The following is a 72089-nucleotide window of genomic DNA, read 5'->3' as shown; positions in this document are numbered from 1 at the left end:
TGTCCGCAGGCTTCCGCTCGGGATTGAGTTTCTTAATTGCAGGTTTCTTCCTTGCCTTTGCTCTTAAGCTGCTCATGCACATGACGCACATCATGTCCATATGTTGGATTGTTTGTCTCTACCAGATGAGTTAACCAAATAACCTTGTCCAGGGTAAGTAAGGATTATTGCCATTATCAAGACGGATCAAGAAGAAATTGAGCTATTGTGCTTGCCAAGGTAAACATGCTAACGCCTAACTGGAAGCTTGAAACATCAGTGCTATTTTTTGGCTAAGGATGTTAGATGAAACTGAAGTTTATTAACTTAAATGTCACATACACCTGATCCTTGTTTTGCATTTCGAGTGTATTCTACTTGAATCTGTGCTATTGTGTGCTGTGCAGTGTTCAAATTTTTGCACCTTCTAAGCCTTGATCATTTACATCACGGAAATACGGTCAAGGTTGATCTTCATTTTGAATTCTATGGTTCAGCAAAGTCTGCCAAGTCGGAGATTGATTTTGGTCACCACGTCTGCAATTTGAGATAAGGCTTGGTACTGAGATGGTAACTTAATTGTGCGATTGGTGCAGGTCGATGGAATGGATATTCTTGCTGTGAAACAAGCTTGCAAATTTGACAAAGATCATGTCCTTGAAAATTGAATGGATACTTGTGTCTAACTTCTTGATTCTCATCTGCAGTGGACAAAAAAGAATGTACTAAGCACTGCTGCTAGCCTGAAAATTGAATGTAATAACTGTGCTGAAAGGTTTGATTCTCATCTTGTTGCTACACTATGGATTCATTGGATTCTGATCTTGAAAATGTACTAAGCACTGCTGCTAGCCTGAAAGCTTTACTATGGAAAAGGACATGAGAATCTTTTTAATACTAGCCTGTGCTATTTGTTTCACATGTTATAAAGTTGGACATTCCTAAGATCAAGAAGACTTACTGAAATAACAAGGTGTGCAGGAGGCACACTCTGCAAAAGGCAACTCAGTATAAGAAGGGTAAGGATATGGTGGTCAGAGTCAGACCAAGCCTGTCTTCCAGAAGAAGGTAATGCAACATATCTATCTGATTGTAAGATTGATCTATCAATCATTTATACCTTTGTCTGTTTTGATGCCATGTCTTAAAATAACTGAAAATTGTAAATGCCTATTGGCTGCACAATTTAGGATATGACAAATGTTGTAATTTTCAGGCCAAGACCACCAAGAAGATTGTGCTGAAGCTGCAGTGCCAGAGCTGCAAAGGACTACTCACAATACCCGATCAAGGTACTCATTTTTCCTATGCCTATTCTCTTATTCATTGACAGGAGGTTTACATACTGCTAGTAAGTATATTTACATACTGTACTGCACGGCGCCAAATTTAGTTGCTGCAGAGTGAATGCGCAGGAATTATAGATGTCGAAATTGTTTTACTTCATAGCTATGTTACACGGATACTGGTACGGGTATCGGATACGATACGTATCGGATACGCGGATACGCACTTTCCCAAAAAACACTGATACGGGGATACGGCTAGGATAATTAATAATTACACATAAATATCACATAGATATTCAGCAAGTGAGATTTTACTCTTGAGTAACTTCCCCTATACTCAGATGTGCAATACTTGCATGTCCATATAACATTACCTCTATAACTAGCCTTCTCTAAAAGCACAACTGATTCCACAAGGGGTTCTTCAGTTGCCGCTCATCTAGTTCTACAGTTCTATTGCAGCAAGTTCATCATTTTGTATCATCTCTTACTACCAAAACAACATTTGGGTGGGCTGATTAATGCTTTGGGTTGTATCCCATCTGGCCAAAAAGTATCGGATACGCGTATCCAAGCAAATACGTATCCGTTTTTTCAGGATACGGCTAGAAACGTATCCGAGGCGTATCCGGGGCGTGTCCGTATCCGATACGTATCGGATACGGATACGCCACCTCCTAGGAGTATCCGCGTAACATTGCTTCATAGCACCACATACTGAACTAGTACAATACTTTCCAAGTTTTTATTGTTGAACTGTGGTCGAATTTGCAGGTTATAGTAAACATGTTATTCTGTTTTATGATCCCTTCAGGATATTTCTGCTCCTCCAGCTCATAAGCATGCTCCATTTCTGCAGGGGCCTATGATACTGAGGAGCAGCTGCTCATGCATATGAGCCACCTAGTGAAAGACTGAAACCTTTGTTTTCAGTATTTGAAGTTACATAATTAGTGGGGTATTCAGGCGTGCAAACACTGATATTCATTTTAAAGGTACTCTAATAGAAACTATCATCAAATTTCCCAAAATTTAACCTAGGATGTTCATTTATTTGTAACGTTCTTTTTTGTTCATCAGACTATATTATTCCAAAGGGCTGCAAAATATTTGCTTCATTCCGAGCTGTGCACCTTAATACTGAACACTATGAGAATGCTCCGACCTTTGATCCTTGGAGATGGCAGGTACATTAGGTTCCGGTTACCCTTATGGAGTTATGGTCAAAGTAAGAGTAATCATAGATAAGAAAAGTATCCCCAATAGTTAGTGGAATTTTCTTCCTTTTTTAGTCCCTTTTATCTGTAACTTGGTACAAACAGCAGTCGGCAAACTCTGCTTTGCTTGTAAAATGACCCAAAAACTGCTATGCAATGCGTACTGGTTACAGGTAACATTTTGCTGTGCATATCCTAAGATCTTGCTAGTCATTTATATCGTTGTCCTAATAATTCACAAATGATGTGATGATTTTGTACTATTTGGTGGGCAAGATGCTATTCTATCAGCAAATTATTGGCAAATGGGAGAGACTGGTCGCTTAGATTTGTAGCGATCTTTGTCAAGCACATCAGGATCATGAACATGTTGTGTTATATTAGTCCATAAACATTTTTGTATCTGTCAGTTGCCCAGTACCCAGGAGATACAGTGCAGATCCACTAGTGTGTGCTCTGTTCGAGTATCAGTGCATTCATCTATTGCTAGTAGTAAATTTTCAGGCATCATTGTGCAGAGTCTTTTAATGGTTGAAATTGTACCATTTGTGAAATATGTGATTTAGAAATGCACACCGTGGATCTAGTTTTATTTTTTGGTTTTTGCAAATTGTTATCAGAGACGCGTTTTAACTAGGTGTGTCTCTGATGGACCACATCAGAGACGCATTTTAACTAGCTGCGTTTCTGATGAACTGCATCAGAGACGTGTTTTAACAATAAGTGTCTCTGATATTAATCATCAGAGACACGGTTCACGCGTCTCTGATGTGGTCATATTAGAGATGTGGAAATTCGCGTCAGTGATGTGTTGTTATCACAGACGCATGATTTTTTGCGTCTGTGATGAGGTTTAAAACACGTATGTAATGAGGTCTTCTTACATAGTGAAATTTGTATCCTAATTATACAACTTCCTTTTGAAGAGGGGGGGGGGGGGGACCCGGAGCGATCAATTTTGATTACATATAAAAGAAGAAAACAGGAACAGAAAACAAATGGGTACCAAAAAGCTAGCACACACAGTAACGCACATAAAAGAAAGAAAAGTGAACACGAGAAAGAGGACACATATGAAGTGACAATAGTAAAAGTTGGCATGTTAGTTAATTCTTTTTCACATTTTCCTGGATATATATACCGTACAGCTTTTGTAGTGCACGAGTGGGTGACATAGTGGGCAGGCCACAAATAACGAACCCATCAACAAGATGCTTCGCGCACTTTGCTTTCTTTTTGTCGTAGGCGTAGCCTTCCACTAACAATCTGGTTAACCGACTACTGCCTTAGCTTCGATAAATATAATAGCAGAATAATTCGGTTATATAATAATTCATTAACTTATGCACCATGGTTCTTAAGGCGTCGCCTAGTCGTCCAGGCGAAAAAAATGCTGGGCGTCCATGGACGCCTTACCATAACAGCAGCAAAGTGAGAGAGGGAGGGAGGGAGAAGGGGGAGGAAGAGCAGAAACAGCTTCCTGCTAGCTCTGGCGTCGATCCGACGGACAGCAGCCATCTGGAGAGCGTGAGGAAGGGAGGGAGAAGGGAGAGGAAGGGAAGGCTTCCCTGCTGGCTCTGGCGCCTGGCGCCGATCCAGCAGGTAGCGGCTCATCTGGAGAACTTGAGGGAGGGAGAAGGGAGAGGGAGAGGAGGGGGAAGCTTCCTGCTAGCTCCGGTGAGGGAGGGAGAGGGCGAGGGCGAGGGTGAGGAGGGAGCGGAGCGGAAGGAAGCCGCCGCCGCCGCCGCCGGCAGTGACTCGCGAGCGAAGGGTGGGCGCGTTTGAGCGAAGGGGAGCTAGGTCAGGCCTGGTGGGGATGTGGGGTGGTGCTTGGGCTTTTAGTGGGCTGGGCCAAGTTGTCTCCTTTCTCTTATTCTTTTTCCTTTTCTCCCTTCTCCTTCCTTCTCTTTTTTCTTTTTCTCCCTACATCCTGCTGCTATAAGGCGTCGCCTTGCTCGCCTAGGCGTCCGCCTAGGCGTCGCCTCGCCATGCCGACGGGGTCGCTCGCCGTGCCTCGCCTTAACGCCTTAAGAACAATGTTATGCACACAAGCATAGGTTAGTCAGAAATTTGGTCTAGAAAAAGGGTTAAGGTTCTTGTGGTAGAGAATCTCCTCATCTGGGTTCGAATTCTCGACTTGGCACGAATGCTCGTATTTTCTTGATTTAACCGGCGCAATTATTTTAGTGGTACGGTGATGCCCGGCCCGGTAGCAAGGCGGGTCTATACTGGTGTCACCAATCTCTCTTTTTGAGGTGTTCTAGGATTGCATGCCTATATTCATAGAGGTGAGCATGCATGCGTGTATGTGAGCGTATGTACCTTTGTTTTGAAAAAGAATGACTAGTCAAAAAATGAACAATTAGTTCCTGAAAATACAAATAAATGCTTGGACTAAATATTCCTAAATCAATAATCACTGCTGGAGAAAGCCACATCAGTGCCAGTTATAGGACGGCTTAGTGCCGGTCCCTGTGGCCGGCACTAATGTGACAAACGTTAGTGCCGGCTACTCTGACCGGCACTAACGTGCGCAGGTTAGTGCCGGCCCGAAATACCAGCCAGCACTAACGTGCCCGACCCCGCCCGGCGCCTGACAGCAAGGTTAGTGCCGGCTGGTATAACTAGCCGGCACTAAATATTTTCTTTTTCTTTATGTTTCTTTTCTTTTTTCTTTTTATATGTATGGCTATGCGTATTTGTACCGTATTTGACTACATACTTGTACTCTTTGCATTGCACAGTAATATTAGGATCGCATATCACACTAATATTACATATATATATTCGTCATGTATGGAACACTTAGGAGTTCAAAAGTACTTGAGATATTACAAATGATTAAGCATCAACTATAATAACGTATCAGCTTCCTCGTTGTCGGATCTTCTTTGGCGACGCTTTTACCAAGATCGCCATGAAATTCGCCCTTAGGATTTATGACTTCATCGAGCAGGAATCCGCACATAGCTTCTTGAATTGCCCTGACCCGAGCCATTTGAATGAGTTCTTCTTTCATCCTCCAATGCTGTCACATTTTCAAATAAAAACATGAGAATGAAAAATAATGAATTAAAATAATGAGCAGATATGATTGTGCTCACGTACATTGAATGCCTCCAGTGTCATTTGCCCTTTTTCACTCGCATACATGTTGATCCACTCGCATACGTAGTATCCACATAAGTTATTTCCTTGCTCCTGTCTCCAACACTATGGGCAAATGTGGGTTACGATATAGAATTTTCCTGATGTTTATTACAAATGACACTAGTAGCGAGAATATATTCATACCGAAAATTCAGTCAGCCAACGAAGAGGCTCGATTTCACCTTTCAAGCCTATGTGTTTGCGGAGGTAGCGACTCCATGCAATATTTATCAGGTCGATGATGTCTTGGTACTTTGATTTATCTTGCCTTAACGAGTCGAACACACATACCTTGTGCTCCTCAATCATAATACAAACCAATATCCAATGGAAGCTGTGCATATACATACATATAACCAATTAATGTTGATTATAATAGTTATTAATTAGTATTATTAATATGAAGGGATTGAAAAAGAGGCTAACGAAGGACGACTCACTGATGATTGTATGGCAAGAGAATGGACACATGCTATTCTTACGCAATCCCCTGTATATAACATCGACTATGTCTTCAGGCTTGCGCGCTACTGATTCCTCGTGTATGACATCGGGGTCCAAGAAGCCGACGTTATGGAAGTTCTTCTTTTGGAAAATTTGAATTTTTGACCTACGGGACACAACCAAAGCGGGGATCAGTCAACACACAAGGTTAAAATAATGAAACGAGAGAAAATACTTACATGCACCATACACTCATGAGGCACTTGTGAAGGGCATCTTGATGGTATAAATCGTAAAGTGCCGCAAACTCGACATATACATCATCTGCCCCCGCCAGAAATGCTCATCTTTAATCCGAGCTGGAAACATCTCTAATCCTTTAGCTTTAGATTGCACGGCATACCATTTGTGTAACTCGGCCATTCTCGTTGGTAGGAAACTTAGCAACTCTGGCCATATCAAAGGTTCACCAAGTACAAACTTTTTCTTGCCGCGGGCATTCTGTAGGGCCTCCCCAAGCAATTGAGCCCTTGATAGATCAGTTTGCAATGTCATCCCAGCCATGGTCTCCGGATCTCTTGATTCATCGGGACATTCTTCACGCGGCACTATCAACGGAGGGATTGATTGTTTGGACTGCTCTCCGAGCTGGGGAACGTTCTTTGCATTAATCAGCCGATTCTTGGGGTTGTTGTAGCACTTTCTAATCTGCTGATCATAATCTGATTCCTTTTCTTTCTCCTTCGGTTTGGTGGTATCTTTAATGAAGTGTGCCTTCCCAACCGGATCTATTTCTGGCTTCTTCTTCGCAGCCTCCCTCTTTAGCTTTTGTTTCAGCAAGAAGGTGTTAAATGACTCTTCTGGCACTACCTCTTCTAGAGCCTTCGCTTTCTTCTTTCTCTGCTGCTTATGAGATGGCTGGACCGAAGGTACATTGTATGCCCTCTGTCGCTTACTCTGTGTCTGTTGTGCGGCTGGTGATGATGCCGGACTGGGCTCGCTTTGTGCGGCTGGTGATGGCGGATCCATGCTGGGGTCCCGTGCTGGCGTTGGTGATCTTTGCCTTGAGCACCGAGTGGAATCTGTGGCTGCTTGCACCAATCTTATGTCGTGTTTTGGCCAAGCGATCCATGTGTGTACGGTATGTTGTAGTTCTATTTCTTTAGGACCTATAGGGATCTGGAGGCCCAGGTCTTCCCAGCGTTCTTCAGTAATTCGGTCAACAAAGACTCTGGCGTATCCTTCTGGAATCGGCTGGCAATGTATTGTCCCGCCTTCTTCTTGGACTTCCGCATAACCCTCAGCACAAACTTTGAGCTTTTTCCCATAAAGAACCAGAAGCTCACATTGGGTCCTAACGGTGATGTCGTCAATGGGGTCCCTCGGGTTGTCGGCACCCAAACTAGGGTGCTCCATGGAAGCAACACTGCTACGACGCTGAGAGGGGGGGGGGGGGCTGATCTCTACATTGGCAGCTGGTTGTTCCGAGCATTGCCTAACTGTTGCCTCAAGTGACATTATCCGGTCTTCTAGGGTACGGATCTTCTCTGCCACTACTGCCTTGCTTCTGCATCGGCTTTGGTAGGTTTCAAGATCTTCGGCAAAGCCATGTTTCCATGGAACTACGCCCACGCCTCGGGTCCGTCCAGAGTGTTCCGCATTCCCAAGAGCGTAAGTCAGCTCGTCATTCTCTCTATTGGGCTTGAAGGTTCCTTCTTCCATACGCCTTATTATGTCGTCGAGTCTTTGGGTAGCCTCTCTTAGTACGTCGCTAGTCACAAACATTCCAGTGTCAGGGTCTAGTGTGCCTCCATGAGCATAGAAGTAATACCTTGCTCGTTTAGGCCAACTCAAGGTCTGCGGTACGATTCCTTTTGCACTTAAATCATTTTCCATCTTTTCCCATTTTGGAATAGCAACCTTATAACCTCCAGGCCCAAGTGTATAAAAGTTTATCTTTTTGCTAGCATTCATTTTGCCTTGAATCGAGGCTGCCACGCTGTCAGCACTGTGCTTGTAGTTCATGAATTCATTCCACCACTCTCGTTGCTTCTTCCAGACTTTATCAAAATTTGGTGTGAGGCCTTTGTTGACAAAATTTGCCACCAATTTTTTCTTGAACGAGCTGAACTGAATTGCCATCTTCTTAAATGCCCATCCCTTTACTTTGTTAGCTTTGCCTGGGGGAAAGTTGAAGTGCAACGACACCTCTTTCCATAACAAATCTTTCTCTGAATCTGGCACGATATCTTCAGGTCGATCAGAGACTTTATTTCTCTTCCAAAGCTTGTACTTTATGGGGACGCTTTCCCTAACAAGATATCCCAATTGATTTACAAATGTCGTCTTAATTTTTCCAGGGGCTAGTGGCTCGCCGGTTGCTTCGTCGATTTCCATGATGGTCATACATCCTATCATATTCCTCTTGGAGCCACGTTTCCGTTTAGGCTTCGTCGATCCTGATGCCTGAAATAATATCTAAAAATTAATACAAGTTGTCGAAGCATATATATATAAATTCAAATCACATATATATTGACAAAACTTTTATACCTTGGCTTCCTCAAGATTTTCTTCTTCCTCCTCATTAGTATCTGGCTCCTCATCACCATGATAATGCAAGTTTAAAAATTGGGTGCCATGGTTCTCGGCCTCATCAAACTCTGGGTCAGCAACGTACCAAGCACTACCACAAATGAGCTCGTGCATTAAGTTGTCTTGGTTGTCCGTAGGATCCATTTCCACTACCTAAAACAATAAAAAAATATTAAATATTTTATAGTACTAGTAAAATATAAATGCGGTCCACTGATGAATAAAAATATTTTATAGTATTGGCAATAAATCAGCAATAAGAATACAGCAATAAGAATCAGCAATAAAATTTTGCTTCTAACAAAAAAAAATTTCAGCAGTTACATGTAAGCTAACATGAACTAGCTACAACTTGAATGGAGGTCTGGAAACAATAGCAGCCTCTCAACTTGAATCGATTATTGGCTTGATCATTTCCTTCGTACTCATAAGACAAAGGTGCACAAAAGGTCTGCTAGCTATCTGCAAAGAGGGCCTAGCTAAATTTGAGATTTCATTTATTTGGCTCAAATGCTATGTGGATAAAAGAAAATGATCACATCAAACTGTCAATTCAGGTAAAGGGTCTCAGGATAAGGCTAAGATGAATATGAAGGAAGATGAAACCATTGTTTGGGGGCTAGAAGGAAGGAGTTCAGAATTCATGATTTATGACTTTTCACAAGTATTAGAGGCTACAGCCAACTTCTCAGAAGAAAATAAACTTGGACAAGGGGGCTTTGGTTCTGTATACAAGGTAAGAGTGGGGACAACTTTTTCTTCCACATTGCAACATGTCCCTGGTCATCTTTGGGAACAGGTTGGCTACCGAGACCCTTTCCAAATACTACATTCACATCCTTGATCATCGAGAACACACGCTTTCCATTACGGAACAGAGGCTTAGGACGAGTTTCGGGCTCTCCTTTGAAATTCTTCCTTTCGGTTCTTAGCCGGTGATCGGTAGGAAGAAATCGGCGATAGCCCATGTATACGCACTTCTTAAAATGTTTCAAATAAATGCTATTGGTTTCATCATAACAGTGGGTGCAGGTCATGTATCCCATGTTCGACTATCCCGAAAGTTTTGCAAGTGCAGGCCAATCATTGATGCATACAAAAAGCAAAGCTCGGAGGTTGAAGGACTCCTGTTTATACTCATCCCACACACGTGCACCTTCTTCTTTCCAGAGTAGTAAGAGATCATCCATCAAGGGTTGCAGGAACACATCAATGTCATTGCCAGGTTCTTTTGGCCCTTCTATAAGCACCAGCATCATGATGAACTTACGCTTCAGGCACAACCAAGGAGGAAGGTTTAACATACATAGGGTCACGGGCCATGTACTGTGAGCGCTGCCAAACTCACCGTACGGATTCATTCCATCTGCACTTAGAGCAAATCTTATATTCCTTGGGTCGTTGTCAAATTGAGGATACTCTCGGTTAAGGTTTCTCCACTGGGACCCATCTGCTGGGTGTCTGATCATGTGATCCTCCTTACGGTCTTCTTTGTGCCACCCGCATCAACTTAGCGTTATCCTTGTTTTCGAAAAAAAATGCTTCAGACGTGGTGTTATAGGGAAGTACCACACCAACTTTGCGGGAACTCTCTTCTTTACCGGCTGCCCATCAACATCACCTGAATCATCTCGCCTGATCTTATACCGCAATGCACTGCAAACAGGACAAGCTTTCAAGTTCTCGTATTCGCCGCAATACAGGATGCAGTCGTTAGGACATGCATGAATCTTCTGCACGTCCAATCCAAGAGGGCAAACTATCTTTTTAGCTTCGTATGTTGTTGACGGCAGTTCATTACCCTCAGGAAGCATGTTCTTTACAATCTTTAATAGCTCACCAAATCCCTTATCTGTGACACCATTAGTTGCCTTCCATTTCAGCATCTCCAGCGTGGTACCCAACTTCTTCTGCTCCGGTTTTCAACTAGGGAACAACGGCCTTTTGTGATCCTCCAACATCTTCTCGAACTTTAATGCCTCCTTCACAGTCTCACTGTCTTTCTGTGCATCAAGCAACGCCTGACCTAGCTCGTCAGGTGGCTCCTCTTGTGCAACATTTGCTTCACCCACGTCCATTGGTTCATCTTGAAAGCTACCTGCTTCATGAACCCATGCCCAATCTGAAAGATTGTTATCACCATCATCATTTTCTTCATTATCTTCCATCATAACTCCAACTTCGCCGTACTTGGTCCAAAGGCTATAGTTACTCATGAAACCATTCAAGGCGGTGTGATTCCATAGAGTATCTCTTTTCCGGAATTCCTTTTTATTTTCGCAAACACTGCATGGACACATTAAACCCTTTGGCGACCTATTTGCCATTGCTGCCTTGAAAAAAGAATCTAAACCCTGAATCTACGCCGAGGTGCTCCGGCTTCCGTGCATCCATTGCCGGTCCATCTGTAATTAATTACTATATAATTGGCATAATTGTCGCTAAAAGAACGTACACAAATAAATGTCTCAACATCCAACACAAATTATCCAAAGAAACTAGAATATGCAAACAATCGGCGAAACTTATTTCTTGTGGAACTTATATATGTACAAATTAAAAAAATCATGCTCATTATCCCTAAAAACAAGTTACTATGAAGTAATTCAAAAAAAAATTGTATATGTGTCATAGGCCACCTTTCCAGTAAACCTAAACTAAATAGCAAAATAAATTGGCACAATAACATATACACATGTCACCATGAAATAATTCGAAAAAATAAGTCTAAATGTGTGATAGTCAAACTATATAGTAAACCTTCTCTAAAGAGCAACAAATCAATTCCTTGGTCAAATTAATGAACAAATTGATAAATCATGCTCATTTTCCCTCATCCTTAAAATCCTTAAAATTTTGCATAATAACATTTCCTTTTCAAAAATATTACTCTAAATGTGTCATAGTCAAACTATCTAGTAAACCTTCTCTAAAAAGTAACAAATCAAGTCTACTTTGCTCAAATTAATGAACAAATCGAAAAATTATGCTAATTTTTCATCAACCTTAAAATCACTATTTTCTTTATCTAGAAAGCATGAAACAAAGAATAAACACCGTGAAAGAAGAGTGAAAGAAGCTACTAACCTTTGGTGTACTTGGATGGGTGAAATCCTCACAAATTTTGGGGAAAATGGGCAGCACCTCCCTTCTAACACGCCATGGGAGAGAGAGGAGGAGCTCGGCCAAATGGATTGGTCGGGCTGGGGAAGAAGGAGGTAGTGGTTTATACGGGGCAAGTTAGTGTCGGCTGGTGGATTTAGCCAGCACTAAACGTGCTCGTGCCAAGTTAGTGCCGGCCAGGCTCCCCAGCCGGCACTAAGATGGCTTCTGACCGTTGTGGCTGTGTTGCCGACTGTTGGGGGGTGGTACATTAGTGCCGGCTGGGGTTTCTAGCCGGCACTAACGTGCCCGCCGGATCCTGTTCAGGCACGTTAGTGCCGACTCCTGGTTGACCGGCACTAATGTGCTAGCACCAATATCCACTTCTCCAGTAGTGAATCTGCCGCCGACAAAACATTTGCAAATGGGCGCGAGTGGAACGCACACGAGATTAATGACGTCCAGCACGGAAACGGTTCAGAATCTGTAGCATGAGGGTGCTTCTTGACAGTACATGCTGATTCTACCGGTCAAAGCAATTTGCATTGCTAGGCGTGTACCATCACCGTACGGTGCCGTTCCGACTCGACGCCGATCGGCCTACGGCGTGCAGCCCCTGCTGGTCGATGAGACATACGATACGGCCGGGCATGTGATGGGTACCCCGTACCGTGCCCTCTTGAACGTCTCGACCAAATCGTGCGCAGTGGCATCACACTTTTTCTGATTTCATGTAGACCATGCCAGAATCCAATGTGTGTGCATGGCTGCTGAATTATTGGATATGCTGCTGAATCACATTCACATCTAGGTTTTGCTCCCTTATCTTGATCCTTTGCTGTGATTCGGTGCATCGGAATCCACTTAGCATGGTGGGCCAATAATCTTCACCTATGGCATGATTGCCGCAACAGATAATTTGGATGCCGCTTTGATAAACATAAGATCGAGTCCTTGTGTCCAAATTAACAACTAAAATTTTGGAATGCCCTCATTCTCAAGTTGATTTTGTCCCCTATTTGACACCGTGAATCATGCTTTGGCAGCTAACCGGCCATCACCCCCCATGGTTTCCATGTTTACGTAGGTGTAGGGCTCGATCAAGTTAGTGTGTGTCAGACCCGGGGTTAGGGATACCTGATATCATATATATCCTTACAGAATAAGAGATGTGTGTTCCGTACCCTGACATCACGTAATATACTTGTGTACAAGTATAACTAGTCGGTATAGAAGGAAACTATTTGAGTAGTACTCGGGAAAGACTCGTAGGCTCATACCGATTTAGGGCTTCATGTAACCTTGTTCCCCAAGACCATATAAGGGCAGATAGGTACTCCCTCCAACAAATCTATAACCCTTAGGCAATACAAACCACCAAATAGGATGTAGGATAATATGCAACTCGCGGTCCGAACCTGTCTAAACCATGTGTTGCTTGCACCATCATGTTCTGGCGACTCCCTACCCATAAATCAACCACCTTAGGGTATCCCTAGGCGGGCTTGTTGGTAAATCACGGAAAGCTGGCGCGTCAGGTAGGTGAGTTCACCGGCTATCCCCTGGTGAATTCGATGGCGATCTTCAACTCCACCAGCGTACTTGAAGAGGGCAACACCTTCGTCTTCGGTTCCTGGATCTGCGTCACCAGCAACCTTGATGGTTTCAACAACCACCTCGCCGACCCCCAGGGAGCCAGAGGCACCAACACTAGTCTCCGTCAATGACATCGGTGACCTCGCCGATGATCTTGGTGGAATTCGGCTTTCCAATCTGATCGGGAACCATGAGTCCAACTCGATTACCACTCGTGATGAGTCTGGGCTCCGCAACACTGCCACTGTCTACCGGGAGGTGATCCAATCTAAATTTTCTTCCGATCTGGAAAAGGATTTGAGGAATTTGCTTCAACCTCCCGTAGAAGATATGGATGCAACGCATGTCGAGAGGCTCCGACCTATGACGAGTACTCAGACCCGGCTGACGGCACCAAGACTTTCTTAGGTCACCATATGGGCCTGACCATCACATCTACACCACAAGGCCGCCATGTGTACTGGAAGGGCATTGAGCCCTCCGAACTACTCGGAGACGACGCTGGCCTTGTGGCTTACCTCTAAGATCTTTCGTAACAGGAAGGCGTCGCCCTTCCCCCATCCCTGAGGAGGGGAGAGGCGACACTGAGTTGGTCGACCACGACTCACAACATACCAAAATGTCTTCATGGCGGACATCACAGACGAGGAATCTGTGGGCAACTAGTACGACACCGAGCGGCTCGAAGCCATCTCTTCGGATAAAGTAACCATCGAGGCTGGTGCAGAGGATGACACACAATGCAACACATGTAGAAGAAGGAATGCCAAGCATGCACGCCGCAGGACGAACACGGAGCAGCGTCACAGGTAGCACGTAGCCTATAGGATGAGTTCCAACAAGCCGTGGATTAGGGGTTCAACACTCTGATGGCCAACATCACCTACACCACGGTCGTGCTAGAACAAATCCAAGACCTTGTAGTTCATCAAACCGTATGGCTTCTCAAGCATGCTTGTGTCTAGTTCGATAGGCAGGCACCCGCTCCATCACTCTCAAGAAGCAAGGATCAAAAAGCCAGCAGCCGAGCACCTGGCGAAAGACCGAAGCAAAGACCGGGATGGTTAGAACGCTCTGGGTGGTCCCAATAATGATCATCAGCTGGTTCAGGGCAACCAGAACCACATTTAGGGCAACCAGAATGCACTCGGCCAAGGTAGAGGCAATCGGCCCCAGCGTCCACCTCCCGCAAGTCAGGACAACCGCCGACACCTCATCAACACTGCAATGGGAGACCTTTGCAAGTACGTCAACCTTGGCCACGATACCGGAGAGATCATCAACACTCGATAGGAAGCTCATGCCCTGCAAAAGGGCTAGCGCATCCCTGACGACGGAAACCGATTTCCAGCGTTCTCCTGTCGTTTCAGCCTGCACGTGTACCCCAAAAAGTTCAAACTAGTTAGCTTCAACAAGTACGACGGCAAGACTCCTCCACAACAATGGCTTAGGATCTACTCCGAGGCCAAAGAGGTCCAGGAGGCGACAACATCACCAAGGTTATCTACTTCCCAATGGCCTTGGAATCACCTCAACTCACATTTTTGGAGAGCCTGCAACCAAACTCCATCGACTTTGGGGTGATCTGAGGAAGGTCTTCACTGACAACTTCCAAGGAGCCATCATACGCGCAGGTACTCAGCATGATTTATCTTACTGTAAATAGGGAAGGGATGAGAGCTTACGTGACTACACACATCGCTTCTTCAAAACACGCACCACGGTCACCAGCATCTCCGATTAGGATGCCATCAACTGCTTCCAACACGACCTTGCCGATTGATATCTCTTTAGAGATTTCAAACGACAATGCCCCAAGACTATCATGGCACTACGCGACATGATGACAAACTCAAGAAGAGTAGGAAAAATGAACATTACCCTAAGCGCAGAGACGACCACAATGGCAGTTTGCGGGGCAATGACAACAACATTGACAAAAACAAGCGGGACCATTCAGGCTCGAACCGGAATTGCAAGCCAGACAACGTCATCATGGATACCGAGCGTCTCTCTTGCGATAAGAAGTCCACCACGCAGGAATAGTTTGAGAAGCTCTTGCATAAGTGGCGCCCATTCCATCCTGACAGCAGGCATGCTGTCATCGACTGCTACAACCTCCGGAAAGCTGTCAGGGACCTCCCTCTCGATAATGACAAGAAGAAGGGCAAAGAAAAAGACGAGGAGGGTGACACTTGGAATCACCTCTGATACTTACGGCTCCAACAAAGGGCGAGAACTTGCTACACTACATCAATGTGATCACCCATGTGGTCACTACAACAATTGTGGTGGAGCGCCCGGAGGAAGGCCATGCATATCCAGTGCAACGGCCCGTGTACTTTGTCAGCGAAGTCCTTTCTGAATCCAAGATTCGTTACCCTTCAATTTAGAAACTACTCTATGGTATGCTCATGACCTCCAAGAAGCTCTGTCTCTACTTCGACGAGTAAAACATCTCAACAGTCACTGAGTTCCCATTGGCGGACATACTCCACAATCAGGACGCCACTTGCCATATCGCCAAGTGGGCAGTGGAACTGGGAGCTCTCAACATCGATTTCAAGACACACAACGCCATAAAGTCTCGGTCAATGGTGGATTTCATGGCAGAATGGCGCGGGAATCAAATTCCAACACCTGCCACCAGACCAGAACTTTGGGTTATGTACTTCGATGGCTCTCTCTAAATTGACGGCGGAGGAGCATGTGTTCTCTTCATATCTCCGAAAGGTGAACAACTCAAGTATGTATTGCATATCCTTTTCAAGGTATCCAACAATGAGGCCTGTTGACACCAAATTTTGTCAGGGTCAAGGAGGAGTGTTGCAAAGGAGAAAAGTTTCTGTATAGTATGATCGGTGGACTTGGAAGGGTGATCATGCATCACCATTGAAAATCTTGTTGACCGAGGAAGGGGAGATTGACCAGATATTTTGGACTCGGTTCAGCAAGAGTTATCTTGTTTTAGAATTAGTTTTGTTTTATAGAGTTGAATCATGCTTTGCCGTAATCGGCTAGGATTGTGTTAGCGTGGGGTATAAATATGAACCCCCTGGCTATTGTAAAGATTGATATATATCCAACAAACACAAATTTACTCTACTTGCACTTTACTTTTCCGTCGGCGACTTCGCCATCTTTTTTCTTTTTCCGTTATTTCTTTCAAGCTGATCAAGCACGCCTCACATTCGAGCGACTTGGTGTGCTGGTGAGTCTTCGTTTACTGAGTAAATCTGAGCTTTAGCTTTCGGGCGCATTGCTATGGCTTCATTCAGATCTATTCAAAATTTACCGAATTTATCTAAGCTTTGATCTCGGGCGCATCGCTGTTTTCTCGTTTAGATCTATTCACAAAGTACCCGGCTTAGTGATCTATTTAATCTGTTGTAAGCTCCTTGTTTATCATGATAAACTTTGTAAAGCTGACTAGATCGATTACAAGCTTAGTTTTGTTCAGATCCATACATTCGTGGGTTTGTACATTGTTACTTGGCACGTGTCGGCTCGAGATCTAGCCGTCTAGTTGCATACAGGTATCGACAGCTCATTACCGATTCCCTTTAGATTGCCTTTATTAACACGCTTTTTATACTCGATCTGCTGTCGTTTTATGTATCGGCAGGGTCTTGTCGATACGCCGCATGAGAGTGATTCGGGAATCTAGCCGATACACTCTTGAATTTGAATGTTTGCTGTTTCCTTATCAATTTACAGGTCAAGTTGACTGGCATGCCTTGGTTTGAATCAAGTGCAGTCCGAGCTAGGCGTACGGGGCTCTCGGGCTTGGTGTGTGATCATTTCGTGTCAACACATCTTTTGGCACGCCTGGTGGGACAGGAAGCATCAAGATGACAACCGAAGGGAAGGATAAGGTTTCTATAGGAAACCATATCCTAATCGATAAGGACAAGTTAAAGGAAGAGCAAAAAGCAGAACTCAAGGCAGCCACTAAAGCTTATGAACAGTGGTGCCTTTTATCCTACAACACCAACAGGAGTGCAGAGGTAATCAAAAAGTATGATTTTCTTACTCTTCCACCCTATGATGAGTCACAGAAGGAGGACAGGATGGTGCATCTGATGAACCAAGCTATCGGGCAAGCTTTCATATGTCATGCTCCGATCATGGCCAATTCTATTCACAATGCTATGCTCAAGACGCTGCAAGATAGGGGGATGCTTGGCTTCATGGGACCGGCCTATCAACAGGCCAGTCAGATGGTTTTCTCCCCTACTGGATCGGCTACTGAGACATCACCGATTGACCCTCAGGCTCAGGCAGATGGGAATATCGGGGATACACAGCAGATTAGTACTTTAGCACCGACCCAGTTTCCTCCTGTGTATACCAATTCTACACCGATGGCTATGCATGCACAGGGAAACTACATGACAGGGTTCCCAATTGGCCGGAATCCTGCTACTGGATTTGGTATGCCTCCAGATTATATGGTGCCATCTTCAGCAGGGCAACCAAGCTCATCGGCTTCACTACTGATGAATCAGCAAGTTAATGTGTCGGCTCCACAGCTGACCCAGTCTCAAGATGACGCACCGGCTTCACAGCCGTCGGTTACACCGGCGTCAGCACCGTCGCCAGCGAGTCCAAGCAACATGTCGGCTCCGTGGCCGACACCTCAGCAGCAGAATCTGGCGATGATGATTCAGCCTAAGTCTCCTACAGACGTCCTGGCAAATATACTTCCTCATGCCAATGGAGTTACTTGGGTATTTCATGATCCTGTGACTGGTTTTGTGCGTCACGTGAATGTGCCCAACGTACCCCTTGTGGCACAGCAACAACCTAATCAGAGGTCAGTACAGAGTAGTCATACCAATGAGATGGTGCTCTACCAGTCACCATCTAATCAAGTCACTCAGCAAGTCGCGTGGACTGCAAGTCACTCAGCAAGTCGCGTGGACTGCATCGGCTGCTCAGTCGATGGCCACACCCAGTGCACAATCGGCATCGGCAGCTTTGCCGATAGCTTCGCCAGCGCTATAGCCAGCATCAACTAATAGTCAGTAGATTGACTGGGCGTCCAAGATTGTTGAAGTGATGAGGGATCAGTTTGGTTTGAAGCCAAAGCAGTAGAATCTGATGTACAGAACTCCATATCCAGCTGCGTATGATCAACTGCCATTGCCCCACAAGTACAAGCTTCTAGATTTCACCAAGTTTTCTGGACAAAGGGAAGTCTCCATAGTAGAACACATGAACAGATTCATCATATAGTGTGGAGAAGCAGTGTAGAATGATGCATTGAAAGTGCGTTTATTCTCCATGTCTCTCTCTGGATCGGCCTTTACATGGCTCACGACGTTGCCAGCCAACTCCATAATATTCTCGGCCGATCTAGAGAAGCAGTTCCACCAGTTCTTCTACTCTGGTATAGAAGATATGAAGCTAACTGATTTGACCAATTTGAGACAAAGGAATAATGAATCGGTCGCTGCCTTCATTCGGAGGTTCAGAGATGTCAAGAACCGGTGCTTCAGTCTGGTTCTGTCTGATCAGCAGCTTGCAGAAGTTGCTTTTCAAGGACTCTTGCTGCACATCAAGGAGAAGTATGCATCTCAAGAGTTCTACAGCATCAGTCAGATGGCTCATAGGATGACGAGGGAGGTTAAACCGTATGAGCAGAAGAGAAGCAACTTTCAGAAGAAAGTTAATTTTGCTGACTACTCAGATGCCTCCGATTCAGATGATGACCAGATGGTGGGATCAGCTGAGTGGGTTCAGAACAACAAAGAGCCCATCTCATGTCTATTTGGTAACAAAGAACCCGAGAAGTATGGGTTTGATATTACTAAGGCTGACAAGATCTTCGATCTGTTGTTGTTAGAGGGACAGATTAAGCTGAAACCATATCACAAGATCCCGACAGATCAGGAGTTGAAGAACATCAAGTACTATAAGTGGCATAATGCAATATCTCATGACACAAATGAGTGCAAAGTATTCCGTCAGTAGATACAGTCGGCTATAGAACAGGGTAGGCTGAAGTTTGAGACACCCAAAAAGCCGATGAAGATTGATGGACACCCTTTCCTTGCTAACATGGTAGACGTTGGAGGGAAGAGAAATGCACTGCAGACAAAGGTGCTCACATCACAATCGGCTAAGGAATCTGGAGTTGTTGATCCTAAAGCTCAGATAACGGCCGATGAAGCAAAGGGTAAGGAGCCGCAACAGAAAGAAGAATCTGCAGCACTAAAGCTCGGATGCTTCTGAACAAGTTCCAGCGTGATCAAGAGACGACAGTACAGAGAGGAAGCTACGCGACATCACGAGGGACACTGGAGATGTCCTTTCTTTTTGTACTGTTGGGAGGAGGGCTTGACTCTGCCGACAGTGGATAACTGTCCGGAGTGCAACGGCTTCTACCGTGAAGACCGATCATACAAGAAGCCACATTTCGACCAGAGGCTTCGTGGGCTGATCATTAGAGGAAGGAGTGATGATAGACGCATTCCTGTACATGATCGGCTGGGGGGCAGGGTTTCAGTGCATGATCGGTTGGGGGCAGGACCATGCTACGTGATCCTGTAGGACGAAAGATTTCTGATGGTGACCGAGTTGAGCAGACTGCTAATAATTGGATTTCAGATGAGTACCCACATTGCAGGAATCCAGGGAGAGAGCCTGTTCATGATAATGTTGATCGGCCTCCGTGGTGTCCAGCGGGTTTGACCAGATCGCAGAAGAGGCGAGTTCATAGGCTGTGTCAGACAGAGGCACTGGAAGAAGAGAGAAAAGAGCCTCCTAGGAGGGGAGTCAGGTCACAGGTTTGGCGTGTCAAGCCAAGGGCTGATGATAAGCAACAATCAAGATCATCGGCTGCGCCTGTTAACATGGTTACTTTTATTCCACCGATCCAAGCAGTCGGTTTCCCAAACCATTCCTAATGGATGAGTTCCTGGATGATGAAGGGAAACTGGGGCATGGATTTACGTCGGCCGATGCTTTAGAAGAGGTAGATATTGGAGATGGAGATAGACCAAGGCCGTCGTTTATTAGTGCCAAGTTAGATCCTGAGTATAAACGAGAATTGGTAAAGCTGTTAAATGAATATAAAGATTGTTTTGCTTGGGAATATTATGAGATGCCGGGTTTGGATCGATCTATTGTTGAGCATCAGTTACCTATTAAACCTAGATATCGACCACATCAGCAGGGTTCAAGACGGTGCAACCCTAAGATTTTACCAGATATAAAGGCCGAAATTACAAAGTTAAAAGAAGCAAAGTTCATCAGGCAATGCAGATATGCTGAATGGATATCTAATGTGGTCCCTGTGTACAAGAAGAATGGAAAGCTACGTGTGTGCATTGACTTCAGGGATCTCAACAAAGCTACGCCGATGGATGGTTACCCAATGCCAGTTGCCGATATGTTGGTAGATGCTGCTGCAGGACACAAGGTGATCAGTTTCATGGATGGGAATGCTGGATATAATCAGATATTCATGGCTGAGGAAGATATTCATAAAACTGCATTCAGATGTCTAGGGCATGTTGGTTTGTTCGAGTGGATTGTCATGACCTTTGGTTTGAAAAATGCTGGAGCAACATACCAGAGGGCCATGAATTATATCTTCCATGAGATTATCGGCAAGATTGTAGAAATTTACATTGATGATGTGGTGGTGAACTCCAAGGGGTACCAAGAATATTTGGCCGACCTACGCAAAGCTTTGGAATGTACTAGAAAACATGGGTTGAAGATGAATCCTAACAAATGTGCATTTGGTGTGTCGGCCGGAAGTTCCTTGGATTTATGATTCATGAAAGAGGAATTGAAATTATTCAGAAGACCATTACAGCCATTAACAAGGTAGTGGCTCCAGAAACAAAAGTTGAACTTCAATCATTGATCGGCAAGATTAATTTTATTCAGAGATTTATTGCTAATCTGTCCGGTAAAATTTGCCGTTCAGTTCTTTGTTGAAGATGAAGGCCGATCCGAAATTTGTGTGGAGAGAAGCACAACAAAGGGCATTGGATAAAATCAAATAGTATCTAACATCGCCTCCTGTGTTGGTTCCGCCACAAAAGCACAAGCCGTTTAAATTATATTTATCGGCTGATGAACTTGCTATCGGATCGGCCCTTATTCAAGAGTTCGAGGGAAAAGAACGTGTGATATATTTCATCAGTAGAAGACTCTTGGATGCTAAAACCAGGTATTCTCCTGTTGAAAGGTTGTGTCTTTGCTTATACTTTTCTTGTACCAAGCTTTGGCATTATCTGTTATCGGCTGAGTGTGTTGTGGTGAGCAAAGATGATGTTATTAAATACATGCTCTCATTGCCGATTTTGAATGGAAGAATAGAGAAATGAATTCTGGCCTTATCAGAGTTTGATCTGAGATATGAATTGGCTAAAGCAGTTAAGGGGCAAGTTATGGCCGATTTTGTTGTTCAGTATTGTGGGCCAGAGTTAGGAGTTGTTGATCTAGCTCCGTGGATATTGTTCTTTGATGGTTCATCATGTGGAGTTGGGTCTGGTATTGGCATTGTCTTGGTGTCGCCTCGGGGGCAAACATTTGAGTTATCTTTTCCAATAGAAGCCACGGCTACCAACAATCAGGCTGAATACCAAGCTTTGCTCAAGGGAATTCGGCTGTTACAAGAAATTGGAGCCAATACAGTAGAGATATTTGGGTATTCCATATTGGTGGTCAATCAATTGATCGGCATTTACGAGTGCAAGGATGATATTCTACGGGTTTATCATGAAGACTGTTGCCGATTGCTGAAAAAATTTAAAAATGTGACCATAGAACATGTACCCAAGCTTTATAATGGTGATGCCAATCGGCTGGCGCAGCATGCTTCTGGTTATCGGCCAATAGAAGGTATGATGACTCTGGAGTTACTCGCTCATGATTGGAGAAAAGAGATCGTGGATTATTTAGAAGATCCCTCTAAGAGAGTGAGCCGAAGGATCAGGTTTCAAGCGACTAAATATGTATTGCTTGAAGGAGAATTGTATTACCGGACGATTGATGGAGTTTTGCTTAGATGCCTTGACAAAGAAGAAGCCAAGGTCTTAATGGGAGAAATACATGAAGGTGTCTGTGGTTCACATCAATCGGCATACAAGATGAAGTGGATGATCAGGAGAAACGGATATTTTTGGCCAACCATGTTAGAAGATTACTTCACTTATGATAAGGGTTGTCAAGGGTGTCAGAAATTTGGTAATGTGCAGAGAGCACCGGCATCGGCTATGAATCCCATTATTAAGCCGTGGCCATTTAGAGGATGGAGAATTGATTTAATTGGACAGATTTATCCACCACCCAGCAAGAATCATAAGTTCATACTAGTGGGAATAGATTATTTCACCAAGTGGGTCGAAGTAATTCCTCTGAAGACCGTGACATCCAAAGAGATGTTTGAGTTCGTAAAGGAACATATTGTTTATCGGTTTGGTACTCCACAGACTATTACAACCGATCAAGGCAGTATGTTTATCTCAGAGGAGTTTGGAGAATTTGCTGCGAGTATGGGAATTAAATTGTCGAATTCTTCTCCATATTATGCTCAAACCAATGGTCAAGCAGAAGCTTCCAATAAAGGGATCATTAAGTTGATTAAGAGAAGGATTGAAGAACAGCCAAAGAAGTGGCATACGACTCTTAATGAAGCTTTGTGGGGTTACAGGATGTCTTGTCATGGAGCTACTAAAGTATCCCCGTATTAGCTAGTGTATGGGCACGAGGCTGTACTTCCTTGGGAAACTCGGCTTGGTTCTAGACGGGTTATGTTTCAGGATCAGTTGACAGCTAAGGATTATACTGCGCTAATGAAAGATGAGTTGGAGGATTTGGCTGGGCATCGGCTGAGCGCTCTCATCAATATTGAAGCCAATAAAGCTAGAGTAGGCCGATGGTATGATAAGAAAGTCAAGGCCAAATCTTTTGACCAAGGTGATTTGGTATGGAAACTGGTCTTGCCGATAGGAACTAAAGATCCCAAGTTCGGCAAGTGGTCTCCGACGTGGGAAGGGCCATATAAGATCAGCAGATGTGTTCCTGGAAACGCGTACATTCTGGAGACGCTGGAAGGAGAAGAGTTTTTCAGTGCATTTAATGGCAAATATCTAAAGAGATACTATCCAAGTGTGTGGGTAGATGCATAGCCGATTGCACTAAGGATAGGTTGGTTTCAAATATAGCCGATACAGAAGAGTATCGCCTTTAGCATAAAAAATAAAAGGAGGCTTGATCGTAGTAAAACACGTTCAAGTACTTTCATGGCCGATACGACATGCATCGCCCTTAGATCAAAAATGCAATACGAACAAATGAATTTGAGATTCGAGTTTGATTCAAGTTTTGTGTTGTGGTTTTCTTTGGAGATTTCAGAGTTCTTTATGGATGGTCTGTCAATTTCAGATCATAAAGGTCTATTGGTTTATTCAGTGTGACAATCACGGATTGCAGTATGAAAATTTAAAGGGGAATCGAAACAAGATCGAAGCAAAAGGCGAAAGGGGAGGAGGCCCGTCCATTGAGGCCCGTCCATTGATTATATTTACAAAAATCAAGATAGGCTGTTACATAGAACAACCTAATCTGACTCATCTCCGAAGAGATTGCTAACAACCCCATCCAAGCTAATGTTGCCAACGACGGCATCAGCAGGGAAGTAGAGGTCGTCGACAAGCTCCTCGAAGGCCTCCCGCACCGCGCCCCAATCGGGGAAGACCGGCTCCCACTGCTGCAAGTCCGCCCCGGACATGGTGGAGATCACGGCGATGGCCCTGGCGACGCCCTCGTGAGCTCCGTGGCGGGCGACCTCCTTGACTCAGGCCGAGATGTTCTGCAGGCGCGTGGCAACGGTGCTCCCTCGCGCATTTACCGAGTCGATGGCAACTCGGGAAGCGTCCAGAAGGGTATGGACCTGCGACTCCAGGTCTGGAAGAAGAAGAGGTCAGAGCAAGAAATCAAAGATGTTCGTGAGGGAAAACATAGCCAGAAGGACTTACTGGCGACTTTGGTGTCGGCGTTGGAGAGCTAGCTGTGGATGACGACTTGGTCCATCTGCGCCCGATCGAGCTCGTGGCGGGCCTCATCCCATTGACGGAGGAGATCGCGGATGAGCCTCTGGGTGCCCTCGTCCAGGGCCTGAAAGTAGGCGAGGAGCTCGGCGTCGGCGTCCCTGCAGAAATCAAAAACTAGTCAGATGCAGATCTGGGATGCAGCATTGGTGGAGAAGAGAAGCATCTTACCCGAGACGGGGACGGAGTGGCGGAGGAGCGCCAGAGGAACCCTCACCGGCACGCTTGTTGCTCGCCATCTGCTTGGAGGAAGAAAGGAAGACTGGGGTTTTTTTGGGCTGAGAAGGAAGAAAGCAAAGGAGGCTACGACCGATGGAGAAGTTACAGTGCCGATGGGGTTATTTATAGCCCAAGGGGAAGAAGATGAATCAGTTGCGGTGCGCCGGTATGGCTTTTACCCCTGGATTTAATTAAAGAGCGTATGGGTAAAAAGACAGAAGATGAATCGGCAGATTCCCGTTGTGTGGATAGAGAGGTGAAAGGAGAAGGGCAAAGAAGAGATTTTTGTTTGCCACCTGCACGGGAAGCGAGTTGGCAGTAATGAGAAGACCATTAGGCAGCGTAATCATGAGAAAAATTAATTTCAAAGTAAAAAGGGCATTTTACTCCGAAATTGGGGGGGCATGCGTTGACACCAAATTTTGACACGTGTCAAGGAGGAGTGTTGCAAAGGAGAAAAGGTTCTGTATAGTACGATCGGTGGACTTGGAAGGGTGATCGTGCATCACCATTGAAAATCTTGTTGACCGAGGAAGGGGAGATTGACCAGATATTTTGGCCTCGGTTCGGCAAGAGTTATCTTGTTTTAGAATTATTTTTGTTTTATAGAATAGAATCGTGCTTTGCCATAATCGGCTAGAATTGTGTTAGCATAGGGTATAAATATGAACCCCCCGGCTATTATAAAGATTGATACACATCCAACAAACACAAATTTACTCTACTTGCACTTTACTTTTCCGTCGGGGACTTCGCCATCTTTTTTCTTTTTCCGCGAGTTCTTTCAAGCTGATCAAGGATGCCTCACATTCAAGCAACTTGGTTTGCTGGTGAGTCTTTGTTTACCGAGTAAATCTGAGCTTTAGCTTTCGGATGCATCGCTGTGGCTTCGTTCAAATCTATTCAAAATTTACTGAATTTATCTAAGCTTTGATCTCGGGCACATTGTTGTTTTCTCATTTAGATCTATTCACAAACTACCCGGCTTAGAGATCTGTTTAATCGGCTGTAAGCTCCTTATTTATCACGATAAACTTTGTAAAGCTGATTAGATCGGTTACGAGCTTAGCTTTGTCCAGATCCATACATTCGTGGGTTTGTACATTGTTACTTGGCACGTGTCGGCTTGAGATCTTGCCGTCTAGTTGCATACCAGTACCGGCAGCTCATTGCCGATTCCTTGTAGATTGTCTTTATTAACACGCTTTCTATACTCGATCTGCTGTCGTTTTCTGTATCGGCAGGGTCTTGCCGATACGCCGCGTGAGAGTGATTCGGAAATCCAGTCGATACACTCTTGAATTTGACTAGTTGTTGTTTCCTTGTCAATTTACAGGTCAAATTGACTGGCACGCCTTGGTTTGAATCAAGTGCAGTCCGAGCTTGGCGTATGGGGCTGTCGGGCTTGGTGTGTGATCGTTTCGCGTCAACAAGGCCGAGTATGAAGCACTACTGCACAGGCTATGCCTGTCAGTCTCCCTTGGTATCAAACGACTACTCATAAATGACTATTCCAAGCTAATTGTACAACAAGTCAACAAGGATTTAGATTGCAACAAGACATAATGGACAAATATGTCATTGGGGTCTGCAAACTTGTCAGATCCGGGGCAGCGGGACTGTTTGTAGGCATATAATGTTTTAAAATAAGGGATAGCTTATGGATGTACCTTATATCTTTTGTAACTACCCGAATAGGCGTAGAACTAGTTGCAGTACAAAGAAAACTACCCGATTGTATTATAGTAGGACTCTAACTGTACTCGGCTAGGACTTTCCATGTAACCCTATCCCCCCGGATATATAAGGGCGGGCATTGACCCCCTCCGAACAATCATCAACACCTAAGGCAATACAAACAACCACATAGGACGTAGGGTATTACGCAACTCGCAGCCCGAACCTATCTAAATCTTTGTATTCCTTGCACCATCGAGTCGATCCCCACCTACAAACCTTTCTGCTAAGGGTATCCCTGAGCAGGCTTTGCGGTAAACACCGACAGCTGGCGCGCCAGGTAGGGGATTCGGCGAGTTCATCAGCGAATTCGATGGCCGGATCAAGCGACGCCAACAATGTGCCAGAGAGCACAACCCTCGTTTTCGGTTCCTAACCATGCACGGCTAACGGATCGGGAGGCTTCTCCAGCCACCTTGTCACGCCCGAATTGCCTAAACCAAAAACCACCATTCATCTCGCCGACATCTGCAGGACATCATATCTTGACGAAAAAAGAGTTCTACCTGAACTCGGTTCGGGTAAATTAGAAAACACATCGACTCCAACTCGATCCTTTGAGTTAGCTGAGTCCGACACAAATTCTGATACCGAAAAAACTCACTTTTCCGAAACCCTCGGAAAATACTTGACTCATCTCAAGACAATCAAACACCCCAAGATCAACAACTTAGAACTACTCGGTGGAGTAGGTCAAGTTTCATGATCAATCGAGGGCTGCATCAAACTTGCAGAAGCTGCTCTGGGCTCATCTACATCACAACAGAACCCAGAAGTGTTGAACCCGCCATAGAAAAGGTCGAGTGATATACTCTCAGGGATCGATCGAGTGGATTCCAAGGTTGCCGACTGCATTAAGATAGCTGAAAGCACCCTGCAAAATAAGGAGCAGAAATCGAGAGGAGGAATCTACGGGGGATCTGGTGAGACAAACCCCCGGCTTGTTCGGATGGGACCGTCTATCTCCAGGATACCTCAGAGCCCTTCACCGAAACCTGCTCACATTCGGACTCCTGAACCAGTTGAGTCCTTGTTCAATCAGGACTTTGATCAATTCATGAACAGTCTCGACAACTTTGAACCATTCGATGATCTTGAAGACTGGTCTGACAACGTCGACTTGTTCATGGACACTATGGCCAATCCACCCGAACATGCTGACGAACTTTGGGAACTGGCCAAGCTTAGGAAGGGAAAAGCCAAAGCTCCGGAACAATCAGCAAGTCGATCTTCGATAAACCCTGGATTAAAGAACCAGAAGGGCTGACTCCCACTCAATCATGGCTACATTGGATGAACGATAACGCCCTTCGCGTAGAGATGGGCATCCCGCTTCTCGCTCACCCAAAGCACATATACTCTAAAATCGATGGACTAACCGATTCCGAATCCGAGTACTCTTCCAACTCGGAGGACGAGTTGGATGACCTAATCCAGTACAGCAAGCAAGTCGAGTCCAACTCGACTAAGAACTCCAAGTCCGATCAGGACACCCTCCCTAACTTGGTCATATATGCAACACCGCAAGGACGGACAGTGCACCTAAGGAAGACACAAGATCCCAATACTTCTGGCTCACAGCCAACGGATCTGCCCTTCCAGTAGAGCACCCCTCTAGACCTGCCCTCAAGCAAACAAGACCAAAAGATTCAAGATCTTTGCCGTGAAATCCTCATGGTTCGCACCTCCGAAGTTCAGGAACCTGAGGGTGATTCCACTTAGCGTCTCAACCTCAACGACTACAACTCTGATGATTTCGACGAGTATCTTTCCGACAACATGGAAACTATTCCTCCCACGATCACAGAAGTTCAAGCTACTACCAAGCAAGATACGCCTGCACCTCCTCCAGCAGTGACAGTCACTGTGCAATTGGAAGAGCAACAACCAGCAGAAGATCATTACGAGCGACGTCGCCTGCTTAACCAGAAAAGGGCATTTAGGTGCCAGTGCCTTGCCAACAGCCAGCAGGAACAGCAGGGCGACAACTACGACTACACCAACTGCGACCTCCGCAACGTGATCAACGTTGGTCGCGATGCTCGCAACATCATCATCTCAAGGAAAAAGGAACGCGAGGAGATAGAGGCTTACAACCCTTCTTCCAACTACCGCATCCCACCAAATGCTTCCGCATCCTTCAAGAAGCACAAGTCGGCAACCATCAGTACCCGTCCTCAGGGTAAACCGCGCACCTTGCACCAAGGAGAATCGTCTCAGGGCGGAAATAGGATCAATAAAGCACTGCTACGCAAGTGCTTCATCCACCCAAAGAGCTCTCACACGATCTTTCAGTGCGACTCACTCCGCCAGGCCCTTGGGGCACCACTGTAACACCCCTGTGTTAATCGTCTCGCTAAGCATGAGTTAACTCGCTAATCGTGGACTCAAATTCGTCGTTAACGCTAATCGCGTTCGCTTAGCAAACATCTAGTTAGCAGTGTTCGATCTCGTTTTTGTCCTGGTTCCGAGCTCCAAATCAACTTTCGCCCAAAACGAAAGTTGTAGATTTTCTTTTCCTCTACAACTTTTGTTTTGGCCAAATTTCATGTTCCCATATGAAATTTGAAGTTTCAACTGTTCAAATTCGAGCCAAAATCATTAAACGAAGAAACAGTGCAGCTCCAGTGCTCAGCACTGTGCACGCCCGCGCCCATACCGGCGACTGAACGCCGGCGAGCGCGTCCACGTGTCGGCAATCGCGCCCGGCGCCGCTCTTCTCCTCTCGCGGACGACCTCGAAGCTTCTGGTGCCGTCCCCATCCTCCTTTCTCCTCCTCAGTGCACGACGAGCCAAGCTCGAGCGAGCAGCACCGAGCAACCGCCGCCGCTCGTCACACCGGCAAGTCCTCGCCGCCGCAACTCGATTCGTCGTGCTCCGAACCACTACACCTCGCCCCGAAGCTCGTCCATCCCTCCACGAGCGCGGCCGTGCCCTACCTCGGCCGAATCGGCCTAGCACCGAGCTCAGACCGCCGCTCGCCATCGTCGTTTCCGCCGAGCTCCGCCCCTCCTCGTCGAGCTCCCTCTCCGAGGTCTCCTCCGCCCAAAATCGATCCACGGTGAGCTCAATCGCGGCCTCCTCCTACTCCCTGACCTATTCCCCACCCGAATCGGCGCCGCCGCCGTCGAATCGCAGCCGCGCCGTCGCGAACGCGCCGCTCGTCGCGCGCACACGCCGCCGGACCTCCCTGGGCGCCGCCCCTCGCCGCTGACGCGCGCCCTAGGGCCGCCTGGCCTCATTGGAGCTTGCTCCGTCCCACCCCGCGGCCGCCGCAAGCCGCCGCCGCCGGAACGCCGTGTGTCGCCGCCGCCTTGGCCGTGCGCCGCCGCTCGCCGTCGTGGAGCCCCTCTGCGCCTCCCCGCGAGCCACCGCCGCGCGCCAGGGAGCCGCCCGGCCTCCCTGAGCCCGCACCGCCCCGTCCGCCGCCGGTTGACCCCGCCGCCGGCGGGGAACCGCCGCGCCGCGCCGCCCCTGCCTCGGCGCCGCCGCAGGCCGCTGCGCGCCCGCGCCCTGCCCTCTGCGCCCCACGCGCGCCCTACCCACCGCCCTGCCCTGGCCGTGGGCAGGCTAGGCCGCGCCGCCGGCGTGCCGCGGCCGGCTCAGGCCGCCGCCGCCGCCCTGTTGGCCGCCGAGCCGGCCCAGTGCCGTGGCGCGCGGCACGGGCGAAGCAGGGGAAGGGGGCACCTGGAGCTGGGCCTGGGCTCCCTTACAAGTGGGGCCCGGCTGTCAGCGCCCCCCCCCCCTTTTATCTTTTATGTTTTTCTTTCAATTATTTCGGCTGGTAATTCATAATTGTGTAGAAATTCACATAAAAATGCGAAAAATGCCAAATAAATTTTGTTAGGTTTCTAAAATCACAAGCTTCTGAGGAAAAATACTTGTGCATGTGAAATACCACTTTTGCTCTGCTGAAAAATTCAGTTTGCGTTTAAGGTGGTTTATTTTGTACCACTTTTTCTGTTACTCTAAAAATTATGAAAAATTCGTAGTGGCTTACTCTTTTCATGTGTAATCCACTGTAAAAGTTTCGTGGCCTGTTGCTATGCGCTTTTGGGTAGATCTATTTATACTTCACTGGCTTGCTAGGGTTAGTTATTTTGTTTCGTGCATGCAAAGCAAACTCCTGTTAATCCATGCTAACTTAGGTCGTTTTAGTAGTTGTTTTCGTTGGAAACACTTCAGGCTAAAACGAATTGATTTTCTGAACCGCTTTGCTTTGTCATTTTGAATTGCATTCAATCGTAAGCACACATGCGTTGCACCGTATCCTAATTGTTGCATGACATATTTTATTCGTGTAGACGCCACGAACGAAGCTGTCCACGAGCTGATCGTTGAGCCGGTCCAGGAGCCACGAGCAGAGGAGCAGCAGCAGGTCGCCGTTGAGCACGCTCCAGCAGACCTAGTTAACCCCGCTGACCTGCAAGGCAAGCCCCGGAGCATAACCATAATTTAAAGTATTCATTGTTTATTTAAGTATTGTGCATTTATGTTCTAGGAGTTGAATGGAACCATAGTATGCATGTTTTCCCTAGGTACCGTGGGCCTATACTAGTATGCAGGTGTCGATAGAAATGCTTTGCTAAATAGGATTTCGGTAGAAGTCGAGTGATTGCTGTCACTCGCGAGTTTAGGATCTTGATCCCTTAGCTTTGGCTTGAAATGAATTGCTGAGTAAAGAGAAATAGAGACCGGGCGGAAATGAGTTGGTTTTGGTATGGAATGGATGGAAAGTTAGCTCCGCCTGTGTCGATTGAGGACCGTTCCGTTGTTGGCAGTGCTGATCGAGGATTGAACAGTACTAACCACATACCGGAAGTAGGAGGTAGTCGAAACCGGTAAGCTGTGTACCACCTTACAGCGGTAATTTGAATTCCGCCATGCTACGCTGGGCGTGGGAGTTGGCGGGTGTTGGATAGGATGCCGCCTCCGGGTTCTCCGGGAGTTCACTGCGAGGGGCCCATCACCTGGGTTTTAGCAGGCGTAGTTCAGATGCCGTGGTAATGTGGAAACAGTTGACGCGAGTGGCCCGACGGGGCTTGCATGTGTCGTGTGAGTTAGGTCCACCTTGCAAGGTTAAATCGGATCGATTCGCCGTGACTCGCGGTTATGAGAGCCTTGATCTCTTTATCACATCGTAGTAAGAAGTGAAATAAGTCTTGAAAGGTAGCGATGGAATGTGTATCTGTTGTTCTAAAAGATAATCTGTTCCACCATGTGTGTTTTAGATGAATAGGCGAACTTAGTAATACTTGGTATACTAAACGGAGCTAAAATACTGAAAGTAAGGATTCACTTTTAGCAGCCTTTCAGCAAAAGAACTCCAGAGCCAAAAAGCCTTGCATGTCTAGGTAATGGGCTAAGTATACCCAAGGTCGGGTAAGCCTTGCTGAGTATTAGTATACTCAGGGTTGTTGTTGTAACCCTTCTGAGCAGGTTGTGTCCCTGCGGACTTCGAGGAGATCTGTGCGTCCTGGAGTGGACAGCCACTTCCTCCAGGTTGGACCGTCTAGTGGGCCCCGTCTTCCCCGTGAAGATTGGGCAGGTTGGCATCACATCGGTGGGCAGGATGTGGAGCTCACCTTTTATCGTCGTCGTAGCTATCGTATTGTATTTCGAACTCAGTTTTAAACTTCCGCTGTGCGTTTGAACTCTGTTGTTTGTATTTAAACCTTTTATGTAAAACCTGTGTTGTAAATTAATTTGAAGATTTCTGTATGCTGGTAACACCTGTGCTCGTCTTCGTACGGGTCTAAGTGCAATTGTGATCCTGGAGTACAGTAGTTTAATCGGGATTTTACCCGACAGCCTGTCAGGTTACACCGTTTTAAGTGCACAGTAACTTGATTAAGTATTAAGATGATGGTTAGTGCATTTAAGCCGGTTTAATTTGGACGGTGCTGCTACAGCTGGCATCAGAGCTCTAAATTGCACTGGGGTGACTACCTTGCAACGATTTCGGGTTTTCGAAAAGTTGACGCTAGATGCGCTAAGGAATAGAATAGATAGTTCGTATGCCCTAATTATGTTTTATATAAGTTAGGTGGCAACTAAGTATCTATTTTATTCCAGCACTTCCAGCTTTTCCTTTTTGTTAAACCTTATTTCGGTAACGACGCACCTACGCTGAGGTAAGCAAGGTAAGCATTCTGGTAGTCCTTAGAATAGCCCACGTGTTTCATACGTGCGCGGGTCCCGTATGTTGAGCATACGAGGAGGTGATAAGGCTCGATTCAAACGAGCCTGTCGCTATCTGCCGCCTGATATGGAGTGCGGATTTCACGCCGTGTGATTGTGATCACGGCCATTTCGTAAGGCAATGTTACGAGATGTAAACCTGTCATGCGGTTGGCCATGACCGTGACCCTTGGGACACGTCTACCCTTGGATGTCCCGTAAGGCGAGTGTACGGGAAGTGAATACGTTGTTGTGACGTATGCAGCGCTGCCCATTCAGCGTCGAACGTCTGGGTGCCATCTCTATAGTGGATGGTAATGTATGTGTGAATATGTGGGAAACTGCATATGCGTTACCCGTGTGGCGTAGGACACATGGGGGCCGTTCGTGTGTGCTGGCACGAAGGGTCCAGAAATGGATATTATATTTGTCTCTGTGTTCTTCTGCAGGAAACTAACCACGTAAGAGCGTTATAAAATCCTTGATCGTAGGAACGACTAGTCTATATATAGGGAGAGTACGTAATTGTGCCACCGATTGTTCTCGTATACCATATTTTGGTACTTGTTTGGGTGAGAAACGCTAGAACGTGGCATGCACCTTTCATTCCTGAGTTGTTGTTTGTTTTGTCGCTTTTGGTTACGCTTCGCAAAAATTTATTTGGATCACCATGTTTTTACTATGTGTTCTTAAAAATTTATTTGTGTTGCGTTGCCAAGTTTAAACCTGTTTCTTTTGAAAACTGTCACTTACGTCAGCGCTAGGTGTGTTCTTACAGATGGCTAGCTTCACGCACGTGATCGTGGACGCTGAGGGTTGGGCGCATTCCAGTGCCCTCCACACCGGCCACTTTCCTCGTCTGCTGTGGCAGATGCTCAGGGCGTTTGACTACACTGAGCCCCCACAGTACTCCGGACACGAGTCTAGTTTGCTGGGCACCGAGCGCTGTCAGATGATCGTGAAGATTCCTGCTTGCCCCGCTCGCTTGGACTGGGACTCGTGGCAGCTCACTGTCTATGGTAGGAAGCTGGCAGACTCCTGGGAGATTGCAGCTAGGAGGGCTATTGAGGAGTTCTCAGAGAAGCATAATGCAGAGGTGATAGATACTCCTTACAGTGTGTTTCCTCTGAGGGATGAGACCACTCAGGCCTATGCAGATCGGGTTAACCGCAACCTGAACATCATGATGCCCGACTACAGCGTCAGGACAGCACTCTCGTTCAGCTACTCCTCAGCCTTGAGCAACATGTATGAGCAGCTTCGTGAGGAAAATGCGATATGCAGGAGCAAGGCTCGAGAGGCTCACCTCCATGAGCAGCACATGATCGGTACTCAGGATAAGATCAAGACCCTGAAGGCCAAGTCTAGAGCAAGGAAGATCAGGATTCAGGAGTTGCAGGAGGAGTTAGAGAACAGGACTCAGATGGTGCAGCACCTTGAGGGGCAGCTTCAGCAGGCCCAGGAGTGGATTGAGGACGCCCAGGCTCAGGTGCAGGCAGCAGCAGAGATGGAGGCTGATGCAGCAGAGGAGGAGCCAGAAGAAGAAGAAGAGGAAGAGGACCCTGAGGAGATCGAGGGAGTGTCTGGAGTCGAGTCGGGACCTGGGACTCCGTGAGGACGTGGATGGATAGTGTTGATTCTCCCCTTGCAGTGTAGCCTTACTGTAGGATAGTTGGGTAGGATGACCAACATAGAGCTTTAGGCTAACCTTGGGTTGAGAATTCTTTTGTGGCTCAGTAGTTCGAGTCATGTAGGATAACCCTCCTAGTGTGGTGTGTAGCCGAGTCGTGTAAGACCCCGTAGTGGTGTGTTGTAGGGTCGTTTGTGAACCCTTCTCCCATGTTAGTTTGTTGCCGTAGCACGGCTTGGGTTGTACTGAACCTTGTTCCAGCTGAAGCAGCGTGGCTGCTTATTGTAAATTTTACTTCCGTGTTGATCTTTTCTATCAGTGTGTGAATTTCAGATTTGAGTTGAGCTTCGACCGTCTTCAAAGCTGAAATTTTTGTTGAGCGATGTTTAGTTTTGCTTACGTTAGAGCTACTCTGGGCGAAACTTGTTGAGTTGATACATTTTCAACCAAAGCAAGTTAGTTTATCTTCCCTTGGTGAACCATATCGCGAGGGAAACGATTCATGCCGTGTGTTCATATTATATATGCACATTCTTTATATTGCATGAATTAGTCCGGATAGCGAAATGGCTAACCAGGGGAATGACTATTTTGCAGATGGGTGATAATCATGACAATGACAATCACGAGGCACTGCCCCAACAACCTCCCTCTTTGGCTCAAGCCGTTGCAGCTCTTATCGCAGACCGCAACGAGCAGACGGAGTTGATAAGGCAACTGGTGCAAGCCCAAGTCAATGCCGGCAGAGGTCGACATGCTCCCCCGCTAGCACCAGCAGAAACTGACTATGTCGGTTTTCTGGCCACCCAGCCACCTCTGTTCCACAAGGCCGATGATCCCCTTGAGGCTGATGCCTGGATTCGCACCATTGAGGATAAGTTCAGCATCCTCAATTGCACAGAGATGGACAAAGCCGCCTTTGCAGCGCAACAGCTGCGAGGACCTGCGAAAATATGGTGGGTCAATCACAAGGCTCTACTTCCCGCTGGTACACATCTCACCTGGGATGAGTTTGTGGCAGCTTTTAAAGCCCACCACATCCCTACAAGCTTGATGAGGAGGAAGATGGCAGAGTTCCTAGCCCTGAAGCAAGGGAACAACACCGTACTCCAATATGCTCAGACCTTTAACCAGCTATCCCAGTATGGTGGTTTTCATGTGGACACTGATGAGAAGAAACAAGATTGCTTCAGAAGGGGACTTAGTACAAAGCTCCAGGACAAACTGGCTCTCACTACTTGCAACAACTTTACTGATCTGGTTAATAAGGCCATCACGCAGGAAGATGCCACGCTGGCACACAAAGCTGACAAGAAGAGAAAGGCACCTGCTGGATCCTCCAGCAATGCACCCCAGAGGTACAAGCTGGTTCAGACAGGGAATCAGCAGGCTTCAAACCGTCCTCCACAGCAGGGCCGTTGGGTCGCTAGGCCACCCCAGCAACAGCAACCGTGGGTACCTCGTTTCCCGACACAGCAGCAGAGGCCGCTAATGCTACCAGCTCCACGCCCCAACAACTACCCCTGTTACAACTGTGGTAACCTAGGGCACTTTGCACGTGACTGCCGTCTGCCACCTCGGCAGAATATCTACAAGACTCCTGCGCTGAGTCAAGGTTCCAGCCAGAAAGATCAGAAAAAGAAGATTGTACCTGCCAAGAGTGGTCGTGTGAACTACACCACTCTGGAGGAAGTCCCGGAGGGCACTCAAGTGATGGCGGGTACGTTCTCCGTTAATCACTGCCCTGTTACTGTGCTATTTGATTCGGGAGCATCTCATAATTTTATCAGTGAAGCATGTGTGGCACGACTTCACTTACAAGTATCATGCCTAGAGAAACCCTACGTTATTCAGACACCTGGCACCCGGTTAAATGCTGGCCAAGTAGTTCGAAATGTTCCCCTTACCTTGGGTGGGAAAAATTTTCCACTCACTCCCATTGTCCTTCCAAGTCAAGGGATAGATATCATACTTGGAATGAATTGGATGAAGAAGCATGGCGTTATCATCAATACCTCTTCTCGTATCCTTCAGTTCAACTCTTCCATGTATGGTTCTATGGAAATTCATCTTTCCCAGCATGCAATTCCAGCCACTGTCATATACCATCTTGAGGGGAAAATCCTAGAAGTCATTCCGGTGGTTTGTGAATACCCCGATGTGTTTCCTGAGGACTTGCCAGGCATGCCTCCCGATCGGGATATTGAGTTTGTCATTGAGTTACAGCCTGGCACAGCCCCCATATCTCGAAGGCCATATAGAATGACTCCCAGTGAGTTAGCTGAATTAAAAATCCAGTTACAAGAGTTGCTGGATAAAGGCTATATCCGACCGAGCACCTCACCTTGGGGTTGCCCGGCTCTGTTCGTAAAGAAGAAAGATCACGGACTGAGGCTATGTGTGGATTATCGACCGCTGAATGCAGTCACCATCAAAAACAAATATCCACTTCCTCGTATTGATATTCTTTTTAATCAACTAGCCGGAGCTAAGGTATTCTCAAAAATAGATCTTCGATCTGGCTATCATCAGATAAAAATCAGACCGGTGGATATACCAAAAACAGCCTTCTCTACTCGTTATGGGTTATACGAGTATTTGGTGATGTCCTTTGGATTAACCAATGCTCCAGCTTATTTCATGTACCTCATGAATTCGGTATTCATGCCGGAGTTAGACAAGTTCGTCGTGGTCTTCATTGATGACATCTTGATCTACTCCAAGAATGAGGAAGAACATGCCCAGCATCTTCATATAGTACTTCAGCGTCTGAGAGAGCACCAGCTTTATGCCAAATTCAGCAAGTGTGACTTCTGGCTGAAGAAAGTACCATTCCTCGGTCACGTCATATCTGCTGAGGGCATCTCGGTGGATCCCAGTAAAGTGCAGGATGTACTCGATTGGGAAGCCCCAACTTCAGTCCCTGAAATTCGCAGTTTCTTGGGTTTAGCTGGGTATTATCGTCGGTTCATCCCAGAATTCTCCAGAATTGCGAAGCCGATGACTGAACTTCTTAAAAAGGGTGTCAAATTCTATTGGAGTAATCAATGTGAGGAAGCTTTCCAGAAATTGAAGACACTTCTCACTTCTGCTCCAATCTTGGCCCAACCAGATACTACAAAACCATTCGATGTGTACTGTGATGCCTCAGGCACAGGACTCGGCTGTGTCTTGATGCAGGAGAACCGAGTGATTGCTTATGCTTCTCGATCACTCAAGAGGCATGAAGAAAATTATCCCACTCATGATCTTGAATTAGCAGCTGTGGTCCATTCACTGAAGATCTGGCGACACTATCTCTTAGGTTCATTGTGCAACATCTATACCGATCACAAGAGTCTCAAATATCTTTTCACTCAAGCTGATTTGAACATGCGTCAAAGAAGATGGCTTGAATTGATTAAAGATTATGAACTCGAAGTGCATTATCATCCTGGCAAGGCGAATGTAGTTGCCAATGCGCTGAGTCGCAAAGCTCACTGTCATTGCATCTCAGCTATACCATTAAGCGAATCTCTTTGCTTTGAAATGGAAAAGCTGAACTTAAGTATTGTACCACATGGCACATTGACTCATCTAGAGCTTACTCCTACTCTTCGCGATCTCATCATAGCGGCACAAAAGCAAGATAAAGGGGTGAAGGAAATTCAGAGAAGACTATCAGAAGGAGACCCTAAAGTGAATTGCTTCCACCAGGATGCTGAGAATGTGTTATGGTTCAAGAACCGATTAGTGGTGCCTAAAAATTTTGAGCTCAGAAAACAGATCCTTGATGAAGCCCATACTTCACGACTATCAATTCATCCGGGTAGCAACAAGATGTACCAAGACCTGAAGCAACGATTTTGGTGGACTCGGATGAAAAGGGAAATAGCCAAGTATGTGTCCGAGTGTGATATCTGTAGAAGAGTTAAGGCTAGTCATCTCAGACCAGCTGGAACTCTCCAGCCCTTGAATATTCCAGAATGGAAATGGGAAGATATAAGTATGGATTTTATCGTCGGCTTACCTCGAACTCAGAAGGGTTATGACTCTATTTGGGTTGTGGTCGACAGGCTAACTAAATCGGCACATTTCCTCCCAGTTAAGACGACGTACTTGACCAAGCAATATGCGGAATTGTACATGGATCGCATACTATGTTTACATGGTGTGCCAAAGACTATCATTTCCGATCGAGGAACTCAGTTCGTTGCTCGTTTTTGGGAGCAATTACATGCTTGCTTGGGAACACATCTTATTCGTAGCTCTGCATATCACCCTCAAACAGACGGCCAAACGGAGAGGATAAATCAAATTTTGGAGGATATGCTTCGTGCATGTGTTTTGACCTATCCACAGAAATGGGATCAATGCTTGCCGTTAGCTGAATTCTCTTATAACAATAGTTATCAAGAGAGCATCAAAATGGCACCATTCGAAGCACTGTATGGTCGTCGATGCCGTACACCTCTCAATTGGTCTGAAACCGGGGAAAGAACAATCTTTGGGCCCGACATGGTTCAAGAGGCCGAAGAACAAGTTCGCCTCATCCAAGCCAACTTAAAGATTGCGCAATCTCGACAGAAGAGCTATGCAGATAAAAGAAGAGATCCACTCGTCTTTAAGGTCGGTGACCACGTCTATCTCAAAGTATCACCTTGGAAAGGTGTGCAAAGGTTTGGAATAAAGGGAAAGCTAGCTCCCCGCTACATCGGTCCATATCCAATTGTGGAACGATGCGGTCCTGTGGCTTATCGGTTGGATCTTCCAGCGAATCTTTCTGCAGTTCATAACATCTTCCATGTATCGCAACTCAGAATGTGCCTTAGAGTTCCGACTGAAGCTGTGGCAAGTGACTCGATTCAATTAGAGTCTGATCTCACCTATCCTGAGCATCCTATCAAGATCATTGATCGCAAGGATCGAGTTACTCGTCGCACAACCAACCGATTCTACAAAGTTCAATGGAGTAATCACTCCGAAGATGAAGCGACTTGGGAGAAGGAGGAATTCCTGAGATCCAAGTATCCAGAGTTTTTAAACGCTCATCCAGGTACTACATCTTCGAACCCTTTCCGCCTATTTAAATAATCTCATGCTTGAATCTCGGGACGAGATTCCTTTAAGGGGGGGAAGGCTGTAACACCCCTGTGTTAATCGTCTCGCTAAGCATGAGTTAACTCGCTAATCGTGGACTCAAATTCGTCGTTAACGCTAATCGCGTTCGCTTAGCAAACATCTAGTTAGCAGTGTTCGATCTCGTTTTTGTCCTGGTTCCGAGCTCCAAATCAACTTTCGCCCAAAACGAAAGTTGTAGATTTTCTTTTCCTCTACAACTTTTGTTTTGGCCAAATTTCATGTTCCCATATGAAATTTGAAGTTTCAACTGTTCAAATTCGAGCCAAAATCATTAAACGAAGAAACAGTGCAGCTCCAGTGCTCAGCACTGTGCACGCCCGCGCCCATACCGGCGACTGAACGCCGGCGAGCGCGTCCACGCGTCGGCAATCGCGCCCGGCGCCGCTCTTCTCCTCTCGCGGACGACCTCGAAGCTTCTGGTGCCGTCCCCATCCTCCTTTCTCCTCCTCAGTGCACGACGAGCCAAGCTCGAGCGAGCAGCACCGAGCAACCGCCGCCGCTCGTCACACCGGCAAGTCCTCGCCGCCGCAACTCGATTCGTCGTGCTCCGAACCACTACACCTCGCCCCGAAGCTCGTCCATCCCTCCACGAGCGCGGCCGTGCCCTACCTCGGCCGAATTGGCCTAGCACCGAGCTCAGACCGCCGCTCGCCATCGTCGTTTCCGCCGAGCTCCGCCCCTCCTCGTCGAGCTCCCTCTCCGAGGTCTCCTCCGCCCAAAATCGATCCACGGTGAGCTCAATCGCGGCCTCCTCCTACTCCCTGACCTATTCCCCACCCGAATCGGCGCCGCCGCCGTCGAATCGCAGCCGCGCCGTCGCGAACGCGCCGCTCGTCGCGCGCACACGCCGCCGGACCTCCCTGGGCGCCGCCCCTCGCCGCTGACGCGCGCCCTAGGGCTGCCTGGCCTCATTGGAGCTTGCTCCGTCCCACCCCGCGGCCGCCGCAAGCCGCCGCCGCCGGAACGCCGTGTGTCGCCGCCGCCTTGGCCGTGCGCCGCCGCTCGCCGTCGCGGAGCCCCTCTGCGCCTCCCCGCGAGCCACCGCCGCGCGCCAGGGAGCCGCCCGGCCTCCCTGAGCCCGCACCGCCCCGTCCGCCGCCGGTTGACCCCGCCGCCGGCGGGGAACCGCCGCGCCGCGCCGCCCCTGCCTCGGCGCCGCCGCAGGCCGCTGCGCGCCCGCGCCCTGCCCTCTGCGCCCCACGCGCGCCCTACCCACCGCCCTGCCCTGGCCGTGGGCAGGCTAGGCCGCGCCGCCGGCGTGCCGCGGCCGGCTCAGGCCGCCGCCGCCGCCCTGTTGGCCGCCGAGCCGGCCCAGTGCCGTGGCGCGCGGCACGGGTGAAGCAGGGGAAGGGGGCACCTGGAGCTGGGCCTGGGCTCCCTTACAAGTGGGGCCCGGCTGTCAGCGCCCCCCCCCCTTTTATCTTTTATGTTTTTCTTTCAATTATTTCGGCTGGTAATTCATAATTGTGTAGAAATTCACAGAAAAATGTGAAAAATGCCAAATAAATTTTGTTAGGTTTCTAAAATCACAAGCTTCTGAGGAAAAATACTTGTGCATGTGAAATACCACTTTTGCTCTGCTGAAAAATTCAGTTTGCGTTTAAGGTGGTTTATTTTGTACCACTTTTTCTGTTACTCTAAAAATTATGAAAAATTCGTAGTGGCTTACTCTTTTCATGTGTAATCCACTGTAAAAGTTTCGTGGCCTGTTGCTATGCGCTTTTGGGTAGATCTATTTATACTTCGCTGGCTTGCTAGGGTTAGTTATTTTGTTTCGTGCATGCAAAGCAAACTCCTGTTAATCCATGCTAACTTAGGTCGTTTTAGTAGTTGTTTTCGTTGGAAACACTTCAGGCTAAAACGAATTGATTTTCTGAACCGCTTTGCTTTGTCATTTTGAATTGCATTCAATCGTAAGCACACATGCGTTGCACCGTATCCTAATTGTTGCATGACATATTTTATTCGTGTAGACGCCACGAACGAAGCTGTCCACGAGCTGATCGTTGAGCCGGTCCAGGAGCCACGAGCAGAGGAGCAGCAGCAGGTCGCCGTTGAGCACGCTCCAGCAGACCTAGTTAACCCCGCTGACCTGCAAGGCAAGCCCCGGAGCATAACCATAATTTAAAGTATTCATTGTTTATTTAAGTATTGTGCATTTATGTTCTAGGAGTTGAATGGAACCATAGTATGCATGTTTTCCCTAGGTACCGTGGGCCTATACTAGTATGCAGGTGTCGATAGAAATGCTTTGCTAAATAGGATTTCGGTAGAAGTCGAGTGATTGCTGTCACTCGCGAGTTTAGGATCTTGATCCCTTAGCTTTGGCTTGAAATGAATTGCTGAGTAAAGAGAAATAGAGACCGGGCGGAAATGAGTTGGTTTTGGTATGGAATGGATGGAAAGTTAGCTCCGCCTGTGTCGATTGAGGACCGTTCCGTTGTTGGCAGTGCTGATCGAGGATTGAACAGTACTAACCACATACCGGAAGTAGGAGGTAGTCGAAACCGGTAAGCTGTGTACCACCTTACAGCGGTAATTTGAATTCCGCCATGCTACGCTGGGCGTGGGAGTTGGCGGGTGTTGGATAGGATGCCGCCTCCGGGTTCTCCGGGAGTTCACTGCGAGGGGCCCATCACCTGGGTTTTAGCAGGCGTAGTTCAGATGCCGTGGTAATGTGGAAACAGTTGACGCGAGTGGCCCGACGGGGCTTGCATGTGTCGTGTGAGTTAGGTCCACCTTGCAAGGTTAAATCGGATCGATTCGCCGTGACTCGCGGTTATGAGAGCCTTGATCTCTTTGTCACATCGTAGTAAGAAGTGAAATAAGTCTTGAAAGGTAGCGATGGAATGTGTATCTGTTGTTCTAAAAGATAATCTGTTCCACCATGTGTGTTTTAGATGAATAGGCGAACTTAGTAATACTTGGTATACTAAACGGAGCTAAAATACTGAAAGTAAGGATTCACTTTTAGCAGCCTTTCAGCAAAAGAACTCCAGAGCCAAAAAGCCTTGCATGTCTAGGTAATGGGCTAAGTATACCCAAGGTCGGGTAAGCCTTGCTGAGTATTAGTATACTCAGGGTTGTTGTTGTAACCCTTCTGAGCAGGTTGTGTCCCTGCGGACTTCGAGGAGATCTGTGCGTCCTGGAGTGGACAGCCACTTCCTCCAGGTTGGACCGTCGAGTGGGCCCCGTCTTCCCCGTGAAGATTGGGCAGGTTGGCATCACATCGGTGGGCAGGATGTGGAGCTCACCTTTTATCGTCGTCGTAGCTATCGTATTGTATTTCGAACTCAGTTTTAAACTTCCGCTGTGCGTTTGAACTCTGTTGTTTGTATTTAAACCTTTTATGTAAAACCTGTGTTGTAAATTAATTTGAAGATTTCTGTATGCTGGTAACACCTGTGCTCGTCTTCGTACGGGTCTAAGTGCAATTGTGATCCTGGAGTACAGTAGTTTAATCGGGATTTTACCCGACAGCCTGTCAGGTTACACCGTTTTAAGTGCACAGTAACTTGATTAAGTATTAAGATGATGGTTAGTGCATTTAAGCCGGTTTAATTTGGACGGTGCTGCTACAACCACGCCTGAAGGAGACCCTACCAAAAATCTAGTCGACCCCTGTATCGACTAGTTCTACCATCGAATAGTTTTATTCAATCACGTAAACCATTGCTCACTTCTAACGGGCAAGGGGTAGGTCTTAAGAGTCAAAGTCTGTCACTTTACAAATATTGTAATTTCGACAAATCCAAATAAAAGTTGATTTCTTCCATAAATCGACTACTTGGCTTTCACTCATATGACCAATACTCCACCTCGAAAGTCATGCCCAGTACTAGAGCAGCTATCGAGTAATTTTTATGGTTTACCCTTGAGTGCTCTTCCGACACTTTCATCCTTGGTTCGTACCTAACAGTTCTGTCTTAAGGATTACTCCAGTCCTTGGTTAAAGGACACCCTACTCGCTAGCTCGAGTAGGTTTTGGATATCCTCTCGACATTTACGTCTTGGGTAACCCGACGGGGTTCGTACCTAACAGTTCTGTCTTAAGAATTACTCTAGTCCTTGGTTAAAGGACACCCTACTCGCTAGCTCGAGTAGGTTTTGGATATCCTCTCGACATTTATGTCTTGGGCAATGCGACGGGGTTCGTACCTAACAGTTCTGTCTTAAGGATTACTCCAGTCCTTTGTTAAAGGACACCCTACTCGCTAGCTCGAGTAGGTTTTGGATATCCTCTCGACATTTACGTCTTGGGCAACCCGACGGGGTTCATACCTAACAGTTCTGTCTTAAGGATTACTCCAGTCCTTGGTTAAAGGACACCCTACTCGCTAGCTCGAGTAGGTTTTGGATATCCTCTCGATATTTACGTCTTGGGCAACCTGACGGGGTTCGTACCTAATAGTTCTATCTTAAGGATTACTCTAGTCCATGTTTAGGACACCCTACTCGCTAGCTCGAGTAGGTTTTGGATATCTTTTCGACATTTACGTCTTGGGCAACGCGACAGGGTTCGTACCTAATAGTTCTGTCTTAAGGATTACTCCAGCCCTTGGTTAAAGGACACCCTACTCGCTGGCTCGAGTAGGTTTTGGATACTCTTTCGGCATTTTCGTCTTGGGCAACTCGACGGGGTTCGTACCTAACAGACTTTCCCTAAGAGTTACTCCAGTCCTTGGGTAGGACGCCTTACTCGCCTTGCTCGAGTAAGTTTGGTATATTTATGTCTTGGTTAACTCGACGGAGTTCAATCCTAATAGTTCTATTTTAGAAATCAATCCAGTCCTGGTATAGGATACACTACTCGATTAGATCGAGTAGTCTGGGATATTTTTCAGAAAAAGTTGTATACTACCTAGATGACCAAGCAAGGCCTATCCTAACTGGTCAACTACGAAAATCCCTCAAGGAGCACGAATAAGTTCTTGATACTCTAAAATAGGTTGACAATAGCCTCCTGTCCACCTATCTATCAAGGAACATCTTAAGCTTCTAACTCTCCAAATACTCTATAAGAGTTCCCCCAACAATTGGACAACAAAGTCCACATGAGCTTCGCTCTAACAAAGCACTTCCTTTAAAAAGGAAATCTACTTTAAGCTACGGCTTTTCAGCATTCTTATAGTGCTTTTCCCACTTGGTTAATCCTGCGGAATTCAATCCTAACCGGTCAGTACTAGAATTTTGATTCAGAATCACACAAACTCGACCCCATTCGAGAATACCTTGCCTCCTAAGGCACCTACGGATACAATTCCTCGTATCAACTATTATAGCTGAGTAGGTGTGATGCTGCCAACACTCAGGACATTCGAGTACAATTACTTGACACTTCAAAGGATTTCGCAATCCTACCACAGAATAAGTACTTAAACATCACACAAACATCTAATATTTGTCCAATAGTACTTCCGGCCCACATGCTAGATCAATTACATTCAAAGTTCAAGGAGACTCAGGCTTGCTCAGGGACTCCATAATCTGGTTGGCCACCATGGAAGTTTCTTCCAAACACTGATTGAATTGTTCTTCTGTACAATCAGCTTTGGCTCCCTTCCCAAGTGCATCCAACCGAGTGGTTGGCCAATAAGATTTCCCTAACCCGAGTACATGACCCATGTACTGACGGGTGGTTGTGGAGACATACCCTTCAAAGGCTTCAGGTACTTTACGAAGTTTCCCCGCCAACGAGAGCGGTTCGTCCTCATTCCCCTCCGGAATCTCCAAAACCTCGGCTATTTCCTGGGCAGCATCTCTGACTTCTCTCAGCTCTACAAGTTCTCGTTGCATCGAGTCTCGGGACTCTGACAAGGTCTTGAGCTGTTGAAGAACTATCGCTGCCTCCCGGTCGGAGACCTCTTTGATCTTCTTGAGCTTTTCAATTTCATCTGCGTTTTGGTACATATGTATCTCTAGATCCAGTACCAAACTTTCCTGAATCTTTAAAGATTTTACACAAGCTGTGTACTCGATTGCAAGAAAATCTTATAAACACCAAGCAGATCAACTAGTCGAACGCATAATACATGCTAAAGACTAACCTTTCTTGGATTGGGAGAGCTTCTTAAGCTTCCCCTAAAGAGCAGCCTTCTCGGACGAGAGCGTCTTCGCCCTCTCTTTCAGAGCATTTAGCTCTGTATCGTCCTAGGCTTGGCCACCCTCCCGCCCCAGTGCTTCCTGCAAAAATAAAAAGATCAGTATATTACTCGATCTACACTAAAGTATTCGAAGTATTCGACTACTTACCTCCAGTAGCTTGAAAGCAAGCTCCACTTTCTCTCGCGGCAAGACACTTCCCGATGAGACCTGGGAAGTACTCGCCCGCACTTCAGACATAGCCCTTTTGGGCACATCTTCAATCTTCCCTACAGTATTCCCTGTTTTTTGGGAATCTAGAGGAACAATATGCTACTTAATAAAATTAAGAGCAGAAAAAATATACTTTTTTGATACAAGGTGGCACAAGTTTACCTGCAGGGGTTTCCTCAGGCAGCTTATTGTTGCCTCCCTCGGGAAGCTTCTCACCATCATCCTCCTCCTCTGGAAGCTTGTCGCTTCCACTATCCTCTGGGAGCTTCTCATCGCTCCTCTCGGTGTCAGGCAATGGAGAATCCCGAAGTATGGAATTCACCATATCTTCTGTCTCACGAGCACTCATATCAGGAGTACCCGGAGGCTTCTCCATTACCGATTTGGGGGCTGAGTCGTCCTCATCATCTTTCCCCAAGATCGTGTCGCTGAAAAGACAAAGTAGTTATAAACTACTCAATACACAGACAAAAACCTACAAAATACAAGTTTTTTCGAAAACTTACGTAGGAGCTCTTTTCAGAGCAACCCCCTTGATGCCAAATTTGCGGGCAGGCTTCACTATTAGGGCCTGCTTACCCGCATCACTGGCTTTATCTACAGTGGAAACTACTTGCCGAAAAAGTAGTCCCAGTCCCTTTTGATGAGTCCACTGTGGTGGAAGGGACGGTTTGTCCCACCACAGCATCATCCCCAGATGCTAAGGTCCACAGCACTTTAGTCGCCGGACTTAAAAAGAAAGATTCAAGTCAAAATCAGCAAATCGATGATGAAAGTACTCGATTGCAACTAATTAGCCACTTACCTATCGCTAATAGTCTGGGAGGAGCTGCGACGCTTCATCGCAACTGACCGAGCACCTTTGGAATGTTCGGTCTGGGTATCTGTACTTGGAGTAGGGCTTAGCTCCCTATCACTCCTCTCCTTAGCCGCCTCCTCATCTGCATAACCAAGGATAGACATCAGCACTGTTTATATGCAAATTCATATAAGCATACTAGAACTTGGTTGACAGATTGAAAAGCGCATGAAAGAATAAAAGAGCGAACAAATGCCTGGCGGTGAAGGACTACTCTTAAAGCGCTCCACATCCTCCTACAGAAAGCAAACTCTATCAGAATCACACTAAGGTAAAGTACTCGACTACTATACATCGACTACTTTTATCTGGTACCTGCTTCGGAGGATTCGCAGCTGAAAACGTATCAGGAATGAAGGGAACTTTCTTTACATCCCTTAGCAGTCGTTGGACACGACTAAGTATCTCCCCATCTGAGATCTCTTCCTTCGAGTACCTTGATGAGTCAGCCGTTCCTCGATACTGAAAACCAAGTGTTTCCCGTTCCTGTAATGGCTAGATCCTTCTCTTCATCCAGTCGAATACGACTGCCTCTCCAATCAAATTATTTTTTTCCTTAGAATGCCAATTCGCTCGAGCAGCTCAGGAATCTGACTCTCGTCGACTGCTTTCTTATTCCACTCAGGCCATTGGATAGGAGGGCCTGAAGTAATCATTGGGAAGCAGTCCCACTGATTTTCGACATAGAACCACTTGGGTTTCCATTCGATTACTTTGCTACTAAGACTATAGGGGATATAAACTCTATCTTTCCTCTGTCTTAGCTGGAGACCCGCACCGCCAACTACATCTAAAATGTAGGAATCTGACTGTGGTTTCAAATGGAAAAGGAATCGAAAGAGTTCGAAATGGGGCTCGATGCCCAGAAAAGCTTCGCACAAATATACGAAGATGGAAATGTGAATAAAGGAATTGGGGTCAAGTGATGAAGCTGGATCCTGTAATAGCGCAGGAGCCCAGAAAAGAAAAAATAACAAGGAAACCCCAATCCCCGTTCCAGATAAGGTGCAAAAGCAACAATTTTCCCCATATTTTCATACGGATGATCTTTGCCCAAAGCAGGACGCCATTGGACAGCAGATCTGGGAACCAAAAGACTAGCCGAAATTAAAGTTTCTAGGTCAGATTCGGAGCACTTACTTGTGTTCCATCATTCTTCCTGGGCCGGCTCTGTAGCCGCACCCTTCCCCTTGCTCGACTTCTTGGGTGCCATTCAAAAATCAACGGATCGCTTCACGCGCATACACTGGCAGAAACCCTAAGGCGAAATTGGGGAGCAAGGAGAAGCAAGAAATGTAAATCTGGGGGCTGGAAGGCAAGAACAGATCTAACAGCGAAAGTGAATGGCGGCCGGTGGGGTAAAACCTAGTTGCTGTTTCATTTTATAATGGCGGTGGCAGCAAAGTAAAAACACCCAATAGACCAATAGTCCGTTGCAAATCGCGGAAAAAATGGGATTTTCTGAGACATTCCTTTTTCTAAGATTACATTCTGGAAAAAGAAAACACTCACATCCCTTGTCAACTACTCGACTCTTTTTTCCTTGAACTGGGATTACATTTTAGAACAAGGAAAAGTACTCGACACAGTACAACTACTCGATATTACAACTCGAGTATTTTTTCCTAACTAACTTTACAGCGCCTCGGGTCTTCATACATACTTCTTGGCTTCCTGAGAAACCTGATGCAGCTAGATTGGACCGAGACCGTGACAAAGTACAAACTTGTTATTCCCATTAAGAGAATAATGATACTCGTATTCTGGGAGAAAAGTTTCAAGAGTATGGAGGCAGATTACAGTAATCGCCTCGCAAGTCCTCTTGTAGCATCTTGAGGAGAAAGTTCTCCTTCTCCCAGAATATGTTATGACAAGATTAAGCTTTCCTACCAGAGATGTCAGTTCTTGGGTACCCAGAAACAGGCAACGCCAAAAGAACGACATACATACCTACAATCAGTTCATAGAGAACTTACCTCATTGGAAGATGCAAGGAATAATGTCCAGAATGGATCCAATGAGGGCATGGGAGTGGCAGGATGAGGTAGCAGGGACTTTTCTTGTCACTCGCAAGATCACTTCTAGCACTTTTACTGGAAAGGACTACACAAACATCAGGAGGGCGAGACCAAGAACACCAAGGATAAGCCATGGCTGATACACATTGGTGCTTCTGGGAAGGACCTCTCTACCGCCTTTTATAGCCACAAGGGACACTGCTGGAGGACAACCCGTGACGCTACAGTTGCAGCATTCACGGACGCAATAATGTAGATTCTCCATACAGTAATGTCCCAGTGAGCACACAGTAAAGAACCGTAAATCCCGGGTTTTATGTCTGAAGTTATTTCGGGTGCAATCAGTGTGGCGTATTCAATTGCATCATTTTTCTGGGATTTTAGCCGAAAAAGAGGCCTTTTCGGATACTAGATCTGATGGATCCTGCAAATATTCTGAAGAATAAAATCTGATGCCACGTCTTAAATCCTTAATTCCAAATATTAGCTCGGGGGCTACCTGCAGCATAAGGGATTTTGATTTAAGGCTCGGAGGCTGCGGGATATGTGCACCAGAGATTTATTTTTTAAAATTTTTGGAAAATAGTGAAGGAAGAAGACTGAAGTGACCCTCAGCCTGATTCTGCGGTTCAACCTAAGGCTGTGGGGCTACTCCATATGGAGCGCGAGTACTTCGCGCACCATATATGATCAAGATGTCGGGGCTTGAGCACCTCACAGCCTCGAAGCTATCGGAAGTACTTGAAGGACTACTCGACGTATCTGAAGGAAGGTCCAGAAGCAACCCTGAGCAGGCTTGGCGGTAAACACCGACAAAACTGGAGAACAAGTTTGTAGGCCTGGAGTTTCATCATGTAATCCGAGACAATGTGTGGGGCATATGTAATCTTGAAGCTAGGATCTACCTGAGCAGAAGTCCCCGCAAACGTGTTCATCCAAGAGTTACACCACTTGTCCATCAAGAAACCAGAGCTCACAACCACCAATCGCAATTCCTTAGAACTAGACTAGGAGGTCATGATGCTCGAGGTTGACTGGAGGACGAACATCATTGACTACATCCTCAACGAAAGGTTATCTGCAAACAAGACAGAAGCAGAACACATCGCCAGAAGAAGCAAAGACTATGTCTTGGTTCGCAGTAAGTTCTACAAGCGTGGTTCTCACCTAGGAGTACATATAAGGAAAATAGGTTGTGAGCATTCATACCGCTTTGCATCTATTTATTGTTTGTTGTTCCGTTCAAGTTTTAATTCTTGAATATGTTGGAATCAGGTTCAAAAATGGAAAACGTTTTCTTTTCCCCTCTCTCTTTTCAGCCCAGCCCAATCCCTCTATTTTCTTTTTCTTCTTTTCCCCGCAGCCCAAACCCGGTCCAATCTTTTCCTTCCTTTCCTTTTTCCCCGCGGGCCGAATCCCTTCTTCCCGGCCCAAACACCTTTCCTGGCAAATCCCGCGCACTTCCTCACCTCTCTCATCGCCAGGTGTCCCCCACATGTCGGGCTCGTCCCTGACCTCCAGTCCGATCGGGACTCGGCGTGAGCCCGACTCCGACCGGGGGTGCGCGCGCTCCTGGGCCCGCACGCCCAGGCACCTCCGCCACCCGTATATAAGCGCCGCCCCGCGCCCCCTTTGACCCACATGAAGCCATAGCCGCCGCCTTTGCTGCAAAACCCTAGCCGCGCCGTCGCCTTTGTTGATCTCGGAGCCGCCACCTTCCACCGCTTCACGCCTACATTGCCGACCAGGAGGTTCGCCGTGGGGTGAGGAAGCTCGTCGCCCCTCGTCGCCACGCGAGCCTTCCGTCGCCTCTGCACCCCTCCCAAACCCCCTAATCAAGTTCGCAAGCTCACGAACTCGCTTCCCGTGCAAGCCACGCTCGAAATGAGCCCCAGACGGCCGTTTTCGGCCTACGCCGGCGAGCCGCCGCCGCATATCTCGCCGTCGGTGCTCAGCGCCGCCGCTTGCACCGCCACATCGCGTGTCAGCCGTCCGGTCTAGATCCGAGGGTCCAGATCTACTGTAACCCAAGTCAACCGGATGAGTACCAGTCAACCCCTGGCATTTTTGCAAAAGAACCCCTCTATTTTTCTAAAATTAACCTGCAGTCCAAGCCAGTTCAGAAGTAATTCCAAAATAGCCTTTTTCTTTATGTTTTAGCCCCTGTTGTTTCAAAACCTTTACAAACAAGTCCTTATGATCATGTTTTAGCCATAATTTCACCGTTTTAACTCCGTGTTCGACGATTCTTGTGCTCACGCGATCCTTGCAATGCGTAGAATAGTTTTGTACTCTCATTTTGTACTATTTTTATTGTTTGGTGTACTATTTCTTATTTGTTGCAAATGTTTGCTTGTATGTGCTCGTGTGATGCATAGACAACGCGTAGTTCGAGGGTCAGCAAGAGCAAGGTTTTGAAGACGCTGAGCAGCAGCAGCCTTCGGAGGAAGGCAAGTGGGCCCTTGATCATACTTTTGTCGCAAATAATTCACAATTTATTCACATTTATTTTATTGCATGCATGTGTCTATAATATGATGGGAACCTAATTAAGGATTTTGCCTAGTTTGTTTATCCATGCCTTGATCAACCTGGGTACTTTATTTATGTTGGATAGCTTTGCTAGTTGTTTATACTAGGATCATGGTTAGAGATACTTGATACAAATGCTACCTATGTCACTTCATGTTCTATGGTTATGCTGTTAAACAAGATCATATGCTTTAATCAAAACATGAAGAACCACCCAGGAAAACAGTACAACCACAATACTATATGGCTCTGGTCTTGGCTAATTAATTAGATGAACTATATGTGGTGTTGGGGTGGCTCGTTTGGTGGTGTTTGGGCTTGTGTGGTGGAGCAGGTGAACGAAGCTGTGTCTTCTGAGGGACTGCAATTGTAGGGACCAACATTTACATATAGGGAGTCTTTGTAAAGGCCTCGTAGTGAATCCCTAGCCACGCACCAAAGGAAGTGTTTAAGAGGCTCGCGACCTCGGGTGACATGGGAAACACGAATTATGGGGAAAGTGTACAACCTCTGTAGAGTTAAAACTAACCGGTTAGCCGTGCTCACGGTCAAGAGCGGCTTGGACCCTCACATGATAATTGAACTTGAAGATGATCTAAATCGATGCTTTATTTATGATGTTGATGATGGTTACTTCATATACTTACTTGTGGGTTAATGGTATAAACTTACATCTAGTTAATGCTTGCTAAATAAAACTTGATCAATTAAAAGTGCTTACCGCAGTTAAACTGTGTCAGCTTTTCCTTGATTCAGCCTTGCATGTAATATATAGTTGTTTCCCTACCACTTGTTGAGTACCTACCATAAGTGTACTCACACTTGCATAACGCTATTCAGACCAAGATAATCAGTGCCCGGAGTATCCAGAAGACTTCGAAGAATTCTAGGCGTATGTCTCCCAGTCGACTTCCTATGCTTGAGGATTCCTCTGTTACTCTGAGACGCTATTTATTCGCTTAAGACTAAGATATTCGGTTATGTAATAAAGTCTTTAATACTCTCTTTCATTATGGCATTGTTATGATATTCGCTTTATTTGTCTATCGTATATGTGTAAACTGATCCTGGCATACATATGAGAATGCATTCGGTTTCTTTCCTAAACCTGGTGTGACAAAGGGTCATTAGGATTTACACGTGTAAATGGCCATCGACAATTTCACCAAGTGAATTGAGTACAAACCGATAATTTCTATTCAAGTTTGGCTGGTGACATGGTTCCTATTCCTAGACTTCTTTTTTTCAAAACTCATGGTTCCTAGACTTGGTTATAGAGGGATGGGGATGGTTGAGGCATAAAAGTCGGCCATGGTGGGAACTGATGGTGAGGGATTTCACATTTACCTGCACAAACGGGCTTATTGGGGTCATTCTTCATTTGCATTGAGATTTTTGCTGCAAGGGTAGGTTAAATCATGGAACATGCATGCATGTGAGGCGAATTGTGGGTGGATGAGGATGAATATTAACATGAGAAATGGACGGGTGTAACAACACCGATCGTAGTAGCTACAGGCACTAAACCCGCACGACCAATCTAGTGTTTAAAAGTTAAATGAAGACAGCTAAAGGTGTGTGTTGGAGTCTGTTAGGAATATAATTAGGATTTGCCAATACATAAGAAAATGATATATATGGTACCATGCACTTAGATCATGCCTATTTATTGAGTTATATATGCACCATCCATAAAACCAAAAGCTTAATTGATGGTAAAAGATGATCAATTCATTTATACTTCAACGTCCCCCTCTTTTTTCTCTCTCGCCGCGCCACTTGGAGGTTCACCTAGTGCTTTTCATCACCGAATGTCTATCTTTGGGAAAGTTTATCCCGAGTGTGTGTGTTTTTTATAAGAATCCCGAGTGTGTTACCGATGGTACTGAGTGTCCATGAAAGGTTGGATCTGGGAGCTTCATATATTCTGCTCATCCTCTCTCCACGTGCATCTGAGTTTAAGTAAGTGCAATTTTTTTAAATTAAGGATAATTCCAGCCTCAGCATTGACAACGTGATAAATTAAGGATAGTGATTTAAATTAAAGTTAACTGACACGCGTGTGTTTTCATGATGCCGATCACTTTTTTTTGTGCTTGCTCTACAATTCCGGCCGCCTATTAAAACAAGAGCAAAGATTATATGGTTGCACGACGATAGCGACGGCAACACACATCCGGATCCGATACGTATGACCGGCCGTCCACTAGTTAGCTACCAGCAGCCATATCATAAATTTCGGTCCGGTCATTTTCTGCACAAAAGGTACAGTTGGTCCTCGGCCCATTTAGCCAGATAAACATGGCATTTTTAATAGTAAATTAAGCAGATAAAAACAAGGCAGACTAAAACTAAAAGGTCCCGTAAAGTTCTGCGATGCTTTTGTTTTTTTATAAGAAATGCTTTGTTATAAAAAAAAGTACAAAGCAGCATAGCCACGGGAGCCCAGAAACTATAGTTATTGGATTAGTACTGCCCAAATTGCTTCCCCGGAGTAGTGACCGATGAGTCATCGCAACTCGCACCACGCCGGCTGCGGCGGCGCCGGCGGCCACCGTGCTACACGTAAGGGTGGTAAAGGGTCTTAATTTTTGCCTAGATAATCTAAAGGTAGGGCCCTAAAAGAATATGACCATAATTTTATTTAATTTTGAGCTAAAAAATAAAGGGCTAAATAACATTGTGAAGATAGCATTAGGGTTATGGCCCCATTACCACCCCTCACGAGGTTGCAGAAAGTCCTGTACTGTGGATGCTGACTGCACTGCTGCTTTGATCGGCCAACAGGATCCATGAACAGGAACTCGATCCCTCCATTTACATTGGATCTCGCAAAGTAAAGCCCTGCGAGAAATCTCTGAAAATCCTATAGTTCTCGCGGATTCCTGCAAAATCCTGACTGATATTTTCAAAGCAAAGCAAAAAAAGGCGTCATGCATGTGGAATCTAGAACCACGTAGCAAGTAGAAAAAAGAGATGATCGCGAGAGCGAAGTGCAGGGATCTAACTGGTGAATCCGATTGATCAAATGCAAGGAGTGCTCGGACGCAGGCGGCCCGGCCTCGAGTACGTACGTAGGGTGGCGGCCCACGGGTGGAACTAACCGGTAGTGTTGCGTCTCCGACGGCGACGGCCCGGCGTGCAGGAGTGTGCTTTCTTTGGCTTTGTGCCTTGGACGCGAGGAGGCAGGCACTGCAGTGCAGCACGCGTGCTCCAACACGGGCAACGCGAACCCCAATGCTGAGTTTACCTTCGCCCGTGACTTCCATTTCCAACGGTAGATTCTTTTCAACGGTACTCTCACATGGGGAGCCCACCACCTAAAACCCACCTCTTTATTGCCATCCCTCTAGATCCCACAGCGCGATTCTTTTCAACGGTACTCTCACATGGGGAGCCCACCACCCAAAACCCACCTCTTTATTGCCTTCCCTCTAGATCCCACAGCGCCCACACGCCCCTTTCTCGTTTCTCCCGCTCCGCCTCGTATCCATCCCCGCGCGTCCTTCCTCCTTCTCCGCGCCGAGGTCGCAGCGTGGCGCAGCGGCGGCCGCCGCGGCGAGCTCTGCCTGCCGCGCAGCGGTGGGGAGCCCCCGATAGTAGCAGTGTTTTTTTTCTTTTTATTTTGTGGATGCAAAATTTTTGTAAAGAAAATTCCCAAATTTAAAAAATACCGAAGTTCTTTTGTTTTTTTATGCAATTTTTTTACCTTGAGTTTATTTTTTTGTTTTGGACGCAAAAATATTTTACCTAAACTTTTTTTGTTCTGGACGCAAAATTTCCCTCTTCAATTTTCTCAATTTGTTTCCTATTCTTTTCTCTCTAAAATTTTTATCTATAAATTTTTTCTCGCCAAAATTTTGTCTCTTTTTTCAAATTTTTTGTCTTGAAAAAATTTCCTAAAATCAGAAAACGACAAAAAACTTATTAAAATAGGAAAAAAAATGAACGGTCGGAAAATCGACCGTAAGAAACTTCTCCCTATGGTCGATAAACTAGACTGCCCCAACGCGAACGCAGACGCACGATTCGCACGAGGGCATTGCTTTTGTTAGGACCGAGCTGATTCCCAGAAAGAAGTGATTTATTACCATCCAAAAGTGATCTCTAAGATTAAATTTATAAATATAAAAATATTTTGGAGACCAAGCGATAATACGTTACATTGGTGGGCCAACATCACTTCCTGCTGCACGCGTCCCTGCAAAGCGATCAGATCCCTTTCTCTCCTTATAATCTGGGAGCTATGGCATGAACGAATTGCAAGAGTTTTTAGAAAGCAAGAAATGTCGGCTCCACGGCTATGGGAAAAAATAAAAAATGAGGCGGCAGCTTGAGCTCTAGCAGGAGTGAAAGAGTCAGAGTCCTTTTTACTGCGAGATTAACTATTCTTCCTTTTGTTTCCGGCTAGCTTAGTCTCTTTCAATATCAATGAAATAGGCACACTCTCGTGCCCGTTTGTTCAAAAAAATTATAAAGTTATATCCAGCGTGAGAAGCGAATCATAAGAAACTACTTTTTTCCCATGTCGTGGTTTAGTTCATTTTAGATAATTACTCCATAGAATCAGCAAAAAATTACTTCTCTAAGAAAAAATGTTTGGCAGAGCTTTTTTCTTTTTTCTGATACTGCTCTGCCAAACAGAATCGACATCCACCTATTACGGGACTTTCATTTTAATAATGGAAGTTATTATTATGTCTTTTTAAATTCCAAAGAGCGCAGGAATTGGTCTGCGCTTAACATACACACAAAGTGCATGAAAACAAACTTCTAAAAGGGTCCCAGCCAGCCCCGGGTCGTCTCCCTCGGAGGCGACTCGGGCGGCACCCACCCCCGCCGCCGCGCACCCCCCTCCCAACCTCCCCCTCCGCCTCGCTGCTGCCGGAGCAGGGCACCGGAAGCCCGTGCACCTGCGGGGAAGGCGGCCGCGGGGCCTCTCCTGTGCTGCGTGCTGGCGCAGCCGCGCTCGGCGAGCAGCGCCGAGTGCCGGGCGCGGTGACGGCGGCGGCCCGGGGCTGCGGATCCAGCGTCCTGGGGATTGGATCCGGCGCCCCCGGGGGCTGATCTACGCGTTGCGGCGGCGGCTGCCCCCTCCCCCTCCCGGCAGGCTCATGGTGGTGCCGGGCTTGGAGGCGGCGGCGGCGGCCCGGCGTGGCGGATCTGGCGTCCTGGGTTCCGGATCCGCCCCCCCAACGGCGGAGCCCTGGCTGCAGGTCTTCGGAGGCAGCGACGGCGACGGCGACGGCGGTGTACGCGACAGGTGGAGTCTGGCCCGGCTCCGCGTGCTGCCTTGTCGGATGGGGTGGCGGCCGACGCAGCTTTGCGGCTGCCGCGTGCAGCCGGCTTGTCGACGCCCGTCTGATGAGGCTTCCGTGGGGCGGCAGGACACGACATTGAAGGTGTTGGATGGTGTGAGGGTCAGCTTCTTGGCCCGGCATCTGCGCTTGTGGGTTCTTGGGCGAAAGCTTGGGCGACGGCGACGCCCTAGGGTGCCGCTTTCCCTATTGAGGGCGTTGTGTTTCCCCTGGCGTTGACATCCAAGGAAGAAATCCCAGTCCATTGGGACATGCGATGGTGGCGCCATTGGCGTCGCTCCCTTCCTGAAGGCATCGCATTTGGATTGTGTTGTGGCTTCGATGTCTCCCTGTACGGATGTTCTTGCTTCCCGGTGCTTCGGTGTGGATCTTGCAACGTGAAGTCAGAGCTGCTGCGTGAGGGACGTGGCTCGGCAACGATGACACGCGGCGATCCTCCCTGGAGCTAGTGGTCTACATCCGCTGGGGGCGATGCGAGGATTCATGATCGGAAGTTGGAGTTGCTCTTCGCGATGTCGAGCTTGGCAACCATAACCGATTGCGGTCGCTTGCTTCGGATCCGTCGGTGGGTGGCTTGCCATGGGAAGTCGGAGCTGCATAGCTTGCTCTATGCTCGGCAACGATGACACATGGTGATGCGTCGTGTTTGTCTTTTCCATGGGCCGGGAAGAAGTGTACAACGATGACACAGGTCCCTTCCTGAAGGCATCGCATTTGGATTGTGTTGCGTGAGTTGGTTAGCCCCTCGGACGCCTCTTTTCGGCGTCTTGTTGGGTTAACCTTTCTTGTACATAATTTCTTTTGTCTTAATTGAGAGGTAGAGCTCCTGCCATTATGTTAAAAAAAAGTACATGAAAACAAAATTCTCAAAGACCGATATATAGAGTAAAAGCTTATCTCCATTTGAAGCGAAGTAATGCGAGAATGGTGATCGAGCAACCGAGGCGTGCGCGGCATGTACGAGTATAGGCGCGAAGCACAGCAGGCATCGGCAGCAGCAGTAATAACTAAGTGGAGGTGATGGAGGTGCGTTTTTGCCTCAATTGAATTGACCTTGTGTTGAAGTAAAAAATCGAAGCTGCATCAACCAAGCAGACACCGTCTCGGGTGCGGTTATGCGTGACTTCAGCACCGTACCTGAAGCTTCCCCGTCTGGAGCCGAGCATGCATCATCTGGTAATTATTGTTTTAAATTAATCCACATGCATTCATATTACAAGCTAAAGGAAAGAAATTATGTGCATGCACAAAAAAGAAAGTGATAACATCACCTACATACATGTAAATTCATAATTAAAAAATATTAAAACTATTAAACCAATTATCCAGATTAAATTAGGATCGCACCATTATCAAAACAAGACCACACTCGCCCAGATTTTCACAATATTTTTTAAAATATTCCAAACACTAAACAATTAAATTTATTTACTAGGAATAAATATTTTAATAATAAAGACAAATGATTATTTTCTAGGAACAACAATATTAAACATGACACAAAAAATAAATGTACTATGAACAAAATATTAAACATCACGAATATTTGATTGTATAATATAAATAATAGTACATGGATCATAAACAAATGAATTAACATCATCGAACAATTTAGTCTACAAAAATGAACAAATATTTTGGCATTACAAATAAATTATTTACGTGTAGATAAATAATTCTCCATAAAGAACCAATATGTCTAGATAGCAAAAAAAAATTATTCTTATGAGTATATATACATGTGCTAAAAAAGTTACTATATAAAATAGATAAATTATTCCACACACCAACTTATGGGCCTACAATACAAATAAATTAGCATATATACATTGAGCATGACTTGCTTTTAAATGTGAACAAATAGTTTATAGAATAACAGCAACATGCTAACATTCAAATATATAATAAATAAATATTTTAATATAAACTAAAAATAAAATATACAAATAACAAATAAAGATTATGTACGTAAGGGTTCAGAAAAGAAAAGGAGAGAATAACTAAACAAACAGTTATGAAGGATTACAAAAATGAAAAAGATAAATATGGAAGGAAAGAAATAGGAAATAGGAGAAAAGAACAAGATAAATAGACATGAGAAGAAAATAAGAATAATAAAATAAATAAATAATTTAAAGAGTAAAGGAAATAAATATACAAAGGACTGGAAAAGGAGAAAGAAAGAAACATTAAAAGGATATAAATAGGTAGAAGAAATGAAAAGTAGAAAGAAACATAAAAGAAGAAAAGAGAAATGACCACCATGCTTATGTCCATCAAGAAAAAGGAAGGGACAGAAGAGAAAAAAAGATGAAACATCGTATGTCACAGAAAAGCTTATATCACGTCTCTCCCCCATATCGTATAATCAAATCTAGTTGTCCTGCATGTATGCTAACTGGTCTGATGCTGTCTGTATTGACATCTGTGGGCTGTAGTTCTCATGCTAGTGGGCCTAGGATTAAAAACAGCCCACTCGCTTCTTCAAGCGATGGGTAGTGCGTGAGTGCGATTAGTTTCATCGCAGAAGGACGGTGGCCGTTTGGTAGTAGCGTTAATTTATTTTCTGGGCCGATGCTTCGAGGCCCTGGTTGATGGGTTCACGAGCATACGAAAATAAAAAGAGTTGATTCTGTATTTTGGAGAATAATTTTCTTTATGATTCTTAGATCCAGTGGACACATTAAACAATTTATACTGGTGGAACAATATTTGGTTCCCATAGTAAGATTAAATCCAATTGAAGAAATTCTAATTTTTGTTCTGATGGAACAATTTATTTCTATTGGAATCCAATTGAACAAATTCTAATATTTGTTGCAATGGTCCAGCTGGATGCAACAAATTTAAATAACAAATTCTAAAATTTGTTCTACTGTTACAAATTTACATTTGTTCTAATTGAAAATTTTTGAAGAGCGATCAAGCAACTTTGCATTTAACATGAGTTGGGGAGAAGGAGAGGAGATACATCATGCAGGTGACGGGTGAAGCAGCGTTGGGGTGGTGGTGTCCGGCTGCAGCGTTGAGATGACTTTCTGAGGAAGGAAAAAAGAAGGTTAGAAACAGAGTTGGACCGTAAACTTTGGACCGTAAAAAAAAAAGGAAAGGAGCAGGCCGTGCGCTTTAGCGACGCACCAGATCCAACGCGCGCGCGCGCGCGAATGCAATGATTAGCGGCAAGCCGCATGAGAGACTGTCAGGCTGATGAATAACGTTGCTGCTAGCCCTACAAATATGCTCAAAACCAAACTATATCCACTCCAATCCATTCTCATTAGAGAAATTAATATTACTCACACCGCTCCAAACTACCACCACCACAAACCAATCCAACCCAAAAATTTCAGCTCATAAATTTCAGCTCATGATGTAATAAATTATTAGCCAAACTATGGTTACAACCCAATAAGAACTAGTTTCTTCAAAAAAAATTATAGTGTAGATTTTGCCACACTGTTTTCCACAGAGTAACTGTCAGTTATACTGAGCCATCTCCAACAAATTTCGGTTAATTTTGATAAAATTTTATAGTGTGAACGCGAGATTTTATTTTTAGGATCTGTCTCTTGATGTGGGACCCACGTATAAATCTAGCCACACTGCTTTGCACAGAGTAGCTACTAGTCACACTGAGTCATCTCCAACAAATTTCAATCAATTTCGATAAAATTTTGTAGTGTGAACGCAAGGTTTTATTTCTAGGGTCTGGCTCTTGACGTGGGACCCATGTGTAATTCTAGCCACACTGCTTTGCACAAAGTAGCTGCTAGTCATATTGAGCCATCTCCAATAAATTTCAGTTAATTTCGATAAAATTTTATAACGTGAACGCGAAGTTTTATTTCTAAGATCCGGTTCTTACGGATCGACATTTATATATAATCATACTGTTTTGCTTAAAGAATCCATTTCAACCCACCCCAAACCACTCCAATCCATATTTACATAGAACCAACTCCACCCACCCCATTAGCTAATACAACCCATTTGAATCCACCCAAACCCAAATCATATCAAAACCCAATTCATTAAACTCATTTCAACCCAAACTATTACCCGGGCGAGTTGCTGCATACCAGCTCTGGAAGATACAGAGTAAGACTAGTTTTAATGGAAGTTCTATCAATATAGTTATCAAGATCATGAACTAGGTAATCGAATCGGCATGACACTTATCTTATATTTCATGACACTCCCCATCCTCTCTCTTCATAAAAAATTTGTCATGTCAGCAAAATTGATACTTATGACACTACTATAACACTTTCATTGAGACTGATCTAAGTGCATAGTCCAGAAACACCAAAGCACATGAACCAGCTAAGTCCTGGGTCCAGACCACCAACCACATCCCCACTCTAGCGGCAGCGAGCGATCCATCGTGACGCTGGACTGACTGTCCCAACACTTCACCGCCACGAGTAGCGGGAGGCCGGGCTTCTTTCCTCCATGTGGCGCGCTGGAGGAGGAAGCAGGTCCGAGCGCCGCCCGGTGCATGGAAAGAGCCCGGGCTTCTACATCTACACGTGTATTCTATTTTGGTAGTGGAAGTGAAAAGGTAAAAAGTAATGTAATAAATTATGTTAATTGATTTATCTTCGTCAAACTGACAAAATAAACCAAGATCTATTGTACTTTAGAGATATCTGAATATATTTTTAACTCCCATCTAGTAATGTTTTGTAGGAGCTGCGCTATGTCTAGCTAGTAAATTTACCGCAATTGCAATATCAGGCTTAGTGCAATTTTTGACATACATTAGCGCTCTAATAGCACTTAGATATGAAATTTTAGTTTCCAATAATTCTTCATCTTCATCCTTTGGTCTGAATTGATCCTTATTCATATCAAGAGTTATGAAGACCATAGGTATCTGAAAGGATCGTGGCCCAAGAAAGGAGGATTGAATTAGGATTTTTTTCAAAAACTAAGCTGGTTCTTAACCTACTTCTAGTGATGCCAAGTCTAAAGTTTAAAACCTATCATCTAGAGCACACTAGCAAGTAAATTCTAGACAGGAAACACAATAGCATGTCCATCATCCTAGTTGAGATCACACTAACAAGCAAAGACTAGATGAAGGAAGCACACTAGCAAGAACAAGCTCTAGTTATGAAACAAGCAAGCAAAGAGTAACAAGGAGAACTCAAATAAGTAAATGCTAGAATTGAAAAGAGTGAGGACACGAGACAACCGGATTTTTCCTGTGGTGTCGAGGAATTGACGCTCCCCCTAGTCCACATTGGAGCACACACAAAGGATTGAGCTCTCTTGCATCACAAAGAGCAAGTGATCACTAAGAATGCTCCTTATCCATCTCCGGAATGGCAAGTTTCACACCGTGTACAAGTCTCCTTCTTGGGGCTCCCACAAACTCCAAGAGATCACCAAGAGCCTCCGATCACCAAGACCATCTAGGTGCCGTTAAACACCAAGAGTAACAAGTCCCTAAGCCTTCACTTGACCATCACTAAGTCAGCCCTAACCTCAAGCACACTTGCAACTCTCCAAAGGATGAATTCTTGATCAATTTGATGGATCAAAAGGTTTTGGTTTGTTCTCTCAGCACAAGGGTGGCCTCAGGTGTTCAAGATGTCCAAAGGCAGTTCAAATGACCTGGAGTACCACCTTATATAGACTAGAGATCATCCCATAGCCGTTACTAACTTTCTAAAAAAAGTTAGTAGGCATCGAATCATCCGGTCAGGGGCGTCGGATCATCCTGTCTCTCATAGACCAAACGGAAGCCGTTATACTCTGAAAAGTGCACAGACTGACGCAATTAGTCCGACGCTTTAGTCCGACCAGGCGTCGGATCATCCGGTGCTGAAAAGAGAATCCTGGAACCCAAAACATGCTCTCTGGTTCTTACTCCGGTGTTTATTCCGATGGGCGTCAGACTATCCGGTCCTGAAGGATTTTTCAAGTCCTGAGAAACATGCTCTCTGGAGGATACTCGGATGATTAGTCCGATGGGGTCCCCTTGCCGGCGTCAGATCATCCGGTGTCACTAGGATTCTTCAACTGAAACCAGAACCTGTCAGAATTAGCCCAATCCTATGCGGCCGGTTAGTCCGACGGGGTTGGGGGGGGGGGTCGTCATATAGTCCGACGGTGCACTGGATATTCCGGTCCCTTCTGAGTTTTTCTGATTCCTTGTTTTCTGACTTGGATTTGATTGATTCTTCGATTCTTTCTTCTTCCAAGTGTTTTTCTGAGTTCCATAGCCTGTCTTGAGCTGTACTTGAGCAAGTGTGCATGAAATCTAAGGCCAACTCAACTTTTGTCAAGCTACTAATTCATGAACCCATCTTTATAGTATGATCACGAACTAAAAACTATAAAACCTATACTAGATCAAGTGTCCTTCATCTTCTTGTGACACTTGAATCTAGAAAGGTCCTTAATCTTGAAGGTTTGAGTCTGTGGCTCATTGAACATGAATTTTGAGGGGGTCTCCTTTCATATTTCATTCGCGACTTAACGTTTAAAAGATAATTCCTTCAAAACAATCGTTAGTCACATATGGTTGTCATTAATCACCGAAATTTACCATTAGCATCCATCGGCCTACTCCCTCCGTCCCTGAATAACTGTCGCTTTCGCTTCCCGAGAAATAACTTTGATTAATTTTATATAAAAATATATTAACATTTATGATACATAATTAATATCATTAGATAGATCTTTTAATCTAGTTTTTTAACAAATTTATTTGGAGATATGAATATTGTTTTTTTTTCTACAAATCGAGTCAAACTTGTCGCACGCACACCGACTACGACAGATAAAAAGGGACAGAGGGAGTAGATGCTTTCAATCTCCCCCTTTTTGGTGATTGGTGACAACACAAAGATAGAGATAGCAAGAATATGAAATTGAAAGCGCATAAGTAACAACGCATGCATGATATGAAGTAAGCGAGAACTGAACGAGCATGCAATTAAATGAAATGAAGCACACATGTATAGCCATATCAACATGAGATCATACACAACAACCAAATGACATGTCTAGTACATTAAGATCCATGAAAAGTCCAAAACACGCCACAAACCCCCTGGCTCCCCCTATCTCTACTCCCCCTATCTATCTCCCCCTTTGGAAACAAACCACCAAAAGGAAGGCTATAATAAGAACTACTCCTAGGGTGGAGAAGATGGGGTCGGAGTCGGCGTGGTCGGCGCGGCGATGAAGCGGTTGATGTCATCGTCCGAAGAGGTGGAAGTAGTACGCTCAGTCGGAGAGTGCGACGGAGCAGCCAAAGTGGTAGGAGCTGAAGAAGTGGCTGCCTCCGTGGCGACGATCGTGGACTCCGCTTGAGGGGCGACCGAGGTCGCGAGTGAGCTGACAAGTGTGGAGTCCACCGAGGCACGAATGGCGGAGGGACTGATCAGCAAAGGAGAACTGCCGTCGAACTGGAGAGTGCCCATGGGTAGAGATAGGACAAGCGAGACCGGAGGACATAACTGAGTTGTACTCTGCTAGAGGTCCTGGAATAGACGTTGCTGCTCAAGGAACTGCCTCCGCTGCTCTAGGGTCATCGGAGTCTGCTGTGGGTAGCCAAACACCCCTGGGTGAAGAAGTGGTGACATCGGCAACAATGCCAAGGGTGTCTGGGGTAGGCTGACAGTGAGACCAGTGGGAGCTGTCGGGTCCGTCGGAAGCAGAGGAGCTGGGGCTTGGGGTGGAGTGAGTCCAGCGTGACTGTAAAGAGCCCCAACGTAGCCAGAGAAGTACTGAAACATCTGCTGCTGCTGAAAAAGCTGAAGTCTCATGGCCCCCTGGTGCTGCCTCATCTCCTGGAACATGAGCATTTGGGCCTCCTGCAGTCGGGCCTGCTCAGCTAGGGTCCGAGCCTGTGTCTCTGCCTGTCGGCTCTACTGCTCGGCGAAATTGCGCTGCTGATCTATAAGTGTCTGAAGAATCGCAGCTAGCATGTCCGGCACTGTCACCTGAGCCACAGTAACTGGAGGCGGTGTTAGGGGCCTAAGGTTGTGACGTGGTACTACTGCCCCTGATGTACCAGCCTTATCGTCATGAGCTACACGTCGGACTGGAATAGTGGGTATAAAATTCTCGTCGTCCTACGAGTCCGCGGTGTCTGTGGCTAGGTACCGAGGGAACTGGGTTGATTCCCACATACTAACTGCAATGGGGAAGCCGTATGATATGCGGTAGGTCTTATTTGAATCAAGTCCGTGGTGAGTAGGACCGCAAGACCCCAACATGATGTTGGTAATTTGCAATTCTGAGTAATGGTCTTGCAATTAATTTTCCTCTCTTATTAAGAGATTCGGCTTCTTGTGTATGTATGTAAGGTACCAAATGTTCAACATTGATGCCTTGAGCCATACAATAGTCATTGAAGGCTTTTGAGGAAAACTCAGCTGCATTATCCATCCCGATGAATTTTATTGGATTATTTGGATAATGCGCTCTTAATTTGATAATTTGAGTAATGAACCATGCGAAAGCATGATTTCTATTGGATAACAAACATACATGTGACCATCTTGTTGTTCCATCAATGAGTACCACGAAGTACCTAAACGGCCCAGTTAATGGATGAATAGTTAAAGGAATCGGGCGCTCGTAGCCTAAGAGAATTTTTCAACTGATTTCAAGACCACTGAAGATTAGCTCGATCCTAAGGCATCGGAACTTCCAGTCAGGGGGTCATCGGATCTTCCGATGGCCCATCGGAACTTCCGGTGGTACTGAAAATCTTGTTTCCTCTTTGCACTTGTCCAACTCGTCGCAGCAGTCATTTGGATTGGACGCCTGCACGGTAAATTGGACGCCTCGACGGTGAATTAGACGTCTCAGACATGGTTTGGACATAATCCATGAGACCTAAAAATCCTACAAATATGATCTCACAAACTTGTTAGTCCCATTGATTGAGTTGTCACTCGATCACCAAAATCACTCGAAATGACCTAAATGGGGCCATGTTCGTTACAAATAGGACCACAAATATCTCCTTGAGTGCGTTCAAGAAATGCTAGTGGTTTAGCCTTTATTTAAGATAAGAGGGTCTTAAGATTAATTTTCCCGTGGCACATGGGTGCACACAAAATCTGAAGGTTTGGGAAATTTATAAGTATTCATATGATGACCTAGGCGATCATTCCAAGTCTTGAAGACATCAAGATTTTGAAAAATTATCTTGTATGCAACACATTGTACGGGTTTGATGTATGTGAAATACAATCTAGTTGATAGTTTCATCTTTGTTGTCGTTTTGTATTTTGATATGTAAACCATTTCAATGGATATCTTTGTAACTCAATAGGGTTACAAGAGTGCACCCTCTATTATTGATTGTGTACCCCTAGGGAGAATTATTATGGCTAGTCCTGAACCAACAATCATGGCATCGCGACCTGCGATAGTCATGCCTTACCCTTTACTCATGGTGAGAGTTCGGAAATATTTAATTTCCCTGAGTATAGTGTTAGTGGTAGCACTATCCACTAAACAAAGTTCTTGCTCCATTTGGATTGTCCCCTTAGGATAATCCATAATGGTTGAGTCAAATATATTAAGAACAACTCAAAGATTATATAATACATTGAATAAGTATCATATGCCGTACAATAGTTTGTTGTATGTCTTACAATACTTAAGACAACCAATTTTTAAAACACAACAAAATTGTTGCAAGAATATGGCTAGATAATCAAGATTTGGGGGTGACAGAAACTAGTTGTTGTCTCCATATTTGTCATGGATTGGAATTCAATGAGCATATCGTCAGTGCTTAATAAGTCATCCATCTGTGGAGGAGTTTTCTCATCATTATTTTCTAGAGGAGTATCCTTGGAGCAACTAGCATCAAGTAGTGAAGTGTGCTTCATACATGTCTCCTTGAACTTGTTTGCCAACAGATTTCTGGTAGAGCTCAACCAAATGCTTGGCAGTGTGGTACTTCTTAGTGATGTGGTTGTGACAACCACACCTTTGACAAACTTGAGAGTTGTCATGGCGGAAATGTTTCTTGGAAGTGCCCTTGCCTTGGTGAGAATCATTGTTTTTCTGATGATGCTTATTTTTTGTTGTTTAACTTTCCCTTGAAATTCTTTTTGAATTTCTTTCCACCAAACTTACTTTTGAGTGTTTTGACTATTGTAGTAAACTTCAGGCAGAGATGCTGCACCCACGGGGCGTAATTGATGATTCTTTGTTAAGAGTTCATCATGTTTTTCTACCTGGAGTAAGTCATATATCAAGTTAGAATATTTGGCATAGTTAGGCGGCAGTATTGCTGCTGCAATAACCTATTCTTTACAATATGTTTTGCATCATTAACTGGTTGATCACTATTGGCGGTCGATATCGATGATTTTCACCGCCAACGCTCTGCCTGATTTCATGAGAGCTAGGGCAAACCATGCCATAACCATTATTACTAATGAGTTCCACAAGTTTTGGTGTTTATTTGCTTTTAGGAACAACATATCCAAAGTTGATCTAAAACGGACACTGTTTGGACTGGAAGGCCCGAATCCGGCCGGCCGGCATACTTTGGGTGGAATCTTGGCATGAGACTTTACCAATATCATCTAGAGGGAGAATTCAAGCCATTCCAATGGGTTGAACCTCAAAATATACAACTTGGACCTGGAAGGCTTGAACCCATATCCAAAGTCAAGGCATCCTGGGCCATGGTCAGACACAAGACGTCCACCCCATCAAGGAGTGATCTATGGCCAAAGAGGAGCGTGTCGGTGAAACGGAGGGTTGAGAAGCCTCCAGAGGCAGGCCGCCCGGCCCCAAGTAGCCCGTTCGGCCCAAGTTAGAGTCGGTTGAGCGAAACGCCAGAAGAACCGACCTCCAGAGACGATTAGGACCGTTCCACGGGAAGGCAATGACACGTGGAGGCAGGGCCAGGCCGGCCGGCCAAGGTCAGGCTGCCCGGCCCCAGTTTCTAGAGTCTGATGTCCAGCCTTCGTGTGGAAGTCAATTACCACCTCTACAGTTGCTTACAACTGGCGCTACCTGAAATAACTGCCGAGAATCGACCATGGAGTACTATAAATAGGACCCCCCCTCACCTTATTTGTAACACACACCACTTGGAGCTTGAGTGCCTCATAGTTTAGTTTCCATCTTAGTAGAATAGGGAAAGTGTGAGGTGAGAGCTTTGGCAGAAGCCGAGCTAAAGGGGCGGAGTCGAGTTCTCTCGACCTTACCCCAACTTTGTACCCACCTCGGGGGAATTTATCATCAAGTAAGTTTCTTGCTTATCTTTAGTTTCGCGCTAGTTTTACTTTTTACTTAAGTTACTTGTTTAGTTACTTTTTTTGATCTGCGGGATCCTGAATCTGCGTAAGTAGTAAGTTCTACTTATTTGAGGTTACTTTCTGCCTTAGTACACGGTAGGAGTAAGTAGCTCGATAGCTGTGGGCGTGGTGCCCAGGCTTGGTTAGCTATCTCGGGTTGTGTTCCACCCCACGGTACGGCAGTAGTAGGCGGCAAGTGGTGACAGCCTTATCCATCCCTAGTAGTCCACCACGTTCGGGTGCTTTCATAGCAGTAGTTGCTGAAGGACATCGGGTTCCCATCTCACCCCTTTCTGAGCCCTTCTCTTAGGCCGCCGAAATAGATCAAGTCAGTAATCTATCAGGTTAGCTTAGTAATTAGGATTCTATCTGAAGATAAGCCCTCTACCATCGTACCTCTGCTCCTTGGCGGGTCCGGCTGAATCGCTCCAGACCACTAGTCGAAGCTTATCATTCCTTTGATTTGATATCCCAGGTATACTCCCTAGTGAAAGCTACAATCGTTCTCCGTGTGCTTGCGGAGTAATTCGTTTAGGCTAAGGAGTGCCAATAATCACCAAAACGAAGCTTGAAACAAATCTTGTGAATGACAGAGTTATATTTTACAACAGATTTGAAATCCATAAGATGAAGTAGCGACCACTCTCGTCTTGCTTCAGGCAAAATGACTGTCTTTTGTTGATCATAGCATTCGTTGAGTGCAACCCAAAATGCTCTAGGATTCTCTTCCATCATATATTCATTCTTGAGATCAAGGTAAAGATGGCATCTCAAGAAATGCAGTGTGGTATATTTAGCTTCATCTGAAATAGGGGCTTGTGGATTTGGGTCTTCAATTTTATTAATGTAGCCTCTTGTTGTTAGCATGAGTTTAACATCCATAGCCCAAGTCAAACAATTGCTACCATCTGCTGCAAGTTCAGCGAAATCTTTGTTGACTAATGAGCCATTTTCCTACATGAAAGATCATGTATAGGATTAATTTACTATGATAAATTAAATAATGTGTGTGTGTAAATTTATGCACAATAATAAAATCAAAGATGACTCTCGAATCATAATTTAAGTTATATTATTTGAATAGTGCAACTATTTTTGTTTGTATTCCTGCGGAAATTAATAACTTGATAGTCAGTATATACAAATTTAATTGTATAGAATATTTTGGATATACACTTTGTAAGTAATCATCATAAGATGTAGACCTCTTAGTAGTGGACAAGTAACTTGCTGGCTGAAAGCATGGTCTCAGGGCAAATAAATTCTTAAAGAATTATCGCAGCCAATGCCTAGGTCTCCACTACCTTTTGTTTTTTTCCCAAAAATTCAGATTTATATACCTTAGTTTTGATTTTGCATATTACTACATGACGTAGAATATAAATGAAGTGTTATATTAGTAATAATATAACTAAAATAAATAGCACATGAAAAGATTGTTCTAAAAGAACACATTTGCATAACCAATGTGAGATCTATGAATCACATAATGTACAATTAGCGCGGTAATCATAGCATCCATATTACATTGGTGCCAATATCCAAACTGATTGTCAAGATAGCTATTTACAACAACTATGCAAATTTAGAATAGTCCGAGGACTAAAATGGACCTTAATAAAAACTTGTACCACTAATATAATAAAACATGCAAATAGATAGAAATCTAGGGGCCTTAGTGAACAATGGCATGGGAGAGGATAGGGCTCGGCTTGTGACCCAGCTTGGCTAGCCATCGAGTCGGCCTGTTGGCAGCCCGGCTTTGTTATGGCGCGCCGGCCTGGCTTGACCCGCTGGCGGCCTAGTCTAGCCTGGCCTGTACAAAGAGCAGGGAGGAGGGGCGGTTAGGGGAACCCTAACCCCCCATTTCCCCTGAGCCACCGGCACCGTCTCTATGCTGATGCTCACCCAGCCCGCAACGTCGCTCACAGCGCCGCCGTGTGCCACTAGCCGCGCCCCCTCTTCCTTTTCTCCCGTCCATGCCCGCGCCCCCACCCCCATGCGCCGGTCTTGGACCGGCCGCCTCCAACACCCAGTGGTCGTGGTGCAGACGCTTGGAGCCATTGGCTATCTCAATGTACAGCCACTACCACTCTCAGTTGTCCAACTTGTTCCGGAAGGTCATGTCAATGAACTCCTGATGCCACCTCCGAAAAGCATATCCGCCCACAGTGCGGGCCTGCGCGGTGGCGCCCTGTCCTGGTGACGTCGTCGCCGTTCGGTAGGGATTGAAGCAGCAACGGAAGAGCTCCACCGAGGGCTGCACACCAACGAACATCTCGTGGGTATGCACAAAGACAGCAAGCGTGAGGACGGCGTTTTGGGTGAGGTGCACTAGATGGAGGGCAGCCGCCTCCAACACCGCAACAAAGAATGGGGAGAATAGCGGCGCCAACCCCACCATTATGAATGGTAGGAAGATGACCACCCCCTACAGGGAATTGAGTCCCCGGACGGAGGGTGATGCCAGGCGACACAAGGGCCTTTACCCGGGCCAGTCCGCCGGTGCCCACCGTTGACGGCACGAAGTCAAGGACGCGGCTGTCGCTGTCCTGAGTGCCCTGGTGAGCCATGGAACAAGCGGCGGAGGAGGAAGATGAGCAAAAAGAGATGAGGAAGCTATTGGCAGGATGTCAGATGGGCGTAACTGCCGACGGCGCCCCTTCCTCAGGTAGTATATACTTGAGGAGGAGAGGACCAGACCGCTATGTGGCCACCCACAACCCCCACAACGGCCACTTCGGATGCCGTGGGGGGCGGGGGGGGGGGGGGTCCGCCGACACCGGCAGAGAATTAACTCTTGGCCCCACACCCAATCCTTCCCTTCAGATTTGAAGTGGGCCCGGGGGCTTCTGTCAGCTTCATCGAAACGGGGGTATCCCTAGGGGTGGAGCACAACAAGCCCGGTGGAACGACTTGACCCTACAAGGGTGGGCAAACCAATGGCACAAACCCTAGCCAGGGAACCCGCTACGGTGGGGCCCCATAGTAGAGGGACACAAGTTGCCCGCAAAAGGAGCTCCTTTCAGGATGAAGGACCTGGTCGGTGAGGGTTTTTACCACCCTCCCCCCCTCCCTCCACACTGCGGCGGTGACCATTTACTGGACGCACTGCTGTCACGGCACCAGACCCTAGGGGTGGTTCACCTTCCCCGTAAAGACATCATCATTAAGGGGGTTCCCACCAATCCCTGCTAGCGGTACTCACCTACCATCAACGTCAAACTAACAGTATAGGCTGGTGCCATCTACACTGGTGTCTTTACATGTGGAAACACTAGTGGCTAGGAGATTGGAGGTGGCGTGGGAGCAAATCCCGTGCACCCCCACCCCCCCCCCCCCCGAGCTGCGCCGGCTGCCATCGGCTGGGGGCCGATGCTTGCTGCAGCACAAGGTGAAGGTCCGCCTGCAGGATTGGCCGATCGATGACCCCGGTTGGCAGTAACACGGCCCTGTATATCCATGCTGCCATTGGCTGCTCATCATCATGTACAAGGCATTCTGGATAGAATTCTTCAAGACACTCGAATGGTTGATCATAGAATGATGCATAGCTTCGTCGATCCTGTCATGGAATTTCGCCGTATCTTCGGCGATGGTGATGTGGCGCAGTTTAGGGAGCGAAGTGCACCGTCATGCCTCTGGTGAGGGCACTAAAGCACTGGAGGCAAGTTCGCCTGAACTACTCTGTGGCATTGTTTATCATCCTCTTCTACACCTCATCAACATCTTCCTGTTAAATTTCACTAATGGTAAAAAAGGAGCGACACTGATGTTGATCTCAGATTCGACACCAGTCGCATTGGCATCCTCGGCGGCCGGTTTGATTTTGACCGTGTTGATGTAGTGGTACCTGTTGTAGTCATGGATGTTGCTGACATGTCGCACAGGCGTTCCAAAAACCGTGTTGATGCAAAAAATCCACAGATGGGATTTCTACGCTCCACTTATGCTAGAGTTGGGGAGATCTGCTTCGCTCAGTACCGAACCCAAGTTAGCACGCGTGTGGTGTGTGCTGGCGTACCAGTCAATTTGACATGCAATTGATAAGGATGGCAAATGTTAAATTCCGGAGGTATCGGCTAGCCAGCCGATATTGATGACCCCAGCAATCGGCTATCATCCAACCGATCGGGTAAGGGAAAGCTATGTTTAAAGCAACGTAGCTTGGGAACAACACCTAGATCAAGATCCAATAGGTCGGTGAGATCAGATCACGTAAGGTAGCCGATCAAAGTAGATTTAAACTAGAGAGATTATGATAAAAACTTAAAACAAACTAGATTAAACGGGTTAATCTAGCAAGATCTAAGCAAATACCGATAACTTGTGATAAAAGCAACAACATGCTAGACTAACGGATCAATTAATCTAACGAGCTGATAACTTTTTTTGATAAATTGTGAATAAAAATAAATCTAAGAA

At 46.0% G+C, this 72089-nt stretch overlaps 2 protein-coding genes and 1 long non-coding RNA gene across 6 annotated transcripts in view; 2 read left to right on the top strand and 1 right to left on the bottom strand.

Moving 5' to 3' along the window:
* Positions 1-2702, top strand: part of LOC120678847 — a 3278-nt gene extending 576 nt beyond the window's left edge. Inside the window, exons 2-8 of one of the 4 annotated variants that reach the window (XR_005676848.1) lie at positions 1-42; positions 153-219; positions 387-754; positions 961-1047; positions 1196-1271; positions 2128-2263; positions 2349-2702. The exon at positions 1-42 is cut by the window's left edge and continues 40 nt beyond it. This is a non-coding gene — a long non-coding RNA (uncharacterized LOC120678847). Of the gene's footprint in view, positions 43-125; positions 220-386; positions 755-910; positions 1048-1195; positions 1272-2127; positions 2264-2348 lie in introns of all 4 variants that reach the window. The other 3 variants (XR_005676847.1, XR_005676849.1, XR_005676846.1) reach the window with 3 other exon arrangements.
* A 15956-nt stretch (positions 2703-18658) lies between these two features.
* On the top strand, positions 18659-19348 carry LOC120678140. The gene has a single exon (XM_039959295.1). It carries the CDS (start codon positions 18659-18661, stop codon positions 19346-19348), a length of 690 nt encoding a protein of 229 aa, XP_039815229.1.
* A 5052-nt stretch (positions 19349-24400) lies between these two features.
* LOC120678139 (uncharacterized protein C6orf132 homolog) lies at positions 24401-56496 on the bottom strand. Its single transcript, XM_039959294.1, has 6 exons — positions 55890-56496; positions 46452-46587; positions 45809-46074; positions 45584-45714; positions 44985-45277; positions 24401-24545 (listed from the first exon to the last, which is right to left on the bottom strand). Exons 1-6 carry the CDS (start codon positions 56494-56496, stop codon positions 24401-24403), a joined length of 1578 nt encoding a protein of 525 aa, XP_039815228.1.
* Positions 56497-72089: the final 15593 nt, after the last annotated feature.

The sequence above is a fragment of the Panicum virgatum genome, chromosome 6N, assembly GCF_016808335.1.
Source record: "Panicum virgatum strain AP13 chromosome 6N, P.virgatum_v5, whole genome shotgun sequence".
Lineage (NCBI taxonomy): Eukaryota > Viridiplantae > Streptophyta > Magnoliopsida > Poales > Poaceae > Panicum > Panicum virgatum.
This window is presented reverse-complemented; position numbering and strand designations above follow the sequence as displayed.

Coding starts and splice junctions, on each gene's coding strand:
- LOC120678139 (XM_039959294.1), bottom strand. CDS start 56,496: ATGCCGGGCCAAGAAGCTGACCCTCACACCATCCAACACCTTCAATGT. Junction 46,075..46,451: donor TCCCAGACTATTAGCGATAG/GTAAGTGGCTAA, acceptor TTGTCTTTTCAG/CGACACGATCTTGGGGAAAG. Junction 45,715..45,808: donor GCCTGAGGAAACCCCTGCAG/GTAAACTTGTGC, acceptor CCCAAAAAACAG/GGAATACTGTAGGGAAGATT.
- LOC120678140 (XM_039959295.1), top strand. CDS start 18,659: ATGTCTCTCTCTGGATCGGCCTTTACATGGCTCACGACGTTGCCAGCC.